General features: G+C 33.3%; 2 protein-coding genes and 2 pseudogenes across 3 annotated transcripts; 1 reads left to right on the top strand and 3 right to left on the bottom strand.

Annotated features, from left to right (window-relative positions):
• Positions 1–23,426: 23,426 nt before the first annotated feature.
• On the bottom strand, positions 23,427–24,786 carry LOC120164455 (annotated as a pseudogene).
• Positions 24,787–35,675: 10,889 nt separating this feature from the next.
• LOC120164458 (sucrose transport protein SUC8-like) lies at positions 35,676–37,922 on the top strand. The gene is made up of 4 exons (XM_039174172.1): positions 35,676–36,921; positions 37,153–37,216; positions 37,435–37,478; positions 37,621–37,922. Exons 1-4 carry the CDS (start codon positions 35,713–35,715, stop codon positions 37,798–37,800), a joined length of 1,497 nt encoding a protein of 498 aa, XP_039030103.1. The 5' UTR covers positions 35,676–35,712; the 3' UTR covers positions 37,801–37,922.
• Positions 37,923–38,427: 505 nt separating this feature from the next.
• On the bottom strand, positions 38,428–44,216 carry LOC120164459 (tetratricopeptide repeat domain-containing protein PYG7, chloroplastic-like). 2 transcript variants are annotated; one of them, XM_039174173.1, is made up of 6 exons: positions 44,010–44,216; positions 42,741–42,832; positions 41,205–41,256; positions 39,437–39,732; positions 39,068–39,214; positions 38,428–38,775 (listed from the first exon to the last, which is right to left on the bottom strand). In XM_039174173.1, the coding sequence occupies exons 1-6, from the start codon at positions 44,149–44,151 to the stop codon at positions 38,494–38,496; spliced, it is 1,011 nt and encodes a 336-aa protein (XP_039030104.1). In that variant the 5' UTR covers positions 44,152–44,216; the 3' UTR covers positions 38,428–38,493. The 2 variants fall into 2 exon arrangements, with proteins under 2 accessions (XP_039030104.1, XP_039030105.1); XM_039174174.1 differs by having other exon boundaries at positions 38,433–38,775; positions 41,205–41,260; positions 44,010–44,131.
• A 1,145-nt stretch (positions 44,217–45,361) lies between these two features.
• On the bottom strand, positions 45,362–46,603 carry LOC120164447 (annotated as a pseudogene).
• Positions 46,604–53,294: the final 6,691 nt, after the last annotated feature.

Raw genomic sequence — 53,294 nt, 5'->3', positions numbered from 1 at the left:
TCTGAAGACTTCGTTAAGTAATCGAGTTCCTTTAAAAATTTTGATATATATATATATATAATTTGAAATTTGTTTATATTTTCAATTTAACTGAATTAAATTTTTAAGGTTGTTGAATAAATTATATTTTAACTTCAAATAATAATATCCAAAATTGAAATATTAAAATCCATATGGAAGAACCGGAAACTAAGACTGGACCGATTTGAATATTCTGTAAACTTGCATTATGGCACGTAAACCCGTGCGTGGCTGCTAATGTGCGTGGCTGCGTGCTGTCATTCATTATATATATATATATATATAAAAGTGAAAAAATAACCTCAGTGGCCAAAAATACCTTATAATATACGAATTTAACAATTTTTTTTGGATTTGCCAAAATGACCAACAAATTCGCAACGCGAACTTCAATTTCGCAACCCAGTTTCTAATTTCGCAACGCGAATTTGTAAATCGCAACACATAAGTCAAATTCGCAACGCGATAGTCAAATTCACAACGCGATAGTTAAATTCGCAACACAAAGTCAAATTCGCAACGCGATAGTCAAATTCGCAACGCGATAGTCAAATTAGCAACACATAAGTCAAATTTGTAACACGATAGTCAAATTCGCAACGCGAAAGTCAAATATTTTTACGCGAAACACAATATTAATTTCGCAACACAAATGTAAACAGTATTATCACAAATCATCTCTAATCTAAAACCCTAAATCACAACTCAGTCACATCTCCATCTCTCACTCTCTACGACGACATCCGTCCCCATCTCCTACGAAATCCATCTATCTCTATCTCTCAGAGCAACCCTCACAACCATTCACGGTCAGAAATAGAAAATCAACCACCGAGGGTTAATTTTTTTAATCTCTTTTTTTTATTTTGAAATTTTTGTATTATTATTAGATTTTTCTTATATTGATGATAAATTTACTGGTAATTTCAATATATATAGATTAACCATTTCACTGAGATTGGTTAGTAAATTCATTCGGTTGCTGCCAATACTGCTAAATTGCTTAGTATTTGTCTTTGTTTTGTCTTTTTGTTGAAGAAACCCTAAATCGCAACGCGAAAATAAAAATCGCGTTGCAATTTTAGTTTCGCGTTGCGAATTTAAGTTTCAGAAACTTCTTTTATTATACAAATTGAAACTTGAATGAATTGCATTACTTCAACAACAAAAAAAGACAAATACTAACTTCACAGTGTTGCTAATTTAAGTTTCAAGAATAAACTACTACTCTTTATGTTGTCATTGAACCTGCACTAAACGTATATGTTGTCCTTTTAAATGTTTATATAAGTGCTTACTTCTGGAATGTTATCTGATGCATTTTGTGAACTATGATGGAATAATGACTTGGTTGAATACCGTGCTAGTTTGAAACATATTTGGCTTTGTTTTCACTGTTTAATATCATGTATGTTTATAGTGTATAATAAGGAGTTTTTGGTATATATAACTGTATGTTTATTGTTTTTGTAGAAATTTTTTTCGGCTGCATTGACTTTAAGGAATAAATTAAGCCTAGCCACTAAAATGGTGTCGACGCTTACACATCTACAAAGAAATTTTTTTGAGGATACTTGCTTCGGGCCATGGCTGAAAGTGCAACATACGGGTGGAGATACTATGTTGACACATTTGTTTCTTCAGACCATGACTAACGATCTACCCGAGGGGATACAACGTGGTGATGAGGAGATATGGTTTCATTTTCCTCCGGCACATACTTGTTTTGGGCGGGAGGAGTTTTGCTTAATCACTGGTCTACGCTTCGGACACGATGATGTAGGTCGGTATACTAGTCATATCGCCCGCCCTTCATGGTTATCTCGGGTTTTTCCTGAGCTGGCAAAGTTGAAGCTGAGTTTACACGTCGACGACTTGAAGAGATTATTTGATAAAGATGGTTTTACTCGGATGGATGACCTTGATATTGTCCGAGTATGCCATTTATTACTTTTGCATGACGGCTTTTTAGGCAAAGAGGGCAGACAACCTATCTCCGAGGACCTAATATTATTGGTAGAGGACCTAAATGAATGAAACCTGTTTCCGTGGGGTTCATATCTATGGAAAGTTACCTGGAAGAAGTTGTCGTCTTCCTTTGAGGACCGAAAAAGTTTGCGGGGCGATGGTTCTAAATACACTTTGACAGGATTTACTTTGGCCTTTAAGGTAAGAATTTCTATATAATGTTTCCAAAATTATAATTAATTATTTAACAATTACTAATGTTTGTGTATTATATTGTTTGTAGATTTGAATATTTGAGGTTTTCCCCAGCATGCGGACATATGCGATAAAAAGATCAAATGATATTCCTAAACCTATTACCTCGAAAATGATCCGCATGTTGGATTGGGAAGAGTTACTCCCATATACGACGATGAATGATGTAAGTTAACACACAAATAATACCATATATAAACAAGTTATTACTAGTACAAGTTTAACTTTGTTTGAGCTTTTATATTGTTAGGAGGCCAACTATCCATTACAGAGGCTGACACCCACATAGGCTGAGCTTGCCACTGATTGGTGGCGCGCTAGTAAGCGGTTTTTTGATGGGACGGATGATGAGCACCCTTACTTCGAGAACCATCACCTGATCGGGCCGATTCTACAGCTCGACACCCGGAGCCATCACCTGATCGAGCCTCTTCTCCACCTCCACCATCACCTATTCCATCACATCATCGAGCCTCTTCTCCACCATCACCTCATGATAGGCGACCGCCAAAGAGGCCATGACATTTATCTCCCTGTTCTCCACCTCCACGGGATGAGTTAGGGGAATTACGTGATGAGGTCGGTGTTTTGCGTCATGAGGTCGGTAATTTACGTGAAGATAATGGTGCATGGCGTGATGAGGTTCGATCTTTACGTGGTGAGGTGGATTTTTTACGCGATGACAATGGTGCGCTACGCTGTGAGATATCTACTTTACGTGATGAGGTTGCCGCTCTACGCGAGATTGTTTCATTGTTGTAGAATGAGGTTCATACTCTACACAATGAGGTAAATTTGTTTAATACTATACTAAAAATGCAAATAACCTTTTTTCGGCATTATTTATTTATTTACTGATTTATGTATTAATTTATTTTCAGCGATCCGATAAGGTAGATACTTTACGTCGGGTTTTTCTTGCACGACGGGGTTCATGCATCAGACGTCGTGCACGTGCCATTACGTCTCCGTTCACCCCACTAGTGCCAAGACTCCGTAAGAATAAGCCCGATGCACCTATCATCATTCAAGAGGCGCCTCCTATCGTTCAAGAGGCCCCTGTCATCGTTCAAGAGGTCCTGTCCGCCGTTCAAGAGCCCGATTCACATGGCGTCATAAGTCGACATATTGATAAACCCCCTCCCGTGCCCGATATGATGGATGCGAGTTGGCTTTCTTATATGCTACCGACCAGTACCATTCCTCAGGATGAGAGGGAAACACTACCAGAAACAATTACGAATAATACCCTTTGGGCTAAGACCGCAGTTGATTTTTATCTACATGAGCGGAGCAAGGGGTGTTATTCTGACCTATGCCAAATCGACGATGCTATTAATTTGTTTCTTGAACGGTCTTGGTGGGGTATTTTATTAGGGGTTGAAGATAATGGCTATCTCGAAAGGGTGGTAAGTCTTATATTCTTCTTATATTGCATTTTGATTAATTTTTTTAAAAATTATTAATAAATTCACTAATATATTTATTTTTTTATAAAATAACATATTGATGCATGGGTGTCACATCTTCTAATAATAAGGAAATTGAGGAAAAGAAATACTCGATGGACTATTATGCCAACGTCTTTTCATGCAGCTCACTTGAAGGATCAGAGAGATGCTTCATATACGTTAGGTAATGGAAAAACTAAACATTATCCTGCGTGGTGGGAGGTCAATAAGGTTAGTATTTATTTTTTGAATATTTTAAAGGTTTCCATAAATTTTATTTGATGTGCGCAATTATTTATGATTGCAGGTATTTATCCCTATTTTGGAACGTCGTCATTGGCTTCTCGTCGAGCTTCAGCTCCTATCCCTGAAGGCAATGGTATATGACATCATGTTGAATTACATACCATTGTCTGATTTGAGAGATATTATTACAAAGAGATGGAGTGATCCTTTAACTGAATACTTGGATGCGATTGATTATTGGACAAATTCTGGAAACAAGAAGCCAAAGAAGTTCAAAATTACAATGATCAGAGATGAGACTGCTCCACAACAAATGCAGGAAGCCAGAGGGGATTGTGCTTGTGCTTGGAACGTTTGACGACAGGAAGTAAACAATATCTACCTCCCACAGATAGAGATAGAGGTGCAGTAGGCTTGTGGTTTCGACATTATATGGCCAGATCGATATATACGAGACGCTGCCTACCTGCATCCGCGTGCTGAAAGTGTGCATAAACAATTGGTAAGTTTGAGCAAGTGTTAACATATATACTCTTTAATTGGTTTGAAAATATTTGGTTAAGTACCTAGAATTCAGTAATTTGCTGTTTGTTGGTTTTATATGTATAGAAAGTGTTGTTTGAGCAAATTTTTGGTTTCTGTAGGTTAATCCTGAAGTAAGCTACGTGAAATTGATGTATTTGTGCATAAACAACAGTCTGGGGTACACGTTTTTTGCTTTGTTTAATTGAATTTTACATTGAAAGTTGATTGATGAGGAAATAAGATTTATTTTTTGATTAATTGATTTGTAAAAGTTGATTTGTTTAATTTGATGTGTAAATAAGAATTATTATTTGCTTGTTTAATTGATTTGTAAAAGTGGATTTGTTGTTTCTAAAAAATTCAATCTGCATTATGTTTGAAGGCAAAAAAGACATGTTGAAGGTACAAATTCACAACGCGAAAGCCAAATTCGCAACGCGATTTTCGGTTTGCGAATTTGACTTTCGCGTTGTAAATTTTACTTTTGCGTTGCGAATTGACTATCGCAACGCTTATTTCGCGTTGCAAATTTGGCTTTCGCGTTACGAATTTGATTTTCGTGTTGATCGTAACATACAACATCAAACACATTCCAAGCTATAAATACAAGCTAAGGATACTTGAAGAAGCAAGAGAACAACTATCCAAGCAATCAAACACAAGAGAAAATCCCAACATGATAACAACTCAACAGATCATAGCAATGTTCAAACTGAAGTTGTAGATTTTGATTTTCTTTTGCTTGGCAGCATATGAGATTTGGATTTTGATTTCCTTTTGCTTGGCACCATATGAGCTTTGGATTTTGATGAGCATCGGAAGTATTTCAGACTTATGATTTGGGTGGTACTCAGAAGCATTTCGGACTTATTATTTTTTTATTATTACAAGTTGTAGCCCTCAACTATTGGGAATTTTAGTTGCCATTTGTTGCATTTCTCGTATAGCACCCAGATCATACGCCCGAAACGTTTCTGACGCTTTAAAGTTAACCAAAAATTATGATGGTCAGGATTTCCCTCGCGTTTAAAGTTGAAAAAAAATAATAATGGAAATTAGGAATAATCAATGATAACATGCATATTGGCTTGGGCTAATATTTATAATGGAGCCGAAATTTATATTGAAATTCAAACTCCAATTACATATGAAATGAATTTGAAATGCAGTGTTAAATTGAACATGGAAATTGCATAATTGATTCATACTGTTCAAATAACATGCTTTATGAACCATCAAGCTAAAAGACAATATTGATTGAGTTCAAAGCTGAGTTGTGAGTTGATGGGGTTGTCACACTTGTCACATGGTTGGAATAAAGTACTTACATGGAAGAGATAGATTGTTTTGTTATATACAACCCATCTCATCTGAATGAAAATATACTTACAATATAATCAAACCAAAACATACATACACAAAAAATTTATACATAACAATGTTCAAATAATGTACCCACAAAAACGAAATTAATCTGATGAAAAAGGGTTATTTCTAACAAAGTCCGGAACATTATTTTCCAAATAATGTACCTATAACAATGTTCAAATAATGTACAACATGAAAGTTAAATTCGCAACACGAAAGTCAAATTCGCAACGCGAAATAAGCGTTGCGATAGTCAAATTCGCAATGAGAAAGTCAAATTCGCAACGCGATTTTTGGTTTGCGAATTTGACTTTCGCGTTGTGAATTTGACTTTCGCGTTGATCGCAACATAGAACATCAAGTTATATACAACATCAAACACATTCCAAGCTATAAATACAAGCTAAGGACACTTGAAGAAGCAAGAGAACAACTATCCAAGCAATCAAACACAAGAGAAAATCCCAACATGATAACAACTGAACAGATCATAGCAATGTTAAAACTCAAGTTACTAATGAATGTCTAACTAAAAATGTATGCATTCACACATAAAATACACATAATACAACGTTTGCATTTAAAAATCACCTAAGTTAATAAGTCCCAAAAGGTGAAGCCGGTTGTGATTGGGATTTTGATTTTGATTGCGATTTTGATTTCCTTTTGTTTGGCACCACATGAGCTTTGGATTTTCACGAGGATCCATTTTTTAGTATAGGAAAATATGATTGTAATGGCACTGGTGATCCATAGGTCAACCTTGTATGACCACTTTCCTTGCACCGATTACATGTCGATATCCTCTTATCTTCACCCTTAGACGGTATACGATCGTGATTTTTTGGTCGGCCAGGTAGCTTTCTTTCCATGACTGGTAGCAAAATTATTTGTAAGTCATCTGGTATGTCCCACTCAGAATGATGTGGAATAGGGTAAACAATCTCGGCATAAGTCTGTCGATATACTTATGTAGTGTAGCAATCCATAGCGTATGCGCTTGAATCATCTTGGTTTAGATGAAGAGCAACTTTTATAACATGGCCACACAAATAACCAGATGTTTTCCGTTTCATACAACTACACGTCTTTGCATTTAGATCGACAAGCCCATTTAAGTTATTATCCAATACTTCAAACAAAGTGTTTGAACAAGGTTCAACTCTCCATGACGTTGACTTCACAACACGTTTCATTATCTTTTTTTCAGTCCATGGTGTAACACGACGTTCCAATGTTCCTGTAAATTTAAATAAATAATACTAAGTAAAATCTATTAAATATGATAAGTTACGAATTTAAAGAAATAATACATGCATGGTTTCTTTTCTTGTAGTACCACTGTTGAATAGAGGCTCGAAAAAACTCCATTAACATAGTAATGGGTAATTTTCAGGAATGGCGACTTAGAGCATTGATTGATTCTGCACTATTAGACATCATGAAACCATATCTTGCTCCAAGTTGATGTACTCTTGACCATCTTTCAAACCCGTCATCTTCTAGTGTTTGAGCACATTGAGGCAAAACACGTCTTAAACAATTTATATGCTTATTAAAATCCACTTCCCGATAAGCTTTTACAGCCTTCCAGTATGTCCATTTGTGATTTTTTATATCAGCATACCTTGATTTTAGATTTATGTACAAATGAACACCACAAAGTCCATGAAAAGCATATGGGAAACACCTTCTAACAGCACTGTCAATTGAGTTTGCCCTATCGGATATGATTGTCAAATTGCTAATAGGACCTATGCAATCCCTAAGATGACCCATAAACCATGTCCATGAATAAGAGGTTTCAGATTTGCCAACCCATTAAGCTATTGGCAGTATCCCATTGTTAGCATCCATGGATACTGCTAATAAGTTTACTCCAAGGTATCGACCTTTCAAATGTGCTCTGTCAACTATAATAACTGGGCGCATGCAAGTAATAAACGAACGAATCTACAAAATCATATACACAAGAAATATAATCATTTAAATGTGAAATGCATGCAACTAACAAAAATGAGTCAACAAAATTATAAATATTTACTAACCGCAGCACCAATGGCGATAAACAACAACTCAAAGCGTCCATCTCTATATGTTTTGATATGAGTTGCCGACCCAGGATTTTTCAGCTTTAAATTGTGACAATAAGCCGGCAGTTGGGCAAACGATGCTTCTGGTGACCCCCTCAACAATTCCAAGGCATAACATTTGGCTCTCCAAGCTTGAGAATATGAGATACTAATCTTGAATCGAGCATTCATGTCAGTCATAATTTCATGTCCCCGATATACCCTTCCATTCAAAAACATTAACTCAGCCAGAAAACCACCCAACACCTTTTTGTTTTCCTGTCTATGGTGAGGAAAAACTTGGGTTCTTGAACATGTATGTTTATCAATAAAAGTCCTAACTTGAAACATTTCGCAATCTTTTATCCTCTTTGCAATCATACGTCACGTACAGTTTTTGTCAATCATACACCTTGTTTCGAAACGATCTTTGCTTGATTTGTTAACTTTTAGTTGATAGCCATCTTCCACACATTTCGTATACAAGCTATCTTCAAGTCTTCCTTTGTATCAAAACAATCATCTTTCTTGATACGAATAACTTTTGTGGAACAATCAACTGCTATCTTTACCAACTCTTCTTTCGGTATCTGAAGTAATTCTGGCATATTCCAGTTATACTCCCGTGGCATTTTCTTCTTTTTCCTTTCTTCGAGGACTTCTTCTTCTTCTCTTTCTTCTTCAGGGTTATATGAATTACAGAATGGATGTTCAACATGTTCATTCACAGTCGTAACTTCCTCCTCATTATCATCAACAACATCTTCCTCGGCAGCGGCTGTTTCATCATCAAAATTCGGGTATTGACCAATATCAAAATCATTACATGCAGGGTATGTTTCTTCTTCCATCACATCATCAAAATCCGAGTATTCCCCAAGATCAAAGTCTGGGTATTGACCAAGATCAAATTTTGAATACTGACTAGTACTCACAATTTTTTCTGTTGGCTCATAATCGTCTAGCTAATCAATACGAAAACCGGAATTTGGTGCTGAAAGTTGATTGGGATTTGGATTAGGGAAAGGTTGTGGGTTTTGAGATTGTGTTTGATATTGTGTTTGGTATTGGAAATGTGGTGAAACAAAATTTGCTTGGTGATGAAATTGTGGTGGAACCATTAAATTTTGGGTTGAAGAACTTAGTTGATTACTACCCGCTAGTAACCCAACTTCACTACTTCTAGGTTCAACAACATACAATGTAATATCATCTTCTTGCGAAACACTAATGTAAGCAATGAATCTTTCAACATCTTCATTGTCGGTTAACAAATAAACTTTACATTTTCTCTGATAAGATAGCCTAAATCCACTTAGAGGCTCTAAATTCAATTTCTTTGCAACACGTAACATTAGAGTTTCATAAGTTAACTTTTTTAATGACAGTTTTAGTTGAATATTCATGGGTAAAGGCACATATTGTAAAACACCATGAACATTCTCCCATGACCCTCCAAAACACAAATCTATCCAAACATGATCAACATTAGATGATTTCATTCTACAAATTGTAAATTAATTTACGAAACAAATGAACTATAAACTAGATATCATCACTAACTTAGAGAAAAACATACCTTTATTAAGTTGATAGTTGATAATTTGGGAGAGAAATCATTGAAAAATTATATAGAAATAAAATTATGTAAAAAAAATTAGAGATGGGAAAGATGTCGTTGGATATAGGAACGAATGTCGACGGAGAGAGTGATAGATGGAGATGGAATGAGTTGTAATTTAGGGATTTAGGTTATGAGTTGTTGTTGTTGCGTTGTTATATACCCAAAACATTTGTGTTGCGAATTTGAAATTCAGTTGCGAATTTAAAATTCAGTTGCGAATTTGAAATTCAGTTTCGAATTTAAAATTCCACGTTGCGAATTTGACTATCGCTTTGCGAATTTGACTTTTGTGTTGCGATTTACAAATTCGCGTTGTGAAATTAGAAACTGGGTTGCGAAATTGGAGTTCGCGTTACGAATTTGTTGGTCATTTTGGCAAATCCAAAAAAAGTTAATTAAATTCTTATATTATAAGGCATTTTTTGTTACTGAGGTTATTTTCTCTAAATAAGTCAGATAGATAGCTTTTTCAAAAGAAAAAAAAAAGGTAAAGAAAGAAGGGTGGACTGGGATCCACGTCAAAGGATAGAAAAGGAAGAAGAGAACACAAAATTAAGATTATAGAGTCGGCAAGCATGGCTTTACACATGGATATGGTAACTTAATATGATCATCGAATAAATTAAAATTATTTAATTTATTATCACATTAATCGGGGTTTAATTTTCGAATTAACTTCCAAATTATAAATGTTATATTATATAAAATTTGATATAAAAAAAAACTAAATTATTTTTTATCAAATGCAAATGAAATTTGATTATCTGTAATTACATATATATTTAGATTACCTGGTTTAAAATATACATATTTAGTAGTAACATTATTAAATATATTTATTAACATTTGAACCTTAAATATTATTAAAATATCAAACATCCGATCCTGTTAAATCAATTCATTAATGATCAAATAATATGAAAAGAAATCAAAAGAAATCAAACAATTTTCAGTCTTTAGATATATCAACAGTAAAACAAACTCTTGAACCTGATTGAATGAAGTCCAATTTGAACTGGGCTTATAACATTTTCTAAAACTTGACCGTATTCAAGCCCGCAAAGGTCTAATGTCAATCTGCCAATAATATTGTTTTGATTATTTAAAATCTGATCCTTCTTATAATACAAAGAACGAATTTTCAATTAAATAAATAATTAAATTTTCATTCAACATTTGATATGTATAATCTACATCCATATAAATCAGAATAAATTAATAACATTAAATAGATATAAATCATGTAAAATTAAGAAATCATATAAAATTTGAACACCTGAAAGAACACAAACGGGGTATGTTCATGTTCGTTCGTTTAACTTTAACCGAACAAATGAACGAACATGAACATAAACAAACAAAAAATTTCATGTTCATATTCGTTCGTTAAGGAATGTAGCTTGTTCATGTTCGTTCATTTAAATGATAAACGAACACAAATGAATGAACATAAACGAACACAATAAACGAACGTAAACGAACACAATAAATGAATATAAATGAACAAAACAAACAAACATAAACCATAACAACAATAATCACATAAAATTCATTAGTATAAGTTGCAACTTCATAGTTAATTTGTTTGAGTACGACAAAAAAATGCATAAATAGTAAACAAGATACATGAAAAATAATAAAGTCAAAGTCTTAAAGTGTTCAACAAAACGATCTTCTTAAAATCCAAACGTCTTCAACAATCTTCAGCTTGCATTCATGAACAATCATCAATTCACCATTTATCCTGATCAGGACAAAACAAATGAAATTATATTAAATTAAATAAGTTATAACAAAAGAAAAATATTAAACAAAGACCAAATAGCTTGAGACGTGAGTGATAAAATTGAGATTTGAAAATATATTTTTTTTTCTAACAATTTTAGGATTATATTTTATTTAATTGTTTTGATTTGTATTTAAAATTAATTGAATTTTAAAATATCAATGGGTATCATATTAAAATTTATTGAGTTTTAATATTTCAAATAGATCTAGAGAGATTGAGCTAAACATAAATGAACGAACATAAACCAACATATTACAGAACGTTAACGAACGTAAATGAACGAACAAACTCTATGTTCGTGTTCACTCATTTAATTAAACGAACAAAAAGTCTTGTTAATGCTAGTTCGTTTAATAAATAAACAAACATAAACGAATTTTTCGTCAAACGATTCGCTGAATGTTCGGTTCGTTTACAGGCCTATCCGATTCTTAATTAAGTCTAAAATTTAACATGTAACGCTCATTTTATAACTTTAAAAAATTTAATGTAAAATAATTTAATAATTATTTTAAATTTTATCGTAATTTAATGTAAAATTATACTGCTCCTCTTATGTCACAAATTAATTTTAGAATGTGAAACCCGGAACATTAAACTTAATGCTCAAATTTTAGTAGCAAGTTGGCAAACAACTTGAGTGAAGTAATGGATACACGGGTCTACCCGAAGTACAGATGTCAGAATTGGAGTTAAGTCTTATCCCAGTAGCTTTCGAGACCATTTAAACGTGACACTCTTTTCACAAATTTTAAAATATCAATTAATTCATGAATGTTATAATATTTGTATTTTTAATTATTTGATAGGATTAGAATTCTAATTGGATTTTATGTTTATTATGATTTGATTTTATCACTTGGATTCATCATTTCATCTTTCTTTTTTTAATAGTATGATATGATTACCAGTGACTGATACACATTCATGTTAAAGTGAGCACGTGCTCACCTTGAAATTTCTTGGGATTTGAATTTTCTTCTTTAAAACTCGAAGTTTTCTCTATTAATATATGTGTGTGTACCCTGAAATTCTATGATGCACACCTTGAAATTTTATCGTATCAAAAAATTATATTATTAATATATGTGTGTCCATCCTTAAAAAAAATTTAGATCTATAATTACAAAGTATTATCTGTTCAGAACTATTAATATTTGTTTAGAACCTTTTTAATCTATTGACAATATACATGCACTATGCAGATGTAACTACTTAAATACATGCACTATGCAGATGTAACTACTTAAATACATGATTTATATGAAAAATAATATTTCATTTTACTACTAACATCACTTGATATGTTCGACATTTCATCTTTCACGAATTTGAGAGAGATGAAGAATTTTAGAAATCATCCTCTTAACTAAGTAACTATTAAAAAATATTATATAACTATATTTTATTGTAATAGTATTTATAGATATTATTTTTAATAATAATAATTAAATTTTTGTAAGGACGAGTATAACCATATGTATAATTATAGTTGTGAAGCATAATATACAATAATACAAACTATAATGCATACACATAAAATAAAAGCTCAAAATTACTTATTAGATTTACCAATTAATTGAAAAGTCGTACATCAGGATAATAATTAAAATAATGTAAAACATAAACAAAGGAATATGGAGATAAGCTAAACTCATAAAATGGAAGAAAAAGTCAAATCAGAGGTTCAAACGCACCGTACATCGCAACATAAAAAGAGAAACAAAAACAAAAACAGTAGAAAGCATTTTTCATCCATGCTGATATTATCTCAAACTCCAGACATAGGAATGAAAAAGAGTAAAATACAAGACAGAACCCAACTAATTTACGTATAACATCCCAAAGTTTTATCTAATCAATTCACCCAGAAATCTTACAAGCATACAGCAACAACGTAAAGATGTCATTTATGAGTTGAAGTCGTAAAAAGTTGAGAGCTTGAAATAGGAATTGTTTGAATGAGATGAAACTGAGATTTGTGGAGATTCCCAGAAACGGTTGCTTCCAGCAGGTGAAAACAAAGCAGCCCGTTGTGTCATATTTCCCATCTCTGCTGGAAACATGAAAACGTAAAGCAAAGAAAAGCCGAGCAGAAGAAGAAAATACAGGTACTTGGTTGCATTGAAGAATATGTGATACGCAACAACACTTGCATAATACATGCTTGCTTTCTTCTTTCTTCTTTCTTCTACTCCTACACTCACAAATATGAGAAAATCAATATTGTGGAGAACAACTGCTTTGCGCCAAACTATAATATATATATATATATATAAGATGGTAGTTCTATATCATGAATCAAATTGTTAGGCTTCTACCAAAACAAGGTGGTCCCATTCACCTAATTAAGAAGAAGAATTTGCTATAAGTTGAGCTCTCTGCGTTACGGGTTTATAAAGATATTGAAAATCAAATTCGTTTTATATACTTTTACTAAAAATGTTAGGAGGCTTCTCACATTTTCTATTATCCTTTAAACATATATTTTAATTCTACACCTTTTACATAATTTTTATAAACATTTTAGTGGTGCAATTAATATATCTTATGTTTTATTTAAATAAATTATGTGTGTGAAGTAAACTAAAAATATATGAGATCTATTGATTGGAGGAGTGATTAGAGAAACTCATGTTGTCTTATCTTGTGAGAGTTTGAACTCTGGTGTTTTACTTTGAAAATACAAATATCTCGGACTTAATAAAAATTCAACCGTTAAATATTAATTAATAAAAATTGATATTTTCAATAAATATAATAGATATATTATATTGATGTAAAACTTTACGTGTATGATAAATATAATTATATTGATCATATCTATTATAACACCCTAGATTAGTACGACACAAAGTTAACTGATGTAGGATGTCACATGGAATCACAGGAGTGGTTGACGAACTGATAAAACGACCATTTCCACAAATAAAACATCCATAAAATAATATAATATAAAACTTTATACTAGGGAGCTCTCAAAATAAATATTTACAATCAAAATATTACATATAGACTCTTAATAGAATTTACGACTCAACTGATACAACATGATTTATTAAATATACATGCCCTTCAAAAATTGTTGAGATGTACTCTGAATATGCACTAGGTCTGGACCTTGATCTATCTACTGCTCCTTGAACTCTCAATCTACTGACCTGCCCACAGAAAACAATCCGAAGGCTGAGCTAACTAGCTCATCGCCACACTAACAACTAAAACATACTAAAAGTTTGTCACTGAAATGCTCAAGCTATCAAGTTTACTGCTATCTGATCTACTGTTCTGTGTTGTTCTGCTTTAGTGAGTATACTCGTATACTTTCTATTATATGGTAGACATCATGGTGCAGCTGAGGATTCTGCATCTTGGAGCTTACATACCCCTCTAGTTTACTGAGAATGTGGCATCCGAAATCTCTGCATCGGACACCACACTCTCGACTAATTCACTCCTTGAGTGTCGGACCTTGCGCCCAAACTAACCAGCTTAAAGTGTCTTGCACACTTCTAAAGATATCCGGACTGAATCTATATTTTTCACTCTGCTATCTTTCCTAAATGAACTTGGGTGTCCTGATCGTTTTCCCGAGCATTCATATGAAGTCTCCTCCCTTGATTTGCACAAAATAAATGTGGTTTGGAGAGAGGCAACAAAAGCGTGAAAGAAAGTCATGGTGATTTAATGCTGCCTTTAGAGTTTTCAATAATGAAAAAATAAATAATAAATTTTTTCTGAAAGAGAAATTAGATATTATAAAAAACAGGTGGGAGACTTTTATTTGTAATTTGTTGGATATCATTTAGGGTTACATAATGAGTGATACAAATCAACTCAACCTTTTTGGCACATTGGAAAATAAAACCAATAACAAGTTGATTTAGTTGAATGAGGTATTATATCCCTTAAGTAAAGTCAGATGTTTGAATATGACATTTGCAAATGAAGAAAATTATGTTGGAAAAATCGTCCTAGCCTCTACAATACCCGATCTAGATTAGTCGGAAAATAAATTAGATATCAATAATTAATTAAAAAAAAAACTAAATAACAACATTATTCTCTTGACAACTTGCTACTTCGCAGTCTGACTCACTGAGCTATATTAATTGGGTTAGCCTTTCCAACTATACTTGTCAATTGGACTATTCTTATTAAATTCTAAATTCAAATTCAAATTAATTCATATTTTAAAAATGGATGAAGACTTTTATTTGCATTTAGATTGTTATAATTTGGATGATTCAAATCTAAGTATATGTACTTTGAGCTTGAATTTAATTTCTTACGCTTTAACCAATAAGAATGATTATTAAAAAGAAATATTATATAATCATAAATTAAAGAAAAAAATACAAGTTAAAATTACAACCAAACATCTTGAAAAATATAGATGACATAAATAAATATTATAGTCTATGGTAAAAGATAAGCGCATTCAATACTAATGTAAGAATGAATATAACGATGAGATACAACGACAGCTAATTTTTCAGAATTCAAGCACGACATATTTGTGGTGATTGCGAATAACTATCGATATAAGATAATCAACCCATGTAAATTAATTAATAAGATAATCAAATAAATATTAACCGGAGAAACAACGTTAAAAATAACACTGAAAAAATATATTACACAAATATAGAAAAATAAAAAATTACCAGTTAAAGCTACAATCAAACAACTTAAAAAAAATAGAAGACAGAAAATAAATATTATAGTCTATGGTAAAGGATAAGCACATTCAATACTAACGTAAGAATGAATATAACGATGAGATATATCGATAACTAGTTTTTTCAGAATAAGAATGAATATAACAATGAGATATATCCACAACTAGTTTTTTCAGAATTCAAGCATGGATTATTTATGGTGATTGCGAACAACTATCGATATAAGATAATCAACCCACATAAATTGACTAATAAGATAATTAAGTAAACACTAATCAGAGAAACAATGTTAAATATAACTTCGAAAAAATATATTATAAAATATAAAAAAAAATACATTACAAGAAACAAAAAATTCTTCGTTTTATACGAAAATTAAAAGAGTTATTAAACAAAATAACACCAAAATTTAAATATGTAAAATAAAAGATTAAAAAGTATAATCGAGAAAAGAAAACGCTGATGAGAAAACACCCAAAAAAACCTTTAAGATTGCTATTGGAATTATATTATTTAAAATTGTAATTAATGTAAAAGTAATAAAAATATTTTATTTTTAAAATTAAATTAAAATAAATTACTTAAGCACCACCGTTTATTAAAGTGAATTAAAAATTTTAAAATAAGTACTTCAAGATAAATATAACAAGTACATTGTTACATCATCCACAATGTAAACACTTGTATATAAAACTTAATTGTTTTATATAAAATATTTTTTTTAATAAAAGTCGCTAGTATTATGAAAAATTAAAAATATCTAAAATTACAATAAAAGTTTAACTATCATCGTAAACTAAATACATAATTTAAATATTTTTCTATAACATTTAAACTAGCCACTTTAATTCATATAAGGATCATACATGTAAAAGGTAAAAAAAAACCCAACCAAAAGACTCTAATAAAAATAGGTATGAACAAATCTGACTGCATCAGCAAACAAACCACAAAAGGGAATCAAGCTATTGAAAGACCACCGAGAACTGCAAAGCATCGTGAGAAACTATACACGAATTTAAAATCGCGAATCCAAATTCAATCTGAAGGTATATAGCAGGGAAGATCAACAAGATTTCAAATAAACTTCATCATGATTTGTATCATCCTAATCTAGTTAGACATGAAGATCCATGGATTACAATGTTACACATGACTACAAAAATAGTGACTCAAAATTTTCTTTTAAAACTGCTTGTAAATCTCTGAAATTTAAACATTCATAATGTAATATAAAAATATAATAATAAACTGAGTTTACAAATAATGGGGAGCTCCCAAAATACATCCGCAAAATACTACAAAATACTGAGTTTTAAAAGAGTTACGACTGAATACATAACAAGGTCCATAACAATACATGCCCTCTAAAGATGACTCAAGACGTACTCTGAAAGATCTCTGGGAATCTGATCTACTGCACTGGAATATCTAATGATAATAGCTCCCCACGACCTGCTCCCTAAGAACCTACGCATGGAAACATATTCCGAACGCTGAGCTTACAAGCTCAGTGTCTCACTGAAAATTGTACTATAATGTATGCATTCAATAGATGAAGTGACAAATAGCACAAGTCTGAGTGTACAACTACTGGACTACTAATTTATGGTTGGCATCATGGTGCGGTTGAGGGATTCTGCATCTCGAAGCTCACGTACCCCTCTAGCTCTACCGAAGCACCATCGAGTAATCTTGGGTGAAATATAAAATTCTGCATCAGAACGTACACCCACTGACTTACTCCGTCGAGTCCTGGGGCATCTGCGCCCACACGGTTGTTGTAGTGTTGTGGCACTGACTTGGATCCACTGACTATCGTGTTTCTACTAAAAGGAACTCGGGTGTTCTGATTGTTTCTCGAGCTTCAACCAATGCTAGTTTTATGTAAACCTAGCTATTTATGTTTCTACTGTTCTGATATTAATTATTGTTCTCGCTTGAAGTTTTATTTGAAGATATACTAAAGTGTTAGGGTACCTCGAGTCTGATTCCCTTAAAAATTGGCCTTTTTGTCCAAAACAGACTAAAAGTATCGATACTAGCCCAAGAGTATCGATACTCCTGCAAAAGTTTCGATACTTTATATAAGTACTGATACTTTTAAACATTCTGTTATGCCTAGTTTCAAAACTTTCTGGGAGTTTCGAAACTATGACCCAAAGTATAAATACTCTTGAAATAATATTGATACTCTTTCCTAGAAACTCATGAGTTTGCTAGATAAAAAGAACAAGTTTTGATATTATCCTTCTAGTATTGAAACTTAACCTACAGAGAGAATACAATAGGTGCAAAAACTCCTATTCTACTATCCCAAAGACCTTAGTGAGGTCCCCAAACATTATTAATGTTTTATGAATATACAAAGGAGCATAAATAGGGCCTTAGACATGTTTATAACTCTAAAACATGAAATCTACCATGGGAATGCTTCAAGCTGATACAACCTACTACATTTCAAATAAATGACTTGTATATGGTATAGTTGAGTCAAGAGTGAGTTACCTTTGATGTTATATTTCTAGAAACTTCAAAAGCTCAACCCAAAGTAAGTTTTTCCTTCCCCTTAGATTTGGAGCCTTCTCCAACCTCTTGCACTAAACAAAACCAAATGGACGGGTTACCAACTATTGTTAGGGATTAAGGAGGGTTTTAAAACACTTCCTAAGGCTATAAATATCTGAAAAATGGGTTGGAACCATCTAGTTCCTAAAATCATTCTTAACTCGTTCATGCAACTATGGTGAAATGGGTGTATTGAGAGCTTGTTACAAAGCTTGGGATAGTTGCAAGACTACCAAGTTTCTACCTTTACTTAGTTGTTGGAGATGAAGAAAGAGCTATGAAGATGAAGATTTAAAGCGGAATAAGAGACAAAGGAGAGTTGAGAAAAAGAGGGTATATCAGACGTGATATCACCAAGCAATTAAGGATTTCAGCCTTAATTTTTAACAAGGGTAAATTTTTTTGTCCATCCAATTCTGATTGCATATTAAAAACACCCTTTTATTTCACTATTAGACTCAACTCAAGCCCAAATCCTCTTCAATTTGGGTCAAGGCTTCCTACAAGCTAAGGAATTAAACCAATGCTCGTATCAGGTTAGCCCAATACTTCTAACCCTAGATTTGGGACGTTACATGATTAGTCGTGACGTCATCTAATCAAACCCTGACAAAACAAAAATAAAAGAACTGTCAAACGACCGATAAAAACAAAAAACGTATCACAAACAAACCTTGACAAAACAAAAATAAAAGAACTGTCAAACGACCGATAAAAATGAAAAACGTATCACAAAGACAGAGATAAACGTGCCACAAAAGCGGAATTATTCTTATTAAAAAAAAAGAACCGACAATCAGCAACCAACATTAAAATCGATGTCGCCGCAGGTTAAACAAAATTAAAGAAGAAGAAAATGATCCGGTCTATAAAAACCACACAAACTCAAAAAAGATATAATTCTTCTATTAAAAAATCTGAAAAATAAAAATATGAAAAATCCAATATTAGCGTAATCACTAGTTAGGGTCAAAATACTAATTGGGTAGGCAGCAATATAATTCTTCTATTAAAAAATGTGAAAAATAAAAATATAAATGATTTATATATTAATTGGCCTGGCAGTGCATTTAGTGTTGCATGATTGAAAAGGCCAGGCAAAATCCAATTTGGCCATCATCTGAGTTGCGAAATTTAAATTGTTGGACATGCCACATTTCATGAGTTTTAAAATATGTTAAAAATATTAAAAACAGTGCAACATTCAATTTTTAATGCATATATTATTTTTATTTAAAATTTTAAATATTTTACTTTTTATTTACTCTACTTTCATGGGAAGATTTACATAATAAAAGAAAAGTTGATTGTGGTAGTCATTGACAATTTTAACCATGTTAATTTAAATATTTATCGAATTACATTTTATTTTCAAAAATATTTTATTAAATATATGTTAATTTTGAAGTAAAATAATTTATTTATTTTATTATCTAATCATTATTCTATCCTTGAGTGTGCAACGTGGTGGGCATTGAGATTGGCTCACGACATTTCGACACAAAAATGGAAAGACAGGGATGGGGCACGCCAGGTATATGACGGAAGTCCCGAGTGGAACGTATCTGCTAATAAATGAGGGCAATGAAGGATGGGTTGGGTGGCACTTGTGCTGAGACAGATGAGTCGTTGGGGGTTGAGATTTTGAAATCCTTAGTTGGATATGCAATCTCATCCCTCACCTTCATGTAGAGTGCTGTTGTGTTCATTTAAGTTTATTTTGTGGTTGAGTCCTGCACGTAGACATGAATCATAAATGTAGAGAACACGATAAGATATGTCTAATTATTTGTCTTTTTCACGCTCACGTGTTCTTCAAGGCCTTCCACCCAATTTCAACCTTTGCAAATTATACGTGTCTTTCTTCATCCCCTAATTTGTAGGTCGATCTCGCCACCGAAATTTGAAGGGGAAAAACCAATTTACATAAAATAATCGGGAACACGAGTAAGGTAATAAAGTTGTTATATGATGATTTTGCATAAAATAATCATCATAAAATTATATTATTGTTCTTACTCATATTGTTTCGACATGTTTACTATAAATTCGAATTTGTTGAGATAAACATGTTGATTACTTTAGCTATAGATGATTTATCCATTTTGATATGGGCATAAAATTATAATTATTGATTTAATTGCAATTTAGCTTATATTTTTAGTGGTGCGGGATAACTAATAAAATTGATTTTCTTTAGAAAAGGAAGGAGTTCTAGTTCCCTCTCTTTGTGCTAGTCGAGAGGCTTTGTAGAATAAGTTGGCGTCATTAGATATGGTCGTGTAATCGTTAATTTAATTTTGATAAGTCATGTGAACATGTTAGAAATCATATTAAGAGTTTGTATATTTTTGAAAGATGCAGAACTCTAAGGTCCTTAGAGGTATATGTCTTTGTAGAACATTCTTTGAGAGATTTGTCTCATTCTCTTGACGAAATTTATAAAATGTGCAAAAAAATTCAACCCAAATAAAATAAATTTTCATCAGATTTAACCTACTTTTTAAAAAAATAATTTTATAAGATCGAATCAGGTCAGAATCCGTCGAATCAGAGTCTTATACTCGTTCTTAATTCAAATGTGTGTTAGATATGTGATATTCTTTAATTTATAGGGTAAACTACGTGTTATACCTAAATTATCAGTTTTGCTTCATTTTAATACCTAAACTTTCAAAAAAATTCAATAGCATACCTAATGTTTAGTTTTTGTTTCATTTTAATACGTCATCATTAAAAACTTAACACATTTAATGTCTAAACTATCAGTTCTGATCCGTTTTAGTACATGAACTTTTATTCCCCCCATTTAGTGTTAAGTTTTAACGGGGTACTAAAATGAAATAAAAACTAAACGTCTAGCATGATTTTGAAAAAATAAAAGTTTATGTATTAAAATATACTAAAACTAATAGTTTATGTACTAAACCCATACTTTATCCTATTGAAAATAGATTTAGGTAATTAATATATTAAATATAAAGCATGAGTTCGAAGTGAAGATTATCTTCAAAGCTATACAGTGATACTTCAGTGAGATTTAATGGAGCGTGGAAAATTTTATTTGTTTAGAAAGCGCTAAAGGTATGTATAGTATATCTTTGTTTTTAATTATTAATAATTTTAATTTATCTTAAGAAGACGTTTCACTTGCTAATTCCATTTATATAATATAAAGATACCACTAAGTACTATTTGGCGTCGTTTTCATCATTAGTGGAAATGTAATTAAAGATGTGATCTTATTACTGTTATAGTCTTATTCCCTCTGTGTTTAAGCTGATGATTTATTGGTTCTTTTGCTAATGACTTAAGCTTTGTTTCAATGTCATGCTAATCATTCTTGTACTTAAAGATGTGATATTATCGCTGTCATAGTTCAATCTGATAGCTCTCAAGCCATTCAAATTCCAATGCTCGTGATGATCAAGCGTCCGTGGGAACTTCAATTCCAATGAATCCCAAGAAATGCAAACAAAGTCGCGGACCAGTTGGCTAAGCTAGCACCTGATCAACACTACGACCCAGTACAGATCAACTCCCCCTGTGGAAGTGTCTCAGCTGTTCAAACTTGATAATTCCGAGACCCCGGCAGTTCACTGCCTCTTAGTCCTAGTCCATTTTCTAGTCTCTTTACAATTAAAAAAAAATCTATCACACATCATTAATTATTATAAAAAATAAAAACTAATATTATAAATAATGTTAAAAAAAACTCCGGTATAACCGTTACATTTAACATGTTAATTAATCGAACTGTTATTATTAAATGGTTTTGGTTAATCGAACTGCTAAAAATAATGGTTAATAGTTAATGTTACAATTATGAATTTTGATAAACAGTTAGCAGGTAATAAATTAAATTTATAATTTTTTATACAAATAATTTAATATAATTTTCTATTATTTATAATATATATATAATAAAATTTGTATACACATATTTTAATTTTTTTATTTGAAAATATATAAACATACTTACACCAATATAATTATATATTTATTATTAGGTAATAAGATATTAGGAGATGTGCATACTTACATCGGTTTAAGTATGTATTAAGTGCTACATTTTTTTATTTTATTTACTTACACTATGTAAATATGTATTAAGTGTTATACTTTTTTATTTTATTTACTTACACCATGTAAGTATATGTTAAGTGCTACAATTTTTTTATTTTATTCACTTACACCGATATAAGTATGTGAAGTGCTACATTTTTTCTAGTATGTGATTTTTTTTGACAAATAATTATAATAAGTTAATCGTAGTTTAACCTTTTTAATGGTTAGAAAATCTCATTACTATTATAACGGTTAACCGATCATTTAAGTTAAACGATATAATTAATTATCCATGAACAACCCTAATTATAAGAATTGAACCAATAACTGAAATAATTATATTACCAATTCACTATTCAACATATTAGTTCAACAATATTTAAATTGAAATAATTATAGGTGATAACAAATAAATGGGAAGTAATAGGTTTTTTTACTAACTGTAAAAATGAATTACAATGGATAATAAGCACACTACAATGATTGGCCATTTATAACCCAATAGTAACAACCTAAGAAATCTAACAAATTCTTAACTAATTATCAATTAATATCAAACTATTAACTGCAAAAACATTGATTTACGACTGACCATTGGATGAAAGTAAATTGATAATTGAAATTATCCCCTTTTTTCTAAAAAATCTCTTTATTTTCAACTTTTAATATGGAAATCAATTTACACTCATCCAATAATAGTCCTAAATCAATATAAAATTAAAAAAATCACTACGTAATAGGAACCTACCTATATACATATATAATTTTCACATCATCCATTTGACTTGCGCCTGTTCATAAGGACCCCATTCAATTCCATATACTCGGTGAAGAGGACTCACAAAAGTCGATTAGCCTATCATTGTCTATTTCCACTTCTCCTGATATTTGAGGAGGTTATACAGGCACCCTCCTGCCCCGGTATCGATCCAACAACTGCATCATTAAGAAAATAAAAGGGTCAGCATTAGTTAAACCACCAGGAAGAAAGTAGATTTGCTTAGCAAAGAAGGCATTAACATTATATGAACTCGAGAACATCTTCACACAAAAGATATTAAGGCCTATCATTCAGTTTCACATAGGATATATGGTCCATCTACATTTTGGCTCAACACTTTTTGCTTCAGCTGAGCTGCTACTGCAAGTTCAACAGGCAACCACCTATTTATGCAATTATTGGCTTAAGCTGTGCCTGACCAGAGAACCTAACTGTGCGACTGGTAACATTATGAAGATAGTCGCAACTTCTCTCATTTTCTTAGGTTTTCCCTCTCACTATATCGGAGGGCAGGTTCCATAATTTCATCTTTCCAATACTTCCATTCCCAGTAAAGTTGTAATAGATATTCACTTCATTTCTCATTTTCTTAGGTGTTCCATCTCACTATATCAGAGGACATGTTCCATAATTTCAACTTTTTGAACAAGTAGAGCGAATGCTGATATGGTTACTAAATATTGGATGCACAATAAAACGGTTCAAATCTCACTTCTTCGAGCTAGCGACAAATATGGTTGCTGGAACATACCCATCTGACATATGGTTGCTGGAACAGCCAACCAAGAATGGGAATCCTCTGCAGAAACACTACCAGTGTCGGCCAAAAACCACTGAACAAAAAAGGTGGATGTTAAACAAGATGCTAAAAAGTTAGCATTTGCGTTAAATCAAGAAAATAAAATTTTCATATAGACCTGAAGAGTACAACAAAACAGTAAGTCTCCAATATAATGCCAATGATAGGCCATCCAACGACAACAAAAAAGAAGCCAACAGCAAAGGAAATTGTTCCCTGGATTCAATATCAATATATCATAAAGAAAATCTTTATGATGTTTGCATTTATGTATGCGAGTGTTTGTGTGAGAGAATAAATAAAACCTTAAAATTTTGACGCTTTGTAAAAATATTGCACGGTGGACATCAGACCAATGGTTAAGGACACTCCTGATATGAAAAGGATCTGATTAACAGAAAAAAACAAGTGTTAATCCAGTATGATTCAATGTGGAAAATGAAAACAATTGTGCTGAAAGACAATAAAAGTTGGCTTACATTTCCTATGGCAAGCAAACCCCTGTCGAAAAAGAAGATAATTCCCAGAAATGAGCTTTGTGATGAAAGATATTCGACTGACTTTGCCATGTTACAATTTGAGCTCAAGCCAACGAACAGTACAAAAGAGAATGAAATCAGAGAGAAAGTAGGGAAAGAGAACCGTACTCTCAGACCTCAGTTTATTTAATTCATAAGCCCATAATATCTCTAAGAGTGACTGAACGATTTATATAAGGCACTGTATGAGTCAGTTAAGAGAAATGGTACACAAACAAACATCCTATCTCTAACTAACCCATAAAAGACTGATTTGAAAACAGTGGAGCACATAAACCAGAAACCTAACAGAGTAACAGACCCTCTAGCTGCACTTGTTTTTGACTCAACACATTTGAAAACAAACAACTAATAGCAACAATACTAATAATTATTTATAACAGGCCATTATATATTTAAACGTCCGAAATAAATTAGTACATCAGATCATTCCCAAATTATCCAGATGTAAAAGAACATGCAAACATAAAAATCACTAAATTTCCCTCGGTTGAAACTTGATAATCAACGGAGGTTGTGTTAGTTACCTGCCCTACTACCTATCAAGTAATAATTGATAAAGCCGAGCAGAATGAGTATTAATTAAGCTTCACATGGATTTCTAGACATCCAGATCGTGGCTCATTTCACTTCCAATGTGTTTGATTAAGCAATCCAATAATCATGTTTAATAGTTAAACGGGATTGCGCTTTCAAGTTTAAGAAAAAACGTGATATTTTGGCATCGTCTTTGCTTATATTTTCCCATTTATGTTATAATAAATTTGAAAATTGCTATATACACTCATCTTACACATTTGTTCCATATGTTCACGACATAATATACAAACTCTTAAAATTATATTGTGGCGCGTAGAAAATATTTCACTTTATTGTATTATATTCAATGATACGTGCAAAATAAGTACAATAAATGCATATGAATATAACATTGTCTTCAAATTATCAATAAAAGTAGGACAAATTAGTAACAATAAGTTTTAAAACCTTAAATGCTCACACTTAGTATCCCATGATGGGATTGTTGTATTCATTTTTTTAACATTGGATATAAAGTAAACATCATCATCATCATCATCGCTTTAATGACCATAGCCACAACTTTTGAAGGGGTCAAAAATCAATCTTCACAAACCGAGATGGATCTATGCGGGGGAGTCATTTTCTAAAAATTTAAAATTACTTCATATTTTAGATTTTATCTATATTTTTCTGTTGAAAATTTGTTTTTGCCCCCTAAAATTTTATAAGCTCAAGTTCGTCCCCTAAAATTTATATGTTTAAATTCACCTCCAACATAAAATTTCGCATCTATCACTATTTACCAACATGTTTACTTTGACAATGGCATTTTATTCTCTTTTGACCAATCGAATATGAACTTCTCAATCATCTCGAAATTGATATAAAATCAATTTTACAAGTGCACGATCTTTTAGTGAAGTTGATGATTTATGAGTAATTTTGACCGCTTCAATATTATCTTCAACCATGAGCGGAACTTCATGGAGCCAAGAGGAACTTTAGCCCCCGCTAATTAAAAATAAATAGAGAAAATTTACTAGTCCTTCCTCAATTAAAAAAAATTATATTTATCAAAAATAAAAAAAATATTTTAATCCCTACTATAATAAATTTTTAGCTCCGCCCTTGTCTCCAACGTTAAACAAAAGCATGTCCAAAGACTTTAAAAAGTTGGGCATAGGCCCAAGGTTAATGATCAATATATGTACTATATTTTAGATTGTTTTTAATTATTTTATTGAAAAACATATAAATTAATTCATATACATTTTAAAATAGTAAATTGGTGCTTTTTAAAAAATAATATATTTTATTGTTAGATATTGATGTATTTTTTTTTTATAATTTTCGTATGTAAATGTGGAGATATAATAAAAAAATATATACATTTAAAAAAAATTAAGGTGATATCTTTTTCATTAAGTAAATTCAAAAAATAATTTTTTTTATAAATTTTAATTACATCAATTATATCTTTAAAGTCATTTAACTTTATTAATTTTGTTCTTTGACTAATGTTGATAGATATAAACTTATAATGCTGACGTAACATTTTATAGTGTTGACATAATAGCCCACGTGTGAATGATGATACGATAGAGTGACTGAATTAATTTTTCTTAGATGACTTTAAGGGCAGTATTAATTTCTTTTATCAAATTCAAAGGTATAATTGATTTTAATTCAAATTTCTAATGACTTATTTAATCTTCAAAAAAATATTGAAATTTTAAAAAATACTGAAATATTCATAAAATTTATTAAAAAGGAAAAACATTAAAATTTAAAAAATAAAAATGATAAATTACATATATAAAAACTAAAATTTAAACATATCTATAAAGTATTAAAATCTTTTAATAATTTCATAGAAGAAAATCTTAATTGTCTTTCTACGAGTCTACTATTATTTTCTGATTTTCCACGTCACATAGTAATAACCACAAGTTTAATCAACTTTTGATTTTTTTAGTTTTTCTTGTATAATATTAACATAAAAAATAAATTTAATGACGAACCTCATTTAGAAATGTTTAGAGATGGAAAAGTTAAAATTTCTATCTTTTGATGTCAAAAATCACTTTTAAAATTGGTCCTTAAACTTTAAAACTTTTTATATTAAATTCTTAAATTATGACCTTATTCTAAGTTGGTCTTTAGACTTTAAAATAACATATATAGATTATCTTCTCAAGAGACAGAGATTGTGAACAATTATTTTTGGTGTGGACGAATCTTTCAAAACCAACAACAAAGTTGTTTTTTTTAGATACCCAGAAGAGAAAAAAAGGAACTGAGAGAAACCCTTGCTTTGGAAGCATTAACAGTGAAAAGGAGATCAACATGGGGGTGAAAGAAAGAAAGAATCATAACATAGAGAGAGAGAGAAAAATGTATGAACCGTCAAGTGTGAAGGTGAAGAAAGGCACAGATTCCGCTGCTAACCAAAGGAATCTCTTTCACTTTGCAATTGCATTGATTTCTTTTTGGGTTGTTTCCTACAGATTCTTCCTTTTCAATTTCTTTCCGTCACGTAAAAGATAAAGTCGTTCACAACGTACACGATAAAAGCATATGCAGTAAATTAGTGAAAATCAGTAATTCTAACAAGGTACTTCTATGGAGTTTATTCTGGGATTCAAACAAGGTTATGAAATTCAATCTCAAAATGTGGGCAAAATGGGTGCAGTTTGAGCATACAATCGGCATTTTCAGGGACAGAAAAAAAAAACCTTGAATTCCTCGATTCATGGTATCAAGTCACAATTAAAACCCCCAAAAATAACGCAATAAAACCAACTAAATTCAATAACGAATCAGTTTCACAAACCCCCCAAATTTCACAGAAACACACAAACAAAACCCCATGGCCGATTGTTATAGAAAGAAAGTAGGGTGCGGCAGAGAAGAAAAACATATCTGTAGGTGGTTGACAGCTGGAGACCGAAAGAGTGTGACATGTTACGGAAGACGGTTATCGGATAGAGTAAAATCGCAATTGATAATTTGAGAAAATAAAAATGAAGATAAAAGGAAACACAAAATTTACGTGGAAAACCCCTAAATAAAATAGAGTAAAAACCACGGGCAACGGTAGAAGAATTTCACTATGAGAAAATAGGAATTACAACTTCTCTCGATCTACCAATGAGAAAACAATGATAATTCTCTCTTGATAAAAATGAGAAAACAACTCTCAAGAAACTCTCTAAATTCTCTCTAGTATTTGAAGAAAGCTAGAATGCTTTGAGATGGTTTTGAAGCTAAATGAGGTAGGGTAATTATAGTTGAAGCCTTAAGGACTAATCTTGTAAATACCCTAAATTGAAATGACTAAATTTTTCATTTACCCATTACATAAATTCAAAATTTGGTGGCCAAATTTTGACCACATTTGTCGTCCAATTATGCTGCCATTTTCAATGCACCGAAAGTGCAAAGACTTTCAACAATCCCCCACTTGAAGATTTGATTTGAAACAATTATATCTTCACACCATTCTTTCTACCTTGTACCTTTATGTTGCTTACGTCTCTGACAGGCCACAGGAGGATCGACACTAGGTAAATTTATCAACGTTGATCGCCTTCGTTATGAAGTATGCTATATTGTCTTTGGTATGGATCTTCTGCATATCTACCGTCCCTTCTTCCACCTTTTCACGAATGAAATGATACTAAACTCGTATGTGCTTTGTCCTTGAATGAAATGTTGGATTCCTTGCTAGATGCAAGGCGCTTTGACTGTCACAAAACAGAGAGACATACTCTTGATTGTGCCCAAGCTCCTCCAATAGCATCTTCAACCAGATTGCTTCTTTACTGGCTTGTGTAGCTTCTACATATTCTGCTTCTGTTGTGGATGTAGCCACAACTGACTACAATTTTGAAACCCAGCTTACAGCTCCACTAGCAACTTTGAACACATATCCTGTAGTAGATTTGCTTTTATCCAAATCTCCTGCATAGTCAGAATCTACATACCCATTGATTAGTAAATTTGATCCTCCGTAACATAATGCAACATTTGAGGTCCCTTTGATGTATCTCAGGATCCTCTTTACTCTATTTCAATGCTCTTTGCCTGGATTCGCCATGTACCGACTAACCACTCCCACTGCTTGTGCAATGTATGGTCTTGTGCATATCATAGCGAACAATAAACTTCCCACTGCTGATGCATACGGTACTCGAGACATCTTCATCCTCTCTTTTTCACTGCTAGGACTCATACTAGAGGATAATTTGATGTTAATAGGAAGAGGGGTAAAAATTGGCTTACAATCTTGCATGCTGAATCGTGACAAGATCTTCTTCAAGTAATTCTTTTGTGAAAGCCAAATCTTCCTATTACTTCTGTCTCGATGAATTTGCATCCCTAGAATCTTGTTTGCTGATCCCAAGTCCTTCATTTCAAATTCCCTAGCCAGTTGTGCCTTCAATTCTTTAATATGATCTTTGTTGGGTCCTGCAACCAACATGTCATCCACATACAACATCAATATAACAAAATCGTTATCACCAGACCTCTTGAAATAAGCACAAGGATCTGCATTAAGTCTGTTGTATCCAAGGCACATAATGAAGGAATCAAATCTCTTATACCAACACCTCGGCGCTTGCTTTAGACCGTACAGAGATTTGTTCAACCTGCAAACCAAGTTCTTCTTTTCTTTTTCTTCAAAACCTTCAGGCTAGAACATGTAAATCTCTTCTTCAAGATTTCCATGAAGAAAAGTTGTTTTAATATCTAGCTGCTCTAGATGTAAGTTCAATGTAGCACACATTGCCAAAACTACTCGAACTGTTGTTAGTCGAACCACAAGAGAAAATATTTCATTGAAATCAATACCTTCTTTTTGAGCATATCCTTTGACCACCAGTCTTGCACGACACCTCTCAACTTGATCGTCACCATTTCGCTTGATTTTGAAGACCCATTTGTTACCAATTGGCTTCCTTCCTTGTGGCAGTGGCACAAGGTCCCATGTATTATTTTTATGAAGGGCTACGATTTCTTCTTGCATCGTCATCATCCACAGTGAAGCATCTGAGCTGTTTATTACCTCCTGGTATGTTGATGGCTCACCGTCCTCTGTTAAAAGGCAGTATGCAATATTACCTTCTATAACATAATCTGAGTGCCAATTGGGACGTCTTCTCACACGATCTGATTAACGAGTTGTTGGACCTTCAGAACTCTCTGATTCTTGTTCATCATGTGCTGGTTCTGCTTCAGAATAATCTCCTTGTTCAACCTCCTTTTCCACATGTATCTGTGTAGTCTCTGACTTTTCAGCGCTATCATCATCTTATTTTCTTTGTAGTTTATCTTCTACAAAGATAACATCCCTGCTGATGATCACTTTGCGGGCAGTGGGATCCCACAAGCGATACCCCTTTACATCATCAGCATACCCCAAGAATTTGCATTTCCTAGATTTTGGATCTAGCTTTGAAATTTCTTGGGAGTTGTACATCACGTACACAATACTTCCAAATACATTGAGGTTTAAATAATCAGCTGGTTTACCAGTCTACATCTCCATTGGTGTCTTCAGCTCTATTGTAGTTGATGGAGCTCGATTCACCAAATAACAAGCGGTATTGGCTGCTTCTGCCCAGAATGATTTTTCTAAGCCTGTATCCCTCAACATTGATCTTTCTCTTTCTAACAAGGTTCTGTTCATCTGCTCTGCCACTCCATTTTGTTGAGGAGTGTTCGCCACTGTGAACTGTCTTTTGATGCCTTCTTTCCTGTAAAAGTCATCAAATTCTTCGCTTGTGTATTCTCCTCCATTATCTGTTCTGAAACACTTGATCTTATTTCCAGAATCAAGCTCCACCCGCGCTTTGAAGTTTTTGAAAGTTGAAAACACATCTGACTTCTTCTTAATAGGGTACACCCAGCATCTCCTAGAGTAGTCATCAATAAATGAGACAAAGTATTTTGCTCCGCCTAGGGATGTAACCGGTGCTTGCCATACGTCAGAGTGAACCAATTCCAGAACACTTTTGCCTCTAGAATTTGACATGTTGAATTTCAACCGGTGCTGCTTACTTGTTATGCAATGCTCACACAAGGTAAGTGATACCTTTGTTAAGCCTGGAAGTAGGTTTTTCTCCACAAGTACTTTCATTCCTTGTTCTGACATGTGTCCAAGTTTTTGATGCCATAGCATTGTAGAATTTGAACTACATGAGGCAACAAAGGCTTCTTCTTCTAGCAAAGTCTCTCCCTTCAGCATGTATAAGTTTGCAGCTATCTTTTCGCCTTTCAGCACCACAAGCGCTTCACGGAACACCTTCATGATTCATTTTCGTGTTTCAATCTTGCTTGCATTATTATCCAACAATCCGTAGGATAATAAATTTTTCTTCAGGCCTTTCACGTGCCGCATATCTCGAACAACTTTAATTGTTTCATCATACATATTTAATTTGATGGTTCCCACGTCAATGATCTCTAAGGCATGATCATTGCAACTATACACAGATCCTCCTGAGACAGGTTCATACTGATGGAACCATTCTCTTTTTGAGGTCATGTGATATGTTGCTCCTGAATCAATGAGCCATATATCTGCAAATCTTTTTCTGCCTTCCACGGTGGTTGACGCTTCACAGCATAGAGCATCTCCATCATCTGAAGTGTTTGCGGTATTGCCTTATGGAATAGAGTTTTTATTTAAACTCCAACAATCCTTCTTCAAGTGACCCTTCTTTCCACAGTTGTAGCACTTTAAATTATTCTTGCTTCTCGACTTCGATCTACCATGTTTGTGACTGCTGCTTTGGCCACGTTCTGTTGATCTCCCTCTCATCGTTGTCATCGTTGTTAACGCTTCTGCTTGTTGCAGATTTACTTGTCTGTCTTCTTTGTTCTTGAGTCGATTTTCTTCTTGTAGAACAGCAGCTGCAACGTCATCGAAGACTAGACTGGTGACATTACTGTTTGTCAAGTTGATGATGAGTTGATCATACGAATCCAGTAGACTTTGAAGTAGAAGTTCAGCACGTTCTTGTTCTCCTATTTTACAGCTTAAAGATGTAAGCTGAGAAAAATAAAGTGTTCAGTGTATTTAAGTGCTATGTCACTGAAGTAGATTCTGGCATATGGAGAGTGTACAATTTTCTCTTAAGGAAAATTTTATTGTGCAGCGATGTGGCCTCGTACAGTTTGGTGAGATGATCTCATATCTCCTTAGCTGTCTTTTTCTCCTCGATGCTTGACAATACTTCATCTGCTAATTCTAGATGAAAGTTTACCATAGCATTCCCTTCCATTTCGATCCATTTGTTGTCATCTGTGAAATCCACCGGCCTTTCACTGATAGCTGCTAGACAACCGTCTGTCCTCAGGATGGCCTTCATCTTCAATTTCCACAGTGAGAAATTTCTCCCATTGAATTTTTCAATATCAAATTTCGTTGCCATAGCTTCTTTTACGGATAGCTCCCACTATTTCACTATCGTGAATAGTTCTCTGGAACCTTCAAAGAATGGGTAATACCTTCTTACTTTCTTATGTTGGAGGATCCACCTTTTGGTGACAACCACAAAGACAATAAGCAGATATTACACACTCAAATCTGGCTCGGATACCAATTGTTGCGGAAGACGGTTATCAGATAGAGCAAAATCGCAACTGATAATTTGAGAAAATAAAAATGAAGATAAAAGGAGACACAAAATTTACGTGGAAAACCCCTAAATAAAATAGGGTAAAAACCACGGGCAACGGTAGAAGAATTTCACTATGAGAAAATAGGAATTACAACTTCTCTCGATTTACCAAGGAGAAAACAATGATAATTCTCTCTTGATAAAAAGGAGAAAACAACTCTCAAGAAACTCTCTAAATTCTCTCTAGTATTGGAAGAAAGCTAGAATGCTTTGGGATGGTTTTGAAGCTAAATGAGGTAGGGTATTTATAGTTGAAGCCTTAAGGACTAATCTTGTAAATACCCTAAATTGCAATGACTAAATTTGTCATTTACCCATTACATAAATTCAAAATTTGGTGGCCAAATTTTGACCACATTTAACGTCCAATTATGCTTCCATTTTCAATGCACCAAAAGTGCAAAGACTTTCAACATGATAGCGGCGTGATGTTACGCTGGTGGTGGTTGCTGGGCTATGGTGGATGTGCTGGGTTAGGGTCTGCTGATTTGGTTGAAATAATTGAGAGAGCTAAATGATCGGGAGGCAAAGGAGTTTTGGTTTTTTTTTATTAAAGTTTGTGGCGTTTGTTTGCGCAAACGTCACTAACTTACCAAACTATTATGACGATTTTTAACAAAACGCCACTATCATACCAAACTATGCGACGTTTCTCCAATAACGCCACCTTTAAATACTTTATAGCAACATTTATATAAAAAAACACCAATAATGTACTAAGTATTGCAGTGGTTCTCCAACAACGCCACCTCTTAACAGTTTATCGCGGCGTTTATACAACAATGCCATTAAAATTACAATATTAATGACGTTTTCAATAAAATCGCCGTAAAATTGTTGCTATATACCAAACTTAGTGTAGTGTGAAAGATAAAAATGAGAACATTTTAAAATTGAATCATTAAATGGTTAGAATCTATATTTTTTAATTTAAAATCTTAATCAATTTATTAATAGATTTTTTTATCTTTCTTATTTTTGTTGTCCATATCAAAGAAAACTTAAAACAAAAAATCAAAACTTTTAAATTTAATTCCAAGTTGATATATAAGTATTAAATGCCAATAAATGAGAATCAATGGCTTAAAATATAGGAAAAAGAAATATGAGAATTAATTAATAAATGAATGAGAATGGGAAAGAGATAAGAAAGAATGGAGGACGTGACCAAATACCAAATTAGGATAAAAGAATTTATGTCCTTTCATTATCTTTTTAAAGTTAATGTCCTTACGTTAGGTGACAAGTAATGGGTAGAAATATATAAATATTAATTCAAAATTAAAAAAAGGGAAGTCGGAGGTTATAAACATAAATCCCACATTTTTTCTTAATTATTGGAACTTATAGTAAAATTATAAAATATTAAAAAAAATCCATTCAGACATACCTAATTTAAAAAAAATATCCATTACTCTCCCTAGGAACTTATTTTCAACTTTTATATATATATATATATCGATTCATTTAGTCACCAACTCACCATGTGAGAAAATATTCCTTCAATGTCATTATTGAGTATTTAATCCAATCTAATTTTTTATGTGTGTCCCGATTGATTGGAGATTTTAAGCTAAACCCAATATTGGTTTCAACACTCATAAAGAGATGGAAACAGAAACGTGCTCCTTCCATCTTTCATGAGATTGTACAATCTCTCTTGAATATATTTTATTGCAGTTAAGTCTTCCAGTTTGTAGTCATGTTCTGATCGATATCAATGAGGACATGAGATATATTAAGATTTACATGAGAAGACCTTTGAAGAATACAACGATAGATAAATCTATTTACCATGTCTGAATCGAACTTTTAATATGTTAGAGAACGAATACTTTAAAAGAGGAGACGAAGATATTCACAAATCTTCGATTTTAAATATGTAACTCAACCATTGAACAAGTATAAATCATATACAATAAATATTTTTCCAGCCATGCCAAAAATATGAAAGTAAAAGAAAACTGAATCCTTGATCCCGATGAATCGTTCATCCAATTGGAGATCCCCTCTACCAAAACTGAATTATGATGGTCTCGGCATCCGAATAATGGTCTGGCAACATGTGGGGTATTCTGCGAGACGATGGAAAAAATTGGATACGTGATTACTCAAAGGTAATTGTTTTATGCTCATCTCTCACTGCTAAATTATGGGATATTTCTTAGGGATTAAACCTAGTTTAGAACCTCAACCTATGCTACGTAACCGTTGTTGTTCTTAGAGAACAAATACTACTTTGTAATAAATTTAGTTTAATAAAAAAATATTACATATACAAATCATGTTTATGTTTCAGCTTGACTGTTGTCAAATTTCAATAGGTAATTACACGTTGAATTTGCTTCAAATGGTAAGAATTAATTTGATTTCCCGGTTACTTTGCCTTGTAGATTTCTTACCAGATTTATGTTGAAAACTTTAGATTAAATAATAAAAACCACAAATTTTAATTTAAATAAGATGTTATAACTTGCCTACAAAGGAGTATTTAACCTTCAACCCATACTAAAAATAAATAAAAATGTTATCACGTGTGAGAGTAAGTGTGAATATTGTATAATTTTATAAACGTAAATTTACTTTGAAAAATATTTTTGACCAGAATCCTAGTATTGTTTATGATTCAGGGGCCCACACCGTCCAAATACATTACACACTACTATATCTTGATTGCACTTCTCAATCAGCTCATCAGTAGAATTCATCTCTCCGTAATAAAGATTGAATTGTGAATAGCAGCGCCATGGAGACGGGTCAAAACGGAAACCCAAGACCGCTATGGAACATCGTGGTCGTTTCGGCCATTGCCGCCGGGATTCAGTTCGGCTGGGCTCTGCAACTTTCTCTTCTAACCCCTTACGTTCAAACCCTCGGTGTTCCTCACGTTTGGGCTGCTTTCATTTGGCTTTGTGGTCCCATCTCTGGCCTCCTCGTTCAACCCATCGTGGGCTACAGCAGTGACAACTGCACCTCTCGTATCGGTCGTCGCCGACCTTTCATTGCCGCCGGAGCTTGTTTCGTCGCCGTCGCTGTTTTCTTCATCGGCTTCGCCAAAGACATAGGCCACCGAACAGGCGATTCACTCGATAATCCAACTAAGCCTAGAGCGGTGGCTATCTTCGTTACTGGTTTTTGGATCCTCGACGTGGCTAACAACATGTTACAAGGTCCGTGCCGTGCTTTCCTCGCTGACCTTTCCGGAGACGATCATAAGAGAATGAGGATCGCCAATGGTTGGTTCTCTTTCTTCATGGCCATCGGAAACGTTCTGGGCTACGCAGCCGGTTCATTTTCCAACCTCCACAAACTCCTACCGTTCGCAGAAACAACAGCCTGCGATGTATACTGTGCGAACCTCAAAACCTGTTTCCTCATCGACATTGTTTTCCTCATGTCGGTGACGATAACGGCGATCACCACCGTGAAAGAGACGCCGTTAACGACAAAGGACGCTTTAGACGGAGACGAAGGAAAATCATCCGGAGCGTTCATCGGAGAGTTAGTGACGGCATTCAAGACGCTGAAAAAACCAATGTGGATATTACTCCTCGTGACCTGCCTCAACTGGATCGCGTGGTTCCCATTCCTGTTGTACGACACCGACTGGATGGGGGTTGAGGTATACGGAGGGAACGTGAAGGGAAGCGCGAATGAACAGAAACTGTACGACCAAGGAGTGCGTGCGGGTGCGTTGGGGCTGATGATAAACTCGATCGTGTTGGCTTTTACGTCGCTGGGGTTGGAGCCGGTTAGCCGGTTAATCGGCGGGGTTAAGAATTTGTGGGGGGTAGTCAACTTCATTTTGGCTGCTTGCTTGGCCGGGACGGTGGGGATTACCAAAGCGGCCGAGGGTTGGAGGGGTAAACTGGGACCACAAATCTTGACCGCTCCACCAACCCACGTCAAAGGCTCGGCCTTGGCCCTGTTCGGATTGCTGGGCATTCCATTGGCGGTTAGTTTCCTTTCTCCTTTCCCTTTTACATCACACTTATCCACAATCCCTTTAATTAATGCTTGATGTTACCGTCGAACAAAAAATTAAAATGTGTGATTTCTTTTTTGGGATCACGAGCACACCTATGACAGCTTTCAAGTATCCATTAATTTTGTGTATTCATGATAACATTTTATCTACAATTTTCGTATTATTAAAATGAAATAAAAGTGATGAAGTTGGATGCAGGTAACATTTAGCATTCCATTCGCATTGGCATCCATATATTGCTCTGATGCAGGTGGTGGTCAAGGTGCGTACTGTTTTAATTCTTGGTGTAGTGGATATGCTTATGCTATATCAAGGTTCCACTTTTATACATTAACCATAGTTATAATTTTTTTAATTATTTTAACGACCCAATTTTTTTATTTAAATCTCATTTAAATAATTGATTTTTATAGTATTCTATGAAATACTTGTACATGTGGTATATATATATATTATTGTAACTAATTTGGATGGTTATAGGCCTGTCCTTGGGAGTGCTAAACTTGTCGATAGTTATCCCCCAGGTAAAAACTACAATTGCCTTTGCAGAATTGACCCCTTTTCCTTTTAGCCAAGCAAAATCCTAGAAAAAAAGAATCCTTAATTGGATTAAGAAGGTGATGATTGTAAAGTTTTGATCTTTTATTGGGATTTCATAAATGACAGATGATGGTATCGGTGGTGAGTGGACCCCTGGATGCAGCTTTTGGTGGTGGGAACTTGCCTGCCTTTGTGTTGGGCTCTGTTGTGGCTGGCATCAGCGCACTGTTGGCAATCTTCGCGCTCCCCAATCCCAAAAATCAACTCTCCCTCAACCCTGGAACCGCCATGGCTGGACCCCATTAGACTGTACTATACTAGTTATGGTGAGATTGTGGAGTTTAAATTTTTATGTTATGGGGCCTCTCTTTTGTATCTCCCAGAATTTCTCAAGCTCTGCTGTTGTAGGTAATGTGGTGTTAGCCTTGACTTCTAAATTTTAAGGCATTATTTCAAGGTTTTATTCTACTTCTTTTAGTTTTTTTTTCGGTTGGAAATGAAATTCTAATTATCTATTTTTATGTAAGTAGAAGCTGTTAATTTATTAAAAGAAAAGCAAGTATTCAAAATTACAATGAAAATCTATAACCATAAACATAAACTGAACACATAACTAGTACATAATTGTATAGCGATTGACACGAGATATTAATCACTTAAGATCATATAATAACTAAACATGAAAAAGGTTAAAAATCAATCCAAAAAACTCAAACAAAAGATATATACGAACAATTATGATTACATCGATAAACAAACTATAAAAGAGGATTAAACTATTGGAAGTTCACCGAAAATCGCAAATTAACATTGTGGGAAGACTATCTAAAATTTTACAGTTTTGTGGCCAAGGCAGAAGGAAAGGAAGCTGCTGTATAAGAAGATATAGAAACACAGAGATTGTGACAAAATAGTAACATAAGACATAATTTCGTTTCTGGGCGTTGAATTGTTTGAACAAGCAGCTGGTCCAAAATTCAGATCCAAAAGTGTGGAAAATCATCTGTCTTTTGATTTGATAGGAACTCCTTTGTACATTTCCACACGATCCTTCAAAGCGTCTCGCCTCGGACGTGCTATCCTGTTATTAGGATCAAAAAGCAACACTTCTTCAAATGCTTTCAGTGCAGACTTATAGTCTTTTTTCTTCTCATATGCGTCTCCAAGATTGTTCCATGCAGTGACGTATCCTGGTTGAAGCTTCACAGCAGTTTCGAATTGACTGATTCCTTTCTCGAGCTTCCCGTCCCGGACGTAACTGACACCAAGAGCATTGTAGACCTGTGAAATGGTTAGCAAAAATAGTTTAGAATGCTATCATCTTTACAAAACTTCAATCAATATATATATATATATATAGTGCTTGATGTCATGTCAACAACCGATAATGTTTCCGAAGAAATCATCCAAATGACTAAAAAGAATGAATGTTCATACAAAAAATGGTTGACATATATATATTTTTTAAAACAGCAAGCCAAGCCAAGCGTATCACTTTCCATTAAGAACAATTTACAAAACAAAGCCAACTGCTTCTGCTTGAAAGATAAGGATGATCTAAATGACATCATACCTGGGCGAGATCTTGATCATCTCCATCCCATTTTTCGATTGCCTGACGCAAAAATTTATTCGCAGCTGGGTAAAATTTCCTTCTCAGCATAACGGCACCTAGCTCAAAAAGCTCAGTTGCACTGGCATCTCCACTTCTGACTTGTTCCTGAAATCAAAATAATCATATTAAGGAATAATGTAAATGGAAAGGTGCAGTCGAAATTCACTGCAAACATAAGAACAAAGTGTTGAAAGTCTTCCCCATTTTGCTTTTCGTTTTGTTATGGAAACTAGAATCAAGCATCATAGACACTTAGAAATGTAATATAAATATAATTGCAGAGCAAGTTAATTACCATATTTTTCACATGGGAAAACAGATTCTTACCTGCAATTCTTTAGCAGAAAGGTCAAGTTCTCTACGTACAAGTACTTGACGGATTACAAAGAAGGTTCCAACCCCAAGGAAACCTAGTAGTAAAAGCAGATAAGATAGCTGGATTCCTAACTCAAACAACTCTCCGATCTCGTAGACGACATCTCCGTTAGTAATTTCACTTGCATTTGCTAATTGTGCAGAAATCAACCACAATGCTTGACCAAAGAGGAAAGCAGACACCATAACTAATGGCCGCCTCTTCACATTAAAGTCATCAACCATAGCCAGATGGTTCTTGAAGGACTCTGCAGCAAAATGGTGACACCAATTATTTAATTCAAGCAACTATGGTTGAATCTTAGTATAAATATATATTTTTGTCTCTCATCCTTGACTGAAGTACTATTTTGGCCAAAACCTTGGGTGAGAATCAGACAGTTATAGTTAAAAAATATAGCCATTAAATTAAATAACATGAAAGACAGTAGCTTATGCGCTAAAAGTTAGTTTGTGCAACATAACACCACTTATGTTTACAAGGGTAATATATGTTACCACTAATTACTACAATAATCATTTCAGTATAGTCAATTGCCAGCAAAAGTGTTTCAGATTCCAACTGGTACAAAAAGTATATGTCCAGGGTCTAGAGGCTAGTCCGCTAGTGATTATATTCTTTGCCCTTCAAATCTTTGTATATATAATCACAACTAAAAGTAATTTTGTAGCGCGCATCATAGTATGTTGTTTAACATGCTTTGAAAACATAGCAACTAAAAGTAAGGCAGATTAAGAGAGTAAGAATACAAGTCTAAAAGTGCATGACTAAAACTTGATGTTGTTTTACCATCAAAGCGTCTTGTATATTTAAGTTATTTAACCCACAACTCAAGCAAACTCCACAAGAATGACATGCTCGGCTCCATGAAATTTTTGCATATGTACTAGTTATAAGGAAGATTAAGACAAAAATGATGTTCCATCAAATAACCACATGAAAGGACTGCAACAAAAAAATGTTTAACAAGTGATTGCACTCAACTGCTTGGTGGAAAACTCTAATTAAGCAATAAACATCATGTTAAGCCACCTATTTTATACACAAAATGCCTGAACTACCCAGGCCCCTTCCCATATAAATCGAACAGTTTCGTATGCTTAAGCATGCTCGAACCTACATCCTTCTCTATGTTACAACAGCAAAAAAAAATTTCCAATCGTACTAAGACTCAATCACCTTATGTTAAGCCACTTAAAATCCAATATGAGTGGCAAAATTGTCAAATTATGGATATTACAATCAAATACATGCAAATTATGAGAATTTTTGTCTTTCTGATCCTGGATTTCTTTTTCCTGAGCAATTAGATATGTTTTCTCACCCTAGCATAGAAGGGCTGTGAAAGAAAGGAGCATATAAGTAATGGTAGTTTGAAAATTTGGGGACAAATTTCTTATATGGTAAAAATTTGAAAAAGATAGGTAGAGAGACTTGGACGGGAGCAAGTGAGCGTTTATTCAGCTAATATGCAATACAAATAAAATTCAGAAAAATGAAGTTTTGTATTATCAGCTGGGTGAAAAGATATTGCAAAAATATATGGCTAAATGTTAGAAGGGAAGGACATTTGCATCCTTTATGTATTAAATATACTAGGAAACAAGAACGAAGAGTACAAACTTTCTCACTTTATGCCATGTAAGTTCATCATGCACTGATGATAAGCAGCTAAACAACCTTAATACTAAAAATAGCAACAAAGAGAATGGAAATTACCATCAAAGTGTGTCGAGGTAAAAGATTTTGCTGCCATTCCCTTTTGAAACATCTGCCTTTATCCACAATCAATTGAAAATTGGAAAAGAAAAATTATAAGAAATCATGTCAGGGTTAGCGGAGAATCTTATATTAATCATTATTCACTAAAATAATTCCTGATTAAAGTTTTGAAAGTGCACTTTTCATATGTGGAAAACAAGTAATTTTTCATATACACAACAGCGTGACATGAGTAGGTATATAACAACAGAGTAGGAATGGATGGAAATGGAAGATGGGGCATTGTCCAAGCCACAGAAAAATTACACTCCCTTTTTATGTGTTTATGCCATGGCATGATTTCGGCCTTCTATAAATGAAAACTACATGCAACCATTTAACTTCGTTTCTTTTAGTTTCTAGTTTAGCATATAATGCGAAATGACCATCCAGCTCAGTTGATAGAGCACAAGGTTCTTAACCTTGAGGTCGTGGGATCGAGTCCCACAGAGGGCATTTCATAATTTGGAGGTCTCTTACGGAAGCTGCTCTCAACCTGGTGTTGGGGGTTAGCCTACTATCTTACCTCCCCCTTACCCCATATATATATGGGAAAAAAGGGACAGCCATTTTTAGCATATAATGCATATGAGTATTCATCTTACAGTCAATGATATCATCAGGTTAAGGGCTAAAATTTCAAAACATGATGCTATCTGTACTCAAAAACAGCACAAAAGCATTGCTATCTGTACTCAAAAACAGCACAAAAGCATTGATAACTTTGCAGCTAAAGTCTCTTTCTGTCTAGAATTCTCTTGAATGCATCTGGCATCCCCTCCTCCCCACAACCACTCCGCATTGGTGGAAGCTAAGTGCCATTGAAATGCACGGTTTCGGAGCATGACAACATAAACTTTGAATCCTTCGACCAAATTTTGATCTCAAGGCAATAGATTAAGAGTGCTTCATTTCGTGAAACTTCCAAGTTCAAAATTAGTCATTAAAAGATAAATTCCAAATTCGTTGACTTCAGCCCTTATTTGACCCATAAAGTATTAGAAACCAAAGCTAAAATTCAACGAGGATAGAATCCAGATTGCTAATGATGTTGACAAAAACTTGAACATTCTCTCTTGCAACTAAAATAGGGCTCAACACTGGTCATCATTCCAGCTCACCAATATTTCTCCTCCCAAAACTAATCATAAAGCTTACTCGTTATATTAAAGTCAAAGTGGTGAGAAAAATAATAATTAAAGTCATAAGCACCAATAAACATTTATTTGGACCAATATACATAGGCATAAGCACCCAGTAGAAATGATTAAAGCCAAAGTGGCGAGAAAAATGATAATTAAATTTATTTTAAGAATACACAGTTGAATAAACACAATAAGGCTAAAAATGAAGGAAAGACCAAGTCAGTAACAGAGCTCAGCATGTCGACTGACTAAATTAAACAAACAATATGGAAATGAAAACTTTCCTACAATGAATATTGCAACATTTCATCTTAAAACAATTGAAGCTAAGAGAGTACAAAACATTTACCTGTAGGTTGAGAAGTTTAGTGTCATTCACTCCACTGCCTGCCCCTGAGTTTTTCAGAGTTGGTTCACGATAGCACCTAGCAATGGCCTGGACCAGTGGAAGCAGCATTATCCAATGTTCTTTACAAAGCTAAAAGAAACAGGTAACTCTCATTTTTTTACCCTCTTTTAGCAAAATTTTGTAATCTGTGGTGTTGTCACACTTGATCAACACATACGCAGACATAGGTATGAGAATATAATCCCCCAAAGACTCTTCCAATACATGAAAAAACTTAGAAAAACTTAAACATGCTTGTGCTGGATGCATGACCGTATCTGATACTCACATTCGAGTCAAGTCACACGACTAATATGGGTAATTTCAAATTTTCATAAATTTTCTACTACTCTACTTTAGCCATTGTTTTCACCTCATTTAATTCACAATATAAATTTTCCAATTGAAGCAATCAAACATGGACATTAGCTAGATTACCTTTCTACTAATTATTTCCGTGAGAATATTTTTTAACCAATAAAAGAAAGAGCAATTGATTTCGAAAACACCTAGTCATGTTTTACATGTTCGAAAATTTTGCATCAAACCTGTCCTTTTAGTTCTTTTTTCCCTTTTACCTTTATTTGTTTTCCACTACATAAAATTATTTTAGAAACTCCAAAGAATTGGCATAAATCTAGGAGAGGCAAAGGTAAAGAAAGAGAGGGTGTTATACTTATGGCCGTATATATACAAGAGCTAGTGCTAGACAGCAGGGATCGACAGAGGGGGGAGGAGTACTACGGGTACAGTCGCCTCCCCTGGAAATTTCAAATTACCTCATTGTTTAGGTATTTTCTTTGTATTTTCTACCGATAATCTAAGTTCACAATATGAAATTTTATAATTCTTCGCACCTTAAATTTCTAATAAAAGTTCCTAAGTTCGTATCCTTAGCAGAAACTCCTGCGTCCGTTCATACTAGGCATCTTTAGCATGAGCCAAGAACAGCCAATTTGAATATATAACTTGTTCATGGCATGCCAAATAACCATTGTTTCCTCCTAAAGGTTAAAAGTAACTAAAAATAGCCACACTCTTAACCCCAGAAATGGTTTCAAAGACCTCTCTTTGCAATATTATATTCCCGTATCTATTTCTGCCTCCTACATGTACTACTCCGAGATATCTTGAAAAAGTTGAGATGATTAGAGTAAAAACTTTGGCATGAAGAATTATGACAACAAACGCTATTAAGAAACAGTAAAGGGTAGCGGTTATTGACCTGAGAAAAGAGGTTTTTGCGGGTGAAGTTGAGAGACCCCGATGTGAGGAACGGGCAATAATGAGGAAGCTGCTGCTGGGTTACTGGGAAGCACGCATGTTGCCGATGATTTGAAGGCCGAGCTAAGATTGTAGTCTGGAGAAGCATTTTTCTTTTTCTAATTTTTTATCTTCAAACTTCAAAGTTCAAACATCAGAGGAACTCGCTCTCTGAATCAGCAGCGGACTTTGTTAGTGGTTGAAGATAAAGCTTATACCCATCTCCCATGCCATGGTTATTAATAAGGTCAATTTATATTTGGTACCTTAACTTAGTCCAATGTTCAATTTGGTACACATATTTTTCAATTAGTTATATAAATTTGACTTTCTTATTCAAATTGGTATTTATATTTGGTATAATGATTAGGTTTGCCTACTTAATTATCTGAATGTAGCCTTTTGGATCAAATTAAATTATTTTAGATTTAAATTTGTTTTGATCCGTTGAATTTAAACAATTTTAAATAATTTTAAACTTTTTAAAATATATATTTTATTTGGAATATCATCATTAATTGGACTAACAAACAAAAGTATTAAATTAAAAAGTTAAATTCAAGTATTAATTTAAGTTAAAAATAATTTAAACATATAATTAGATAAAAATAATAATAAATATCAACTAAGTAAAAAATAAAAATAAAATATTATATTGAAAAAATAAATTTAAGTAGTAAATTAAAAATAATAATTTATAATTAAAAAACCCAAAAATATAAATTTACCCTTGAAAATAGGAAACCATGAGAAAGACCGCGTTTGGGCAGGCTTCCAAGTTTGTGTTTGGAATTTGGGCAGGCAGGCCTTATGGATTTGAAACCTTTGGGGCTTTCACTTTCTACTTTTATTTGAATTTATTTTTAATTTTTTTTGTTGCCGAGCAAAACAATAATAATAATATTTAGACTAATCATTTTAGCCTCAAATATTAGTTAAATATATGGCTTTGCTTGTCATGATTTTTTATTTAATTCAAGTAAATTATATTAATTAAAATACCAGGAAACACATAAAAATTCAAACTTTTAAAAGAACAAACAAGACCAACATACATACATATGCATTAATGCATGCGCAATATACAGTTGCTTAAAAGTGAAACTTTCTGCGTACACCCTAAAGCATGCAGGAAGACTCTCTTTATCATAACAAAACCATTCCATCTCTACTACAATATGTATCTACTTTTAGCACCGCAATTATATCTTGTAAATCTGATCAAGGATTTTCAAACTTAATTCCAGTATATATATATATAATATAATACCAAATTGAGACAAGAGTTTTAGCTTTCTGAATCAGCATAGTAGCACAGAATCAGTTTATGAACTTTGTGCTTCTTCCGCTATGATTCAGGGAAGCAACCCAGCAGATGGTGTTGTACTTGAGCTTCTAGTTCATCGTTTTGGGATTGGGATATTCCAGTACTTTGATATGGATAAGATGGCGTATCAGTCAGCTGAGAGTTGAGCAATTTGTCTAAGTTCTTCCAGCCCATTATTTGTATTTGACTGCTCATCTTTCTTCGTCGCACTGGAAAACTTCTTTTTCTGTTAAACTTGTAATCGGGGGACTATCCATTTGCGGTAGTTCAATGACTTGTTGGCTGTTCAAAAAATTGTTGTTATCGGAACCATAGGATTCATAAAAACTTGATCCTTGATTCCTGTGAAGATGAAGATGAAGATGAGATGGAGTTGGTGCTATATGATCTGAAATGGAAATATGATGGCCCCATGCTTCAAAGCCTTGCCTTTGATTAGGACTCGGCTTTCTAAATGCCCGGCACACCACCCATCCTTCTTCCTGCAATCGGAATAAACACATAAATATCAGTAAACATCTTCATTTGCATCGAAGAGGTGAAAAAAAAATTAAAACTTGCCTGGGGCGGTCCAAGTTCATAAGTTTGGAGTCGATACTCATGCATGATCCAATCGGTTTTCCTGCCATTAGGTGCACGACCCTTGTAAAAAACCAGGGTCTTTCTCATCCCTATAGTTTTATTCTTTGAAACCACGGATTTATCCCTCCCTGTTGCCTTCCAAAACCCAGCATCAGTGGCTCTATTTGTCCTTGTTCCTGTTGGATACTTCCTATCTTTATAACTGAAGAAGTACCACTCGCTTTGTTCTTCATTCCCTATATTACATCTTGCTGCACAACACCAAACCCAAACCACTTGTATTAGTGTGAACATATATCAGCTTTGAAAATATCCCTTTGACCCTATGTCATGCCATGGTGATGTATATATCATTACATCGATTACGTTAGTTTATGACTAAGAGAAAAAATTTCAAACCCTAGCTAGGATAGGACCAATAGATCTCAGAAACATCACTGGTTATTCAGTAAATTTACCTTGGATATCCCATGGCTCCATCTTGTATAGATCAATCTCGACAATAACATTTAGATCAATTCTGATTGAATTGATCTTTCTTTGGAGATAATATCCTACAAGTTCTTCCTCTGTAGGATGAAATCTAAAGCCTGGTGGCACGCATGATTCCAATTCCATCATGGATCTGCTCCTGGAAAACATGAACAAAAATATTAATGTGTAGGTTTATGTGAATATATATATATATGTGTATGTATGTATGTATTCGTGGTCCACCAAACACAGGGTTGAAGTTAGATTTTGGCGTAAGGCTAAATACAAGGGCAAGTTGGAAGGAAGACATGAATTGCCAAAGCTTTTTTACAAAGGATAATGGAAGTAAACGCACATGTTTTGCCTTTACACGTTATTGTCATAATTTATGCAAGCTTCATTCCTCAACTTGAGTCGCAAAGAGTAACTATTTTCCTTTTATTATATCGTGGGTGATCAATGATGATTAATATTCAACTTTAGGGGACCCAAAGCTGGTTGGCCCCTGCATGCCTTTTTTTTTTCTCCTTCTTCTCAATCTCATAATAAAATAAGAAAGTAAGAGAGAATGTCAGTCGTGCTATATGGAATCCACTAAATAAACAAAAAGAATAGGGTTTTAACCAAAGGGCTAAGAGTAATGTTACGTTTGATGTTTAGTCGAGTTGCATGAGCTTAGGCAGGGGAAAATAAGAGCATAAAATTTATTGCCGAAAAGCTTGACTTTGTTTGCTGGCACAAACAAGCATGGTGTTTCTTTGAGTGCAGTGCACTCTGTGTCCGTGGTGGTGTTAGTGGATAATATATATGCTTTTACACCCCACCAACTACCTCCCTAGATATAGCCGGCCTCTTCATTTTAACCTTTTTTTTTAAACCAGTATATTAGTTTATAATAGATAACTAAAAGAAAAAAAAACTTCTTCAGTTTATTCTAATTTAGATCTACTTACCATATTGATGTTACTCGATCTATAATACATGATATAGAAATCCAACCATACTAAGACAAATCCAGTATACTTTATGCACGACAAACCCTAAAAAAGAACCCTAATTCCAGTACTGCAGATTGCAGAAGGGATGATAAACATTAAACACACACACACACACATGTATACTCACAAGATGAAAATACTGGGATCCTTGAATATACTCTTGCAGGGCGATAGGAATGAGAGAATTTGTAAGGCAATGTTAGTGTTGCAAAGGGAGAGAGAGTTGTTATATATATGTGTGGAGAAGAAGATTAATTTCAAGACAAGTGGTGAAATGTTTGGAGATGTAAAGACAAAGAATGAGGGTATAAATATAAATATATGGTTAGCAGGAAGAAAAGGTGTTATTGATTGCGCGTGGCGTGGGGTGGGGTGGCAGATCAGATGCATAGTTCGTTTGGACGGCGTGACACCAAATTTTCACGCCACCCCCACCCTTCTCTTCCCAACGTAATTTTATGTCCTAAGATTTTCCACACAACTGAACCACCAAAACAAACATAATAAAACCAACATAAATTATTACTACTCATTTAATTCTTGACCTAAACATAACAAATTGGATGCAAATCATGTGCATTTAACCATATAGAATTGAGCATTACTGGCCATTATTATTACGATGTAAATAATATAATATATAATTCCATCCCACGATTCAGGTCTCTGCTTTCTCTCTGTCTCTGTGTTTGGTGCGCCGCCCTTTTCCAATTGCAATGGCTAAGTTTGTGACAAGTTGTTGTATGTATAAGCTGTCTTTATCAGGATTTGTGTTGTGTTATATGATCTGTCTATTTCTGCTTCGGGGTATAAAATGGGTTTGAGGCAGACATCCCGAGACGAAACCCACTAAAGCTACAGTCTTTTTCATCATCATCTGCCATTGGATTTATCTCCTTTGATTACTTCATAATTGAAATTCATCTCCTAATTACACCTCTTCCTTTTTCTTATACTTTTTTAACTTGCATAATATTATGTATGCCTTTCCTAACTAAGATTCTTATTAAAAAAATGCATTAGTGCGGATGGAAGTTGGATTTTCACTCAACCTTTTACTCTTATTATAGTTAAATTATATAATTTGTCGATGTATAATTGGTGAGTTGATAATTTATGGAGTATAGTTACGAATTACATGTATACAATTCATTTCTTTTGATGTAAACATGGAACATTGAGTTGGACAGAAAATGAGAGAGAAAAATCTATAATGTGTGTTTTTTCGTATTATATCTGTTTTTAACTTGTGTATTATACCTTCTGATATCATGTAGAAACGGTAGAGACAGTAGGGGGGAAATTTCTATGTATTTTTATTCATCACTAGAAATGGCTATATATATATATACATAACTAATATAGTTAAAATAGGTAACAAATATATTACATTTAATGAATATACGTTAGATCTCATATTTATTATTCATTTGTTTTTGGATTTTTCGACAATAAGCGGAATGCTAACACATCTTGTTATAGTAAGATATTTAAGGATAGACCAAGGGGTTGGGACAATAGCCAATGAAAATTTCAAATTAACATATATTTTAAATGTTTTCTTTCTATTTTCAATTGATAATATATTTTCTGTAATACCCTAAATTTTCATTAGTGATTAAAATATAAGTTTTGAAAGTTTGAGGGCTAAAGTATAAATATATAAAAGTTTAGGGACTAAAAATGTAATTTTCAAAAGTTATATATTTTATCCCGTAAAATGAATAGTTTGACCTAAAATAAGGATTTTTCGTGGTAATCAAATTTTCGGTGCAAAATTTGTGTTAAAAGCTATAAAGCATTAAAGTTTGATATAGAAATCGGATAATCAGATCGAACCAAAATTTTACGAAAATTTGAAGGATGTTAGATAATGGTTGGAAATATCATTTCCATATTTTATATTAGAGAAATTTAGTTTTTATCAGTGCAGGTTTTTAGATTTGGGCCGAACAGTTGAATTTTAGTGACTAAAATACAATTTTCAAAGATTGCATGATCAAAGTAGAAAGTCAAAGCCAAGTTGATTCATCTTTGACTAAGCAATATTTTAATGGAAGATAATACAATGTCATTTGGTAATTTTCAAATTTCATTAATGGTATATTTGGAATTTCTCATTAGTTGAATTTTAAATTCAATTAAATTATGTTAAGACATGTGTTAAGGATTATTTAACTAGAATAATAAAGAAAATTTAACATATTTTCATCCCCAAACTTCTCCAAGGCCAAAATCACCATTGCTACAAGGTAAGAAATTTTGTTTTAATTTTTAAGGCTACATGATTGATCCTTGGACTAAGTTGTGAAATAGATAATTAATCTATGTGAAATAGATAATTAATCTACATGAAATTCTCTATCATTTGGTACAAATATTACATGGTGAAGATGCTTATATGTTGATATTTAGAATTAGGGTTTATGGAGTTCGAATAATTAATGAAAGATTGTTATATTTTTTATGTTGGAGATTAATTTTCAAGCATGTATGATGTTTAAAATCAAGTGTAAAATGATCTAAAGCATTCGACCTAACTAGGGTTTTAGTGATTGATTTGATTTTGGTTCAATTTGATGTTGTGATGTTTAAAGTAACATGAATTTGACTCAAGGAAGTTGAAAACATGCTTGAAAGTGAATGGAAATCAAGCCCTATATTAATTAGGGTATATGAAGAAAATTAGTGGGAAATTTCTTATGGTTTAGAATTAACATTAGAAGTGTTATATGTGATCTAGAGATCAATTTGAAAGCTTGGATAAGAAAAAATGATAGTTTACAAGTTTTGAGAATTGTGGGATATTATTGTATAAATATGAGATTTGAGGTATTCAATGATGAATTTTAATATTTAAATCTGGAATTTTTAAGTTGCAAAGTTGGTTGGAACCAAATTGCAAGTTTGGTAAAGTTTAAGGTTAGAATTCGAAAAGTCCCAAAACTTTAAGGACTTGTTTGTGACTTTGAAACATGTTGGCATTATTTTGAATGAGAAATAGCAATGCTAAAAACTTAGTTATATGCTGATTTTTGGGTTTAAATGTTGAGTTGTGACCAAATTTCAAGTTTATCAAAGTGGGTGGTTGAATTTGAAAAGTTTAAGAAAGTTTAAGATGAAATTGCAAGGTTTTGAATGTTAAAGTATTTGTTTGAGCATTTTATTAAGGTGTTGGAATTTTTGTACTTAATGTGAAATGATCATAATAGTGAAGGACTATTGTGAATTTAAAAGAAAAGTTAAGGTGAATTCTAGGAAGAATTCATAATTACTGGCTTGATTATGTATTTGGCAAAAGTTGAAGGGCTGATGACAAAATAAATGTTTATAGAATTAAATGAGTATTTTTGAGAAGTTCGAATTTATGGTGGAAATGTGATTTAGTACTATATCGATTAAGTATCGATTTTATTTTATAGACTTTTATATTTTTAAGTCTAAATTACGTTGTTGATACTAACATATAGTTTGAATAGGCTATATTATTATATTATATTGTCAGACTACGATAAATCTAGTGATCCAAACGACTCCAAAAGAATGGGTAAATGACAACTGTCGTTTTGGATGTCAAAATAAATTCTTTATTCTCAATCAATAAACAAAGGAAACACGTAGTAAAGAGAAGTAAGGGTCGATTCCACAGGGACTTAGAAAATTATAAATTTCTGTCTGATTTATATATGCAGGCGTGAAACAGTAAAAATGGGGGAATTTTGGTAATAAAATATTAAAATAATAAAAGCGATTAAATAAGTAAAAGCAATTAAAGTAAAAATAAAAGATGAAGATTGTGAATAAATACGGTAAAAGTAGCCTCAAGCTTCGCTTTGACTCAATTCCCTTATGATCATCGAATAAGGTTTTCTCTTCGGGATTCACGTCGGTTACTTTTTCTACAAGGGCTATCCCCGTGACTCTATCTTGTATATCGAATACCCAAGGCAATCTTTGATTCCAGCTTCGGTAATTGATTCTAACAACATCAATTGTCGTAGATCAATTACCGTTTAAGTTCATGGCGTCCGACTCGGATTATTGCTTCGATAACCGTTAATTCTGATCTCAATTCCCTCTTGGCGAAGCTATCTCGCCAAGTGTGTTCCCAGGAAGTCGAATTGCTTTATATAAGCCGAACCTTCTTCCCACAAATTTAATCGCAATAACCTCTTGACCAAAGTCAATCTTTGATTTTGAAAACTGTTTTGATTTTGAAAAATAAGCGCAGAGATTGAGAGAGATATTCCGAAGATATTAAGGGTTTGTTTCAATTCTCCCGATGGAATTGAGTCATCGCGATAGCTCTCGGCTTATGAAAAGTTTAGCTAAGCATGACAAAAGTCATACTTAGCATTTTGAAAACAAAGCTTGAAAAATAAAAGAAAAATGAAAAGAACCTAAAAAGTAAAAAGAGAACTTTTATAAAAAAACTAAAGAGAAAATAAGAATGTAATTTGAATGATGAGTTTAGGCTTACCCCAAGTGGGTATTTATAGCCTCTCAAAGCCTAAAGGATAAACAAAGAAAATAAATAAAATAATCCTAAAGATAATTAGTTTTTAATTTAAATTCAAACTTAAACTAGTCTCTTAATGCAACTCTGCTCGTCAATCTTCCAGAAGGCGTGCGAAGGAAGTCTTCTAGAAACCATCAATGACAGGACCTTCTAAAAACTGTCACGTCAGACCGCGTCATGCACAGAGTCGTGCCCATGTCTCCAGCCATGACCAAATAATAAAAAAATGCAGAATGCGCCCGTTTTGTCATTAATCCTAGAAAGTAAGGACCTGCACGAAAACAAACATAACACGACCAATTTAGCAGTAATAAATCCTTAAAACCAAAGAAATAACGAGCAAAGATTAACGATTCTGAACACTCATCAAATTCCCCCTCACTTATCTCATGCTTGTCCTCAAGTATGATTAATCAAACTAGTCAAAAATTTCATTTACCGTTCTATGTCAAGTTTCACACTCAAGGAAGCAAGGTAGAGACCACAATAACTATTCAAGTCAAGAAATCAATCAATTGAACATCACCAATTGGAACAAGTCAAGTGCAATTGTAATATCCATTCATTCATTAATATCAATGCTCATAACTCAACACCTTACTGGGATTCACTCAAATCACTCAATGTGTTTGGGGTAAAGAAACGCTCAATGTCAGAATCGACACGATATTACCATAAGCCTGCAAGTAAATCAAATCTCCACTACTAATAAGGGGGTAAAGAAACGCTCAATGTCAGAATCGACACGATATTACCATAAGCCTGCAAGTAAATCAAATCTCCACTACTAATAAGAACAAGATGCATAAATCAAAGGGTCTTTTATTGGTTGTAACGGGGCTTAGGTAAAGGTGGGGAAAAAGGCTAAATATATGGCTAAATATTCAAGGCAAGGAACTAACAAATGATAATCTCAACTCCATCAAAATATTAAGCACACCAAGATAAAAAGACAACATATCGAACAACAAATTTCTTTTCGAAATGCATTTTTTTCTCTTTGTTGTTGTTTTGTTTTCCATTTTCACGTCTTTTTTTCCTTTTTTCGAACAACCTTTTTTTTTCTTTTTTCTTTTCGAAATGTTACTGTTTTTTTCATGGAGCATATATCGAATAATTGCTCACTTGCTCTGAAAAAGGTAGAAAAGATGGATAAAACAAAAAGGCTCGGGTTTATAAATGTGGTAAAAACAAAGAAATGGAAATAACTCAAAAGTGGTTAACTAGGAGAAAATAGCATGAGTAGGCAATTTAGTGGGGAAACGGAAAGGTTAATCCTAAGGTGCCTAAATCATTTTTAAGCATCATGTTCATGTGTAATCTCGATAGTATTTATCATGCAGGTTCTAGAA

This window comes from Hibiscus syriacus, unplaced genomic scaffold, assembly GCF_006381635.1.
Source record: "Hibiscus syriacus cultivar Baekdansim isolate YM2019G1 unplaced genomic scaffold, ASM638163v2 tig00111539_pilon, whole genome shotgun sequence".
Classification (NCBI taxonomy): domain Eukaryota; kingdom Viridiplantae; phylum Streptophyta; class Magnoliopsida; order Malvales; family Malvaceae; genus Hibiscus; species Hibiscus syriacus.
The sequence above is the reverse complement of the archived record's forward strand: the minus strand, read 5'-3'. Positions and strand labels throughout refer to the sequence as shown.

Bases quoted from the DNA above. Each gene is read 5' to 3' on its own strand.
- LOC120164458 (XM_039174172.1), top strand. From the start codon at position 35,713: ATGGAGACGGGTCAAAACGGAAACCCAAGACCGCTATGGAACATCGTG. The intron at 36,922-37,152 runs GTTAGTTTCCTT...AGTTGGATGCAG, and splicing joins TGCTGGGCATTCCATTGGCG to GTAACATTTAGCATTCCATT. The intron at 37,479-37,620 runs GTAAAAACTACA...CATAAATGACAG, and splicing joins TGTCGATAGTTATCCCCCAG to ATGATGGTATCGGTGGTGAG.
- LOC120164459 (XM_039174173.1), bottom strand. From the start codon at position 44,151: ATGCTTCTCCAGACTACAATCTTAGCTCGGCCTTCAAATCATCGGCAA. The intron at 42,833-44,009 runs CTCAGGTCAATA...TGCTTCCACTGG, and splicing joins CACCCGCAAAAACCTCTTTT to TCCAGGCCATTGCTAGGTGC. The intron at 39,215-39,436 runs GTAAGAATCTGT...TTTTGATTTCAG, and splicing joins TTTCTGCTAAAGAATTGCAG to GAACAAGTCAGAAGTGGAGA.